Below are 72,089 nucleotides of genomic sequence, written 5' to 3' on the forward strand. Positions count from 1 at the left end.
ATGTGGTTTAAACCCAACAAGTACTAGGACTTGTATAAAATGGGTGAACAATGTACATTCTGGATTTTGAGATCAAAATGATAAGGTTAAACGCTTTTCGGTAAACTTTTGTAAACTAGTTACGTAAGTCTCACCGTACGCGTATAAGCGATAACAGGTAACCGGATGAGTCATGAGCAAGTTCCATAAGCCAATACACTTTAAACAAGTTATGATATCAGTCGGATATCAACTTGTATGCCGTTAAGGTTTGGAAATCAAACTATGCCTCATAAGGGCATTTTGATAATTTTACGACTTATAAAAGGAGCTTGCGAGTAAACTGATGTCATGGTCATAAACATTCTGTAAAAGTGGTTTAATTATGATATCATATCAGTAGGATATTAAATATATGTGTGGTTTACGCTCTAAGACCAAACTATGCACCGTAAGGGCATTTTGGTCATTTCACACTTAGTTTTGAGAATTTATTTGGGGTTCTAGTTTATGACTTATACCTATTGTAAAAAATATTTAAAATGGTTTATAAAATCAGCAGGTAACAAGTCTTGGTTCATAAATATGGTTTAAAACCATACTACGCGCCTAAACGGCGTTAATGTCGTTAAATGACGATTTATGTGATGGTTTATGAAATCTGATGTTATGAACAGCTTTGACTAGTTAAAATATTTTATTTGTCATAACATATCAGTAAGCAAAAGGTTTGGTTTGAATATTATGCTTAAAACCCATTTTATGTGACATAAGGGCATTTTCGTCATTTATGGGCATTGTATACGAACTTGAAGTTAAACTCAGTTTACAATCTGACATAGCATCCCAAATAGTCCTAACTATAATATCATATCAGTAGGAAATGAGTTTTATGCTAAAATTATGTTTAAAACTCATTTTGGTTGTAAAAGGGCATTTTAGTCCTTTTAAAACATGTTTACTTATCAGCACATAACTCATTTGCATGCACATTTATATCTAAAACCTTATTTTTAAACAAACGGGCATAATAATCAAAGTACGACATAATAACGGAACATGCGCAAAAACTCAGATTTCTAGTATGATCGTGTAATATAACCTTACAAGGTTATGCTACATTATATTACGATCATAACGGAACTTTAGATCAGTAGTGATGTGCGTTAGGTGTAATATAATTTTGATGAGTATTTAAGCCCCCTTTTTACACTTTTAGCCAAGTTTTAAATTTATAAAACACGATATTCACTAACACTAAACACACATATGGGCAAGTGCACCCATCGTGGACGTAGTATAGTGTTGGTAAGATACCGAGGTCGTCCAAGGACACAAGAGCTTTTAATACCGGTTTATCCTCAACGTCTAATCAAATCAAAAAGTTAGAAAAATGTTTTAAACTAAGAAAAATGAAAACTAACTAAATGCTGAAAATAAAAATAAAATAAAAACAGATAGACAAGATGAATCACTTGGATCCGACACGTGTATTAGTATAACCTTTGATTATTTTCGCACTTTTGCACTTGTTTAAGAGATTATCTCAGTTATTGTAGTAGGCCCCTCTTTTGAAGGCGACGTTACCCTCAACCCAGTAGTTTGAGTCAGCAAGGATACAATCCTAAAGGGTCGGATTATTGAAAGATAATGAATTAAGTTATTAATGCAAATTATGGTAGGCCCCGCTTTTGGCGGTGACGTTACCCTCGGCTAAGTAGTCTGAGTCAGCAGGGATACAGACCTAAATAGCCGGGTTATAGTATTAATTGTAGTTAGCTTATGAGGGGGTCAAAGAGTTTGGATCCCCGCCATCCAATACCTATGGGCATTGAAGGAGATCCTACTAAATTTGACCCAGGTCCCAAGCAGGACCTCTAAACGCTGAACAAGGGCAAGACCCTTACCAAACCGTTCCCTTAACCCCCGACCAGGTAGCCAACATACCTCCATATAGACCGTGGAGATATGAATGGTGAAAATCTTTTATTTTATATAGACAGTAAAATAATGCCAAGACACCACGGACAAACGATAAGGAAAGATCACCTTCAACATAAGTAACTAGTTATTAAAGTCATTAATACAAAACCAAATAAAAAGTGCAAAAGATTAAAAATAAAAAGTATTATACTAAACACTTGTCTTCACCAAGTGATGTAAGAGACTTAGGCAAACATGGCCTTGATTGTCAAGAACTCTTACGATCAATCTTGGATCCCGAGACGACTCACACACTCTACGATGGACAATGGATGATGGTGGTGGATGATGGTGTTATGGTGGTGGTGGGTGGTGGATGAAGTGTGAGAGAGGTGGTGTGCCAAGGGATGAGAGAGAATGAAGCCAAGCTCCTCTATTTATAGGCTGAACAGAAGGCTGGACACGGCCCCGTGTCCGCTGGACACGGCCCCGTGCCCGTCTGACATTCTCTCTCTTCATTAATTGTAATTGCGAATTACAATTAATGCGCCTGCTGTACTTTCACCACGCCCCCGTGCCCGCTGGACACGGCCCCGTGGTGGGCAATGGAAGCTTCTACTGGTTTGTCTTTTCTGCTGCTTCCTGGGCACGCCCCCGTGTTCGCTGGACACGGGGCGTGTTTAGACTCTGTTTCTTCTCCTTTGCTTTGGGAGGTGCCGTTGAGGGTCCGGGCAGTCTACTTTTGTTCCTTTTCTTGTATTTATGGTAGAATTAGTTGTCTTTTTGCTTCTTTTGTGATTTTGAGCTCATCTCATCCTGAAAATACAAAAGGAAGACAAAAACACTCTTTTTCCAACATTAGTACTTAAAAAGGGTTAGTTTTATGCCTTAATTGATGTGATTTATATGTTGCATTTTACACACATCAAATACCCCCACACTTGAACTTTTGCTTGTCCTCAAGCAAAACTCTTTAAATGTGGCTTACACTCCAAATGGAATAGGTAGAAGAGAAGTTTTTAGCTTGTCCTAGAGTGTCGGGAATCCAAGGTCTTTGTAAGTTTTATTTTTATTTATTTACAATCCTATTCGTTATGATTTATTTTGAACGTTTCATAAGATAAATTACTTATTTGGGCATAGCATGCCTTATTAAAATTCCATTTATATACAAATTCACATACCTCACGGGAGATCACTCAACACTCGGCCGAAGGTGTATATTTTAGTGAATCACTCGAGAGCGGCATGGAACTTACGCCTTCCATAGGCTTGCCAAGCAATCAATCCTCCTCCTTTTTAACTTTTTACCTTTGTAAATATCAAGAGGACTTTTTGGGGTAAAGGGTTAGGCTTGGGTTAAAGGTGGGTGGTTGGTTAGTGGTTAGTAAAAAGGGCGAAAATCGTAACAAGCGTCGGTTTTCGTGAAATACCTTGTTTTTAGTGACTTTTTATTTTTGAAGTATTTCTCCAAGCAAGCTTTTATATAGCTTTTGTTTGTTTTTGACTTCATCACTATTTTTTTTTTTTGATCGTCACATAAAAAGGTGAGTTTACGAAAAAGCGAGCTTGTTACTAAAATAAAGGGTGAAAAATAAAAAGGTTTTTGGTGGGTAAAAAGGGTTTTGGGGTAATGAAATGAAAGGTTTAGGCTCAAAGGGGCTATCTAGGGGGATTTTGGGTAGGTAATAAAAAAAATGAAAAATAATGGTTTTGAAAGAAAAATGGTTAGTCCTAATGCCTCCATCATTTACTTACTTGGGTTTAAGTTGGTAAGGACCGGGAATGTATTGTCGTGGCAAGTTCTAGATTTGTAAGAACCAAGCGGCTATTCACACAAGAAACGAAAAATGAGCATTTAATCTAAATATGTATATTTTTGTGCTCAATAAAGGCTCAAAACTCACTTTTGTGGGAATGGGTTTTTAATGTGATCAAGTATATATAATCGAATTTTTAACTAGACTTGTTATGCCCTTTCATAATTTTCTTATGTTGGTTCTTTTTTTATCACGACGCTATCGGTTGTAAACTTGTAAAAATATAACCTTTTTAGAACTTGTTATTCCCAACTTAAACTAAGACAAGTAAATAAAAAAATTGAAAAAGTTTTTGAAAAAATTTGGGGTGTTTAGCGGTTCCAATAGAGTTTTGTGTAAGGCTTGTGATTAGGATTTTGCAAAATTTCAAGGTTTTAGCATCCCCCCACACTTAAATTACACATTGTCCTCAATGTGTCCAAAAATAAAGTTTTTGGTTGATTAGAATGTGTAAAAGTGGGTTTAAAAGCAAAGATTTATGTTACTGGCATCCTGGACACGGCCCCGTGTTGACCGGGCACGGCCCCGTGGTCAAGTGCCAGTAACAAAAATTAGGGAATTGAAACAGAAGCCTGGACACGGGGGCGTGTCCGCCGAACACGGCCCGTGTCCAGTTACCTGAACTGGGTGATCTTCTGCAGGGGGCTCAGCACGGGGCCGTGTTGGTTGGGCACGGCCCGTGTTGAGCCTTCTGTGATGGAGATTTTTGTCGGGTTGCTCTGTTCTTCTTGCATGGTTCCATTTTTCTCGTTCCCTTTTTCATCCATTACCACCATGAGTGTGTTTTATTCTGCAAAAACTAAAAGATTAAACTAAACTAAGGATAGTTCCGCGGAATGCCTCCGTGGTGCGCCACGTTTATAAGGGTCCTTGGCTAGACCCGAGTCGAGGTTATATATCTTCTGAGTGGGATGCCTGGCTTCCCATGTTACACCGTCCGAGAGCGGCATCCAGGCTCGAATCAATAACCTTCATGTAATTGACTGGGTTGTCGTCCTCTATTCTCTTCCCAACTCTGAACTTCACCTCATCATCCCCATACCTCAAAGTGAGTGTCCCGTCATTCATGTCTACCACTGCTTGTGCCGTGGCAAGGAAGGGTCTCCCTAGTATAAGGGGGACCTCGGTGTCTTCCTCCATATCGAGTATGACAAAGTCAACTGGATAAACGAATCTGCTTACCCTTACCAAGACATTCTCGATGACACCTTGTGGGAACTTGACGGATCGATCAGCGAGTTGTATGCTTATTTTTGTAGGGCTCGTGGTTCCCAAGCCAAGCCTTTTGAACATTGATGAGGGCATGAGGTTAATGCTAGCCCCTAGGTCGGCCAAGGCATTGCGAGCGGGTGATTCCCCTATTGAGCATGGAATCGTGAAACTTCCGGGATCGATTTTCTTTTGGGGTAGTTTATTGAGTACGAGGGCAGAGCATTCTTCGCCTAAATTAACTAATTGCAAATTTTCAATTTTCTTTTTATGGGTAAGGAAGTCCCTCATAAATTTAGAGTATTTGGGCATTTGGGTTAGGACTTCGATAAAAGGAATATTGACATGCAACTGTTTTAACAGACTTTCGAATTTTGCGAATTGCTCATTGGTCTTTTGACGAATTAACCTACCGGGGTACGGAACTCGAGGAGCCTTGGTAGGCTCTGGTGATGGAGGAGAGTTCTTTTCCTGCAGAGGTGTTGGCATCGTTTCTTCCGTAGGTGGCGGTACTTCTGCAGGCCCTACGGTGCGGTTTCGTAGTGTGATGAGGTGAACTTGCGCCTTTGGGTTTGTTTCGGTATTGCTAGGTAATGCGCCTTGCGGTCTCTCGGAAAAGTTTTGAGCTATTTGATTTATTTGTTTTTCTATGTTTTGAATGCTAGCTTGTTGATTCCTAAAATTAGACTCTAATTGTAAAAATCTTTCCGAGTTTTTCTTATCAGTGTCAGAGACGAGGCGAGATATAGTATCTTCGAGCCTTTCTCGTCCACCTTGTTGTTGAGTGAAATTTTTTGACTCATTTCTTGATTGCTGAAAGTTTGTTCGTTGGGTTTGTTGGTTACTACTATTGCCGGGTTCCCTCCAACCAAGGTTTGGGTGGTTTCGCCATCCTTGGTTGTAAGTTCCCGTTGGAGGACCTGACGGCCTAGGTCTATTATCAATGTAGTTTACCATTTCTTGTTGATCGTCCGTTTCTTTCATGCAACTCCAATTTTCATGTGACCCACCACACCCTTCACAAGCCATAACCGAGACGGATTTTGTCATTTCTATTTTTTTTATTTTTGAAGAAAGGGCCTCGATTTGGGCTTGTAAAGAAGTGCTTTCGTCGACCTTATGGGCGCCCGGGGCGATAGACTTATTTCCCCGGGGGGTGTGCCATTGAAAATTGGTTTGAGCAATTTCCTCAATCTGATTATATATTTCATGTGGGCGTCGGTTACCTAAAAGTCCCCCGGAGCTAGAATCAAGTGTCTGCCTAGTGTGTGGCAACAATCCATTGTAGAAAGTGGATACTTGTTGCCATATTGCGAGGCCGTGATGGGGACACTTGCGTAGTAGCTCCTTGAACCTTTCCCAAGTTTCATATAAGGATTCCCCGTCCTCTTGTGAGTATGTATTAATTTCAGTCATTAATTTAGCAGTTTTAGCAGGAGGGAAATACTTATATAGAAATTTTTGGGCTAGTTCATCCCAGGTGTTTACTGAACCAGCTGGGAGGGCGTTGAGCCAAGCTTTCGCTCGGTCTTTTAGTGAGAATGGAAACATACGGAGGCGGATGGCGTCGTTTGATGCTCCATTGATCCGAAAGGTATCACATATTTCTAAGAAATTAGTTATATGTAGATGGGGATCCTCGTCCGCAAGCCCGTGGAAGGTTGCGGAGTTTTGGAGCATTTGTATCAGATGCGGTCGAAGTTCGAAGTTATTGGCTTCAACATTCGGAGCATTGATAGCGACGCCTAGATTACCTACGGTGGGCCGTAGATAATCCATAAGGGTACGTTGGTCCGCCATTGGAGGTGGATCACCCGAAACCTTCTCTTGGTTTTTGGCTTTTAACCTTTTTCTGAGAAAGCGTTCGGGTTCTTCTAGCGCTTCTTTTATGTCTTTATTGGAACTAGAGCTCATACACTACGTGAGGTTGGCGTCGGGTTCCAAGTCCTGCAATAAAAACAGAAAAGAATGTTGGTCAGAAGCTTCACCACGGCCCCGTGTTGAGCGAACACGGCCCCGTGGTCGGAATTACAGTGATTGTTTTCCAGATCCCAGTTACTGGAAGTTGGACACGGCCCCGTGTTGCACCAGCACGGCCCCGTGGTCAGCCTTCTGTAACTTGAAAAACAAAAACTGCCAGTAACGATGCTGAGCACGGCCCGTGTCCGACCAGGCACGGCCCCGTGCTGAGCTCTGCAGAAGCTGAAAAACTAAGAAAAAATCCTAAAAAGTTAAAGAAAAATAAAAATATGATTAAGCCGTTGATTCCTAACTTTCTTAAAATCCTTGTGTCCCCGGCAACGGCGCCAAAAACTTGATGTGCGTTAGGTGTAATATAATTTTGATGAGTATTTAAGCCCCTTTTTTACACTTTTAGCCAAGTTTTAAATTTATAAAACACGATATTCACTAACACTAAACACACATATGGGCAAGTGCACCCATCGTGGACGTAGTATAGTGTTGGTAAGATACCGAGGTCGTCCAAGGACACAAGAGCTTTTAATACCGGTTTATCCTCAACGTCTAATCAAATCAAAAAGTTAGAAAAATGTTTTAAACTAAGAAAAATGAAAACTAACTAAATGCTGAAAATAAAAATAAAATAAAAACAGATAGACAAGATGAATCACTTGGATCCGACACGTGTATTAGTATAACCTTTGATTATTTTCGCACTTTTGCACTTGTTTAAGAGATTATCTTAGTTATTGTAGTAGGCCCCTCTTTTGAAGGCGACGTTACCCTCAACCCAGTAGTTTGAGTCAGCAAGGATACAATCCTAAAGGGTCGGATTATTGAAAGATAATGAATTAAGTTATTAATGCAAATTGTGGTAGGCCCCGCTTTTGGCGGTGACGTTACCCTCGGCTAAGTAGTCTGAGTCAGCAGGGATACAGTCCTAAATAGCCGGGTTATAGTATTAATAGTAGTTAGCTTATGAGGGGGTCAAAGAGTTTGGATCCCCGCCATCCAATACCTATGGGCATTGAAGGAGATCCTACTAAATTTGACCCAGGTCCCAAGCAGGACCTCTAAACGCTGAACAAGGGCAAGACCCTTACCAAACCGTTCCCTTAACCCCCGACCAGGTAGCCAACATACCTCCATATAGACCGTGGAGATATGAATGGTGAAAATCTTTTATTTTATATAGACAGTAAAATAATGCCAAGACACCACGGACAAACGACAAGGAAAGATCACCTTCAACATAAGTAACTAGTTATTAAAGTCATTAATACAAAACCAAATAAAAAGTGCAAAAGATTAAAAATAAAAAGTATTATACTAAACACTTGTCTTCACCAAGTGATGTAAGAGACTTAGGCAAACATGGCCTTGATTGTCAAGAACTCTTACGATCAATCTTGGATCCCGAGACGACTCACACACTCTACGATGGACAATGGATGATGGTGGTGGATGATGGTGTTATGGTGGTGGTGGGTGGTGGATGAAGTGTGAGAGAGGTGGTGTGCCAAGGGATGAGAGAGAATGAAGCCAAGCTCCTCTATTTATAGGCTGAACAGAAGGCTGGACACGGCCCCGTGTCCGCTGGACACGGCCCCGTGCCCGTCTGACATTCTCTCTCTTCATTAATTGTAATTGCGAATTACAATTAATGCGCCTGCTGTACTTTCACCACGCCCCCGTGCTCGCTGGACACGGCCCCGTGGTGGGCAATGGAAGCTTCTACTGGTTTGTCTTTTCTGCTGCTTCCTGGGCACGCCCCCGTGTTCACTGGACACGGGGCGTGTTCAGACTCTGTTTCTTCTCCTTTGCTTTGGGAGGTGCCGTTGAGGGTCCGGGCAGTCTACTTTTGTTCCTTTTCTTGTATTTATGGTAGAATTAGTTGTCTTTTTGCTTCTTTTGTGATTTTGAGCTCATTTCATCCTGAAAATACAAAAGGAAGACAAAAACACTCTTTTTCCAACATTAGTACTTAAAAAGGGTTAGTTTTATGCCTTAATTGATGTGATTTATATGTTGCATTTTACACACATCAGTAGCATACAAATCTATTTCGGTTTATAACCAAAAGTCAACGCAGAAGTCAAACTTCGCGACTTTCGGTTGCGAACCGAGCCTAAAACTGGAAATGATGAGCCAAACATGTTTACACATGTTCTAATAATTATTACTAAGTTGTTTGAGTGATAAAACTTATTTTAGAATACTTCTAAACTCAAATCGTAATTATTTCAAAAATTGGCCCGATGACTTTTTAAAATATTAATTCGTTGACTCGTCAATTGACGAAGCAAACGTGCTTCTTAGGAGGTGCCCTTTTGAGGGATTAAGACCTACCTAATTATGATCATGAAGCCATGTTCGTTGCGAACAATGGCTTGGCCATTTAAGGTCTAACTAAAAGTCAAAGCGTTTATCGTAAACGCTTGACTTTTCGGCTTTAAAAGCCTAATAAAAGAACTAGTCACCAAAGGAACACTCACAAGTGGTCCTAGGGGCTGAAAAGAACTCAGAGGATGCTCCCAATATGCTCAAGAACTTCCAGATTTGAGAGAATAGAAAGAATGGAATGAAGGTGCAAGTTGTTCAGGTGAAAATCAAGGCCTATTTATAGATTTTGAGAATTACTAGGATGATGCCAAGTGTTTAGGGCCTTATTAGGATGATTACCTGTATTTTTCAGGTTTTAAAAACAATCAACTTGCCCCTAGAATCAGTTAAAACGGTGTTTAGGACCTTATTAGGATGATTAAAGTGTTTAGGGCATTATTATATATAAGTGTTCACCAAGCAAAACAAAACAATCAACCTAAAAAAAAAAAAAAAACCATGCTGCTGTTTTAGAAGGCTGGCGGCCCGCGTAAGGGAGGCCTGCTGAGCTCGCGGCCCGCGAGGCAGCCCAGTCTAGGCAACAACTTTGGCATAATGTCACGTTTAGTCCCTAGCTTTAATATACACCCTTTTAAGTTTCAAGATTTACATCTTTGGCACATTATGTTCTAAATTCTCATTTTATGTTAATATAAGGTACAAGAACTCTAATGGCCAATCCTAGGTATACCCGGGAGTACGATTGAGCATTACGGAGTTCCCGGTTCGTATAAAAGGTCACTCAAAAGCGTAGTTTCGTACATTGACGCTTTTAGTCCTTTTAACGCACAAAGTTGTGCGTAATATCGTTTAACGATATCAAAGCCTTACATAGTATATATCAGGCATTCCCGAGAGTATCACCAAACATCACGACGCTCCGGGTTCGTTAAAAGGTCATTCAGAGGTAAGAATTAACATGTTGACACTTTTAACCCTTTTAACGCACAAACTTGTGCGTGTTATCGTTTGACGGCATCAAAGCCCTAAACGGCCAATATTAGGTATTCCCAAGAGTGTGATCAAACATAGTAAAGCTCCAGATTCGTTAAAAGGTCACTCAGAGGTAAGATTTAACATGTTGACGCTTTTAGCCCTCCGTTACCGAAACTTTTGAGTTTATCGCAAACGATTTTGATTATCCACCAAGTGGCTTAATATGAGAATACCAATACTGTGTAAGGTTATTTAGAGGCTTATTTTAAGCATGTTGATACTTTGAGTCCTTTCATATTCAAAGTTTTAATTGTTTGGCGATAATAGTCCCTCCCAGTCAACGTTCAACGTTTGACATAATTATTAGGGACATGTGTCGATACATTATTGGACATTATTTTACATCGTGTTACACAACTCAGCAGAAAGCTGATATATTGATGAAAACCTTTGATAAATCTTGTTTCAACCGGTTGGTAACCTGGTTGGAAATGATAAATTTCGAATGATTATCTTTTAAGTTACCAGTTGTACATACTCTATCTTTTTGTTTTCTAAAATATAGCAATAACAACAAAAATATTTTCAAAATAAAAGGTTTTGAAATTTACGTCTACCAAAAACATTTTCTGAATTCGTCGGTTATTGCTGTTAAAAAGCTTTTATTCACTCTTCAGCTTTGTTGTTATAGATTCATTGGTTATTGTTGTTAAAAATCTTTTATTCACTGTTGAGCTTTTTATCGTCGCACGGAGGTTTGAGTTGTAGAGAAAAAGGAAGTTCAATTTGAAAACAAGTCTTCCTTCTTGCTTTTTACTACTTCCTTCGTCCCATTAAAAAGTGTCATATTTTGAATTTTCAAAGTCTTTATTTATAAACTTTGACCTTAAATAATTTTGTTTGTGTTAGATATTACTTGATGAAAGTTATATGATTTGAGTGTGTTTTACAAATGTTTTTATCGGGTTAATTTTCATCAAGTTTTATATAACACAAAAAATATATAATTAAAGTCAAAGTTATAAATAAAGACTTTGAAAATGCAAAATAAAACACATTTAATGGGACGGAGGGAGTACATTTTTTAGCACCAGTGACTAATATATTTTCCATTTGACAATGGACCAACCATGCATCATGTGTACATGATGACCTTTACCTTGGTTTATTTTTCTCAATCAATCACTGGGATGCCACCCAGAGGAATCATAAATATCATGCATCATGTGTACATGATGACCTTTACCTTGCTTTATTTTTCTCAATCACTGTGATAACACCTAGAGGAATCACAAAAATTTCATTCACTTTCTGCACGATGACCCTTCCTTGGTATAGTTTAAAGTCCATTGAAAGCAACGATTTGAACCACATTTTTGTATGTTGGTGCACTTGTGTCTGTACTTTGTCTGTATTCGGTCTGATATAAACGATGTCCTGATTTGTATTGTAAGTTGACCAAGTCAACCATCCTCCAGTTTGACTTGGACAACATTTGAAAGAGGTTCTGATCGAAGGATAGCCTCGAAGGATACACCTGATCCTTCGAGGTGATCGAAAGATATGGTTCGACCATGGTTCGACCATTAGACCTCGAAGGATGATCCTTCGAGGTCCATGCTGATCTTTCGTGTAACATGTGGTCGACAGATGATCCTTCGGACCATCTGTCAAGTCCTTCGAGCAGACTTGCTGAGCTGGGTATATATACCCATGCATGTGTTGAGTGTGAGTAAGTTCTGAAGTTCTGCCATTTGCACCGAGAGATAGAGTGTTTCTTTGAGAGCATTCTGTCGGAACTCACACACACACACTTGAGAGTTTACATGTTAGACTTGTAAACATTGTGCTTGTAACCGAAACTTTCATTTGCATTAATACGACTAGTGTTAATCGGTGAATCTTTGTGTGATTGTGTTTCTGCTTGTCTCATCCCGGTTTGCCTACTAGCTTGGATTCCGCACTCGCTAGTGGGTTGGTATAACAAGGTATAGGTTTGTTCTCGATCCTCCGAGAGGGACCTACAAGTGGTATCAGAGCCTCGCTCTTTACCTTGTTTAAAACCGGGTTTTTACAAGTTTTGGTGTGTTGAAACACTTGGTTTTGCACCTGTTTTTACTAAGTTTCTTGCATTTTCTTTGAGTAAAAACGTGTCTAAACTAACCGGGAGTGTTCAAGTTTGGGTTGGGTAACATAAAAATTGGTTTTTAGAAAACTTTGTGTTTTCCGGTGGTATTCCGGTGTGTTTCCGGTGACTGAACTTGAGGATAAGGTTTTGCCTTTTTGGGTATAATTTTTGAAAGTCAAAAGGTTGGTGGAAAGTTGTGCAGAAACATCCCTTCTGCCGAAAGCAGCTTCACCAACCCCATCACCTTTTTCACCAACCTTTCACATCAGATCAGATTGTGTCAGAGCTCTCGAAAGATATCTTTCGACATCGTAAGATCATCCTTCGATATCTTTCGACCAAGGAGGGCTCGAAAGATTAATATCCTTCGAACCATCCTTCGAAGTCTGAAACATATCCTTCGAGAAAGGAATCTTTTCGAAAGATTAGTGTCCGAAAGATTAGGATCCTTCGTATTGGTGAATCTTTCGAGATCTGTTGATCGAAAGATAAGGATTTAACACGAAAGATAAGGATCTTTCAAAAGGGAATCCTTCGTGTTCTTGAGTCTTTCGAGATCATTGTTCGAGAGTCAACAGTAATCCTTCGAGTACTGTTGATCCTTCGAACAAGATTATATCTTTCGATTGTGATTATATCTTTCGATTGTGATCTGTTTATTGTTAACAACTTTCTGTGATTTCAGATCTTTCGACCAGGATCTTTCGGTTGTGTATCTTTCGGATCATTCTTACTTAGCATTTATTTTGCTTATCTATCATGAATCCGAGTTGGTGGGGAAGTCCGGCTCCAGACAGTGGAAAATACATGAATACCAGTCAATCTCCATCATGGGCCGAATCTCCAGTTTCTACATCCTCACAAACAAATGCCACTTCAGCTGGTCAATGGGCGTTTGTTTCAAATCAAACTCCGAGTATTCAAAGTCTTCTACTAAGTGAAAGTGAAACCGGAAGTTTGAACAGGCCTCCAAAGTTGATGCATCTTCATGAATATCCAGGATGGGTTGATCGTTTTCATACATACATTCTTGGTCAAAATACAGAGTTGTGGTTGCGGTTCATTACGGAATTCGATCAAACTATCGAGGTTGCTGCTTCTTCGACAGCTACATTTGCCGATCTTCCTGATGATCAAAAGAAGACGTATGACTTAGAAAAGAAAGCATACGCTATTCTCACTCAAGCACTGAGCAAGGATATTTATCATCAGTTCGTCAGTTTCAAGACTACGAAGAAGCTGTGGGATGCATTGAAGACGAGAGGAGTAGGTAATGAAGCCACACGTCAACTACGACGAGATCTACTGAAGAAAGAATTCGATGGCTTCACATGTATGGATAAGGAGTCCTTGGGAGATATGACAAGCCGTTTTTATCACCTGCTTACTGAGCTGACCAACTTTGAAGTCACAACGACTCCAACAGAGGTGGTAAAGAAGTTTGCCGATGCATTGCCTCCTCAATGGAATAACTTCCTAGAAATCTTGAAGTACAATGGAACGTTGAGAACTACAAATATCAACGATTTCGTGCAGCTTCTGGAGAATAAGGATCAGGAAGAAACGTTGAAGGCAAAGAGAGTTGCAGTGCCACAGAATCCAGAGATGTATTATGGCACCTCCACTACTTCATCTGCAAAAGCCGGTTCACATGCTCCACTTCAAACGGCGTTTGTAACAAGCACGGATATGTATGGAAATCCAGTGCAAGTTCCGGTAAAGCCGCCTCCAACCACAGATCTGTATGGAAATCCAATACAACCACCTCCTCCTCCTTCTGCTCAACAACCACAATATGCATGTTATGGAGGAACATCATCTGCTGCAGGTCAACAATCAAAGCCAAATACAGTACAGCTTGACACTTCAAGTTTTTCTAAAATCAGTGTAGAAGTAGCTAAGGAACACATGGAGCTGCTTAACACTGTAGTGAGCGCGTACTGTGGGTTGATAGAAGGTCAGATTGGAAATATTAATCTGACACAAGAAGATTACAGGCAGATTGATAAGGAAGAGATGGACTTGATGGACATCAAGTGGGCCTTTGCGAGTGCTGTGAGAAGAGCAAAGGATTGGATGGAAAGTACTGGCAGAACCAGCTTGGAAAGTAAGCGAGACACCAAGTATGGGTTCGATAAGCAAGCTGTTAAGTGCTTCAACTGTGGTGAACGGGGCCATTTTAAACGGGAATGTACAAAGCCAGCCCAGCACGGGAATCAAAACCCCTTCAGGAACCAAGGCAACCAGCAGAACAGAAACAATGATCGTACGTTGGTGCCTGTCAACAACCAAACCAACCGAGCACTTGCAGTTCAGGTGGATGAAGGTTGTGACTGGTCAATCCAGTTGGGTGGTGATGCTCCTGATGGAACAGCATGTTTTGCTCAGATTGTGAAGGAGCTAGTTCACACCAGTGGTGGAGAATCTTCTGCCAGTGGTGATGAATCGTCTGAAGATGAAGACTCCTCTGGATACAGCAGGAGTGTTGATGAAGAATCATTCAACTCTGGTGATGATCATGTGGGTGAGACATCTAATGTTTCGGATGATATTGACATTGATGAACTCTTGGGGGAAGCTGTAGCAGAAACTCAAAGAAGATCTATTCTGGTGGATCAGGCTGCTTACTCTTCGTCTTCTCTCCATTCAGCCTTTATGGCTAATGTCGACGGTTCATCAAGTCAGGTATGTGTCGATGAACCCACTGCTAATAACTGTGATGAATGTGATAGATTGCATGCTAGGTGTGCTGATTTGGAAGGAAACATGTCTGAGTTGCAAGCCAAACATGATGCTTTACAAGCTAGTTTGTTTGACTTGCAAGACAAACATGGTTCCTTGATTGCTGATTGGTGTGACTTGCAAAGCAAGCATGAGGCTTTGCAAGAGAAATATGATGTGACATTCATCCACAATCAGAAATTGACTGTGGATCTCTCTAAATGCACAGAAGCCAACATGTTTTATGAAAACCATGAAAAAGAATTTAAGTCAGTAATTGAAACGTTAAAGAAGGATAAAACTGAACTGACTAAAATGGTTTCAAGAAAACAAACTGATATTAATTTGTATATATCTCGCCTTGAGAGTATGCAAAAAGAGATGGCTTGTGTGAAAACCGAAAGTGATGCGATCCAACTAAAGCTAGACAGTTATTTGAGTTCTAGCTATGTGTTAGATCACATCATTGACGTTCAGAAGGAAAAGAGAGATGTCACATGCATAGGCTACAAGAAGTGTCCACCACCAGTGAGACATAATTATGATGCCATGCCTGATGAAGAGGACAGGGTTTTCTTTGAACCCTCTGTGCCTCTGGATGTTAAGGAGTTTGCTGCAGGACTCGGATACCAAAAGGAAGTATCCTCAGATTCAGATGTGTCAGCAGATACATTTGTAAGTGCTGAACAGAATCAAGATCCTCCAGTTGTGATTGAGGATGCTGATTCGTCTGATGATGAATCTGACGATACTGTCCCAGCAAAGTCTGATGCGGTAGTCAAAAATGAGGACATACCTCTTGAGAATCACATTCTATGTGATCCCCCTGTCAAACCCGCTAAGACTGTTGCAACTGAGTCCTCGTCTGAGAAGGAGTCGGAGAGTGTGAATTTGCTGTACACTCTAGTTGGTGATGATAAAATTTACTCAGACAAAGATTTTCCCATTAAGAACGTTAATCAATCCTTAATCTGCAAAGTCTTTGAGAATTCGACGAGTAAGTTCTTGGGAAAGGCAGGACCTAAAGTTACAGTTACACAGTGTCCTCCTATTCCAAAGGCTGAAGTTCGAAAGCAATTTGGTAACAAGAAATTACCAACAGTGCCAACACAGCAAAATCACACCAAACCCAAAGGTAAAGCACCGGCTCAAGCTAACAAGAAGCCGAACCAAAAGAAGAAGAAGAATGTTAACTTTGTGAAATCGACGGGAACAGACAAAATTGAAAAGTTTGAAAATCAATCTAACTTAGATTTTGTCAAGAAAGCTATTGTCGAGAAAAGAAATGAACCAAGCAGTTCAAAGCCTAGTACCTCGGGTTCACAAAGATCAACATCATCGGCTAGACGATCACATGATTCTTCGGGGTTTGTAGAACGAAGATCATGTTTTGAGTGTGGAACCATTGGGCACATTATTAGAAACTGCCCATATCTTCATAAGCAGAAAGGAAAGGTTGATGATCCCCGTGGCAAAACTGACCGTAAGCCAACTGTTTCCACAAAACAAGATCCCCGCCTTGTAAAAGAAAGGGAAAAGAAACAGAAACGCCAACAGGTCAAAAAGATAGAAAAAGCGATTAAAACCGATGCGGTTCAAAAACAATCTGTTGTTGTAAAACCAGACAATTCTAAAACTTCAAATCATCAAGAAGTTAAAATTTTAAAGAAAAACACTGGTGAAACAAAACAGACTTGGAAACCAAAAACGGTTGTTGAATCAGGGGGACCATCACAATTCACCAACCATCAAAGACAAGAAGTTATTGTCATTGATGAAAATGGAAGACCCAAGACCACAATGGCTTGGGTCCCCATCTCCAACTAATTCATTTGAGTTCATGTGCAGGGTGCTTCAGGAGGAACTATCAGTAGTCATTGGATTGTTGATAGTGGGGCATCCAGGCACATGACAGGCGACATGAAACTTCTCTATGACGTTAAATCTATTAGAGGAGGTTATGTTGCTTTTGCTGGAGATAAAGGTGGATACATTACGGGTGAAGGAATGATATCTAACGGGATTGTCAGCTTTGACAAGATCAATTTTGTGCAACAACTTGATCACAATCTTCTTAGTGTTTCTCAAATTTGTGACAAGAAATTTTCAGTACACTTTGATGCTAATGGATGTTATGTGCTGAAACCCGGCTTCAAAATTCCAAAAGAATGGATTCTCTTGTCGGCTCCAAGGATAAATGATTTGTACGTCCTTGACATGAGCCAGGCTATTACTACGTCTGCACAAGCAACTTGTTTCGTTTCCAAAGCCACAGAAAAAGACACTATCTCTTGGCACAGACGAATGGGTCACATTCACTTACGCAAAATGAATCATTTGGTTTCAAATGAATTGGTGAATGGTGTTCCTCTCAAAAATTTTCATCTTCAAGACGTCTGTGTTTCGTGCCAGAAAGGAAAGCAAACAAAGAAGAAGCACCCTATAAAGAAGATCAACACAGTGGCAGTTCCTCTTGAACGTTTGCACATGGATTTGTTCGGTCCTGTCAAGCACAAGAGTATTCGGGGTGATCAATACTGCCTTGTGGTTACTGATGATTATTCAAGATTTTCTTGGGTTGCGTTCATGGCACACAAGAGTGAAACCTTTGGTATTATCAAAAACTTAATCATTCAGATTGAGAATTTGTATAAGTTGAAGGTTAGGCGGATACGCAGCGACAATGGTACTGAATTTAAAAATCATTCAATGGCGGAGTTCTGCACTTCAAAGGGTATTCTTCATGAGTTTAGTGCAGCTTATACTCCTCAACAGAATGGTGTCGCTGAACGTAAGAACCGCACATTGATCGAGACTGCTAGGACAATGTTGGTAGAGTCACAGTTACCCATTCCATTCTGGACTGAAGCTGTGGCCTCTGCATGTTACACATTGAACAGAGTCCTTACAGTCAAAAGACACAACAAGACCTGCTTCGAGCTTCTTCAAAAACGGAAACCAGATTTGTCTTATCTAGAACCGTTTGGAGCTCCATGCACAATCATCGATCCTAATGGAAAGTTTGGGGCAAGAGCAATTGATGGATACTTTCTTGGGTATGCCACCCCTAACTTACGAGTCTGGAATTTAGAGACTAAAAGGGTTGAGGAATGGTCTGAGGTCAGAGTACAAAGGCACACCTTGCCAGTCAAAAATCCGGGTCAACCTTGGATGTTTGAGTACGATGACTTTTTCAATTCGATCAATGTTGAAGCCGTTGAAGAAAATGCTGCGGCTAGGATGTTTTTCGAGAGTGACAATGCAACAGTTTCACCGGTGGTTCGTCCAATTCTTGTGAATCAAGAACCATCTTCTTCGGTGAACAATAATACTCTCAATAATGAGGATTTTCATGATGCAAACGAATTGAACGAATCTTCAGAGGATGATGAATTTCTAGATGCAGATCAAGAAGCTCCTACAACAGCAGTTCATGGTACTTCAGAGGGTACTCCTCCAGTGGATACACATAGAACAGCTGAGACTACTGCATCATCCTCTTCGTCAATTCCGGGTCTTGAATTGGTTGTTGATCTTAATCTTAACAACCTGGGTATAAATGTTCCAGTTCCAGATAATCCAGAAACAAGGATTCATAATACCCATCCTCAACAAAACATCATTGGAAATGTGCAAAGTGGCGTACAAACAAGAAACATGTTGCGAAACAACAACAATGCAGGCTTGTATGCAGCTATTCGAGAATCCGGGCAACAAAACGACTGGTCCTTCGCGTGTTATGTCTCACAAGAAGAACCAAGAACGTGGAAAGAAGCCTTGAAAGATAATGCTTGGGTTGAAGCAATGCAGGAAGAACTGCAACAATTCCAGAAGCTGGGTGTCTGGAAACTCGTAGAGAAACCTGCTGGATACAAGAAGATTGGTACCCGTTGGGTTTTCAAATGCAAAAAGGATGACCGCGGAGTTGTTATCCGAAACAAAGCACGTTTAGTCGTTCAAGGTTTTCGTCAGATTGAAGGAATCGACTACAACGAAGTCTATGCACCAGTGGCACGTCTCGAAGCAATTCGAATCTTTCTAGCCTATGCGTCTTTCAAAGGATTCAAGGTTTATTAGATGGACGTGAAAAGTGCATTTTTACATGGTGTGGTTGAAGAAGAGGTGTACGTCGAACAGCCTCCAGGTTTTGAAGATCCTATCCATCCCGATCGGGTTTGGTTGCTCAACAAAGCTCTCTATGGTCTTCATCAAGCACCACGAGCTTGGTATGCAACCTTATCACACTATCTGCTGGAGAACGGTTTTCGTAGAGGTCTTATCGACTGTACTCTTTTCATCAAGGAACAAGATGGAGATCTTCTTCTGGTACAGGTATACGTTGATGACATTATTTTTGGTTCTACTAATGATGTTTTGTGTAGGGAATTCGAGCGCATTATGCAGGATAAATTCGAGATGAGTGCTATGGGGGAAATGACTTTCTTCTTGGGCCTACAAGTACAACAAACGGAGTCTGGGATATTCATCCATCAGACTAAATATGTTGGTGACATCTTGAGCCGGTTCCAGATGTCTGATGCAACGCCCATTGGTACCCCATTGCCAACTAATCACGGAATTACTCCAGACTTGAAGGGAGAAGCTGTTAGCCCTTCAATCTATCGCGCTATGATCGGATCTCTTATGTACCTCACAGCATCAAGGCCAGACATAATGTACCCGACGTGCCTGCTTGCCAGATATCAAGTTAACCCGAAGGCCTCACATCTTGCTGCTGTTAAAAGGATTTTTCGTTATTTGAAGGCGTACCCTGACACCGGTCTGTGGTACCCTAGGGATAATAACTTTGAATTGGTAGCTTTCAGTGATTCTGATTTTGGCGGATGCAAAATCGACGGTAAATCCACAACGGCTGGATGTCAGTTTTTAGGAAATCGCCTAGTCACATGGCAGTGCAAGAAGCAGACGTGTGTAGCTACATCAACATGCGAAGCTGAATACATTGCTGCCTCAAGTTGTTGCTCCCAAGTTCTTTGGATCCAACAACAGATGCGGGACTACGGTTTTGAATTCCTAACTACTCCTATTTACGTTGATAATTCTGCTGCTTTAGATATCACTAGAAATCCTGTGCAGCATTCAAAGACCAAACACATCGAAATCAAATATCACTTCATACGTGATTGCTTTGAGAAAAGGCTAATCGATGTTGTTAAGGTCCACACCGATGACCAACGTGCCGACTTATTTACCAAAGCTTTTGACAAATCTAGATTTGACTTTTTATTATTGGTAAACGGCATTAAGGTCAAGCAAGAGTAAAACCAACATCGGAAAATCATTTTTGTATATATCTTTGTGTGTTTTTAAATTTATCTTAGTTTGTTGATTTTAGGGGGAGTAAATCCAAAAATCTGAAAATCCAAAAACATCGAAAAATTTCAAAAACACAAAAACAATAGAAAATCAAAAATGAGTTTCCTGGCGAGCAAAAGAGAAAATGATAGTACATCAGTGGTCTATCCAAACCTCTTTAAACCTTAAATGAAAAACGATAAGCAGCTCTATATAAGATGTATCGGTAGGCTCACAATCATTTTAAAGTGTGCAGGGTGATATAAATCTTAATCGACTGAAGACCAGGTGGGAACCATTCATTGGCATATGGTCTTAGTACCGAAATTTCGTTTGATAGATTGCCGAGGTTCTGAGATATTCGGTCTTTATGCTGCTTATCATCTGGGTATCATGGTTGTATCTTTTACCGAAAAATAACGGGGACGCAAGTCTAGATCTTCCATGATACTATACATACGTGTACATATTACATACTGTATTCGACCTCAATAAGTGATAAACAATCACATGTCCATATCAAATAAGTGATAAAATATCACATTTATCCGGGTGTCAAGTTCGTCTCTCTGCTGTACGAAAGTACTGACCTGTTCACGGACTTGCACCTGTGCCCTCATGCATATGAAAATCAAGTTCCTCATCAATAAGTGATTCTATCACATAGGGCTTGTTTTCAAATCAAAATAAGTGAGAATCTCACATCAATATACGGTCAAACAGATGATAATCGGTATACTCACCGGTAAGATGAACCCTCGTGCATACCTTGATACGGGAATGTGTCGTGATGTGGATGAACACCGGTCGGTAAGTATAAATCATACATTAACGTATCCTCTAAACATGATTACATCTGATAAGTTGAGCTTAAGTGGACAACAATACCGATAATTGTTATAGGATGCTTATCTTAATGTTAACTAACTGAACAACAAGAGTGTTTTGGCATGACCGTACACTGATATGATTCTCTTACCCTCGAAACTCGCAAAAAGAATGTTTGTATATATTTATTTATTTACTGCTTAACTTTTATTATTTCTTTTAAACAGTTTCGTCGTTTGGTGCATATCAGCACGACATTAGCGGTGATGTCGTTTGATAACACTCAAAGGATTTTAAATTGTTGTCTTTTAATCTCAAAAATACCAAAAAGATTTTAGGCTTGTTTTAATATAAACTTTATAAAAGCCAAAAAGATTTTATTTCTGCCTTATTTTCGATCGTACGATGTTGGAGCTCAAGTCTTCGTTACCTGAAACCTGACTGAAAACCGAATTGACTAAATCTTCATAAACGGTCAAAATTTGCATGTTTTGAAAGTTAAAATCTGAAATTGATAAATTTGAAAAACTTTCAAACTGTCGGACGGTATTTGATAGTGACATGGTCATTCGTGTGTCATTTGTTTATACTATATTTCAAGCAGTTGTTCTCATTACGCGTTTAGATTTCTTGCATGTGCAGATTCTAAAGGCTAGGAGAACATGGTCGATGACAAGCTTTGGAATGAAGACACAACGAGAAGGCGCTCAAAAGATGAAGATGATCGAGTTGCCGCTGGCCATCATCATCACCACAGGGATCTCACTTCATAAAGATAAAGTATTTCACGAGCATAACTCAAGGGGGAGCTTATGTTAAGGGGGAGTTTGTCAACACACTTCCTACATGATACGGGTAGTTTGTTGATACACTTTCTACTTTCAAGACGTGAAGACTTTGAAGATCCTCCGACATTGAAGACATGATAGGACATCAAAGTCTTGAAGACCTGAAGACCAAAGACCGTCGAAGTTTAAGACGAGTCTACACTTTTAGAAGAACAAGACAAAGCTTAGAGATCAAAGACAAAGCTACAGCCAAGGGGGAGTTTGTTGGTGCACTTGTGTCTGTACTTTGTCTGTATTCGGTCTGATATAAACGATGTCCTGATTTGTATTGTAAGTTGACCAAGTCAACCATCCTCCGGTTTGACTTGGACAACATTTGAAAGAGGTTCTGATCGAAGGATAGCCTCGAAGGATACACCTGATCCTTCGAGGTGATCGAAAGATATGGTTCGACCATGGTTCGACCATTAGACCTCGAAGGATGATCCTTCGAGGTCCATGCTGATCTTTCGTGTAACATGTGGTCGACAGATGCTCCTTCGGACCATCTGTCAAGTCCTTCGAGCAGACTTGCTGAGCTGGGTATATATACCCATGCATGTGTTGAGTGTGAGTAAGTTCTGAAGTTCTGCCATTTGCACCGAGAGATAGAGTGTTTCTTTGAGAGCATTCTGTCGGAACTCACACACACACACTTGAGAGTTTACATGTTAGACTTGTAAACATTGTGCTTGTAACCGAAACTTTCATTTGCATTAATACGACTAGTGTTAATCGGTGAATCTTTGTGTGATTGTGTTTCTGCTTGTCTCATCCCGGTTTGCCTACTAGCTTGGATTCCGCACTCGCTAGTGGGTTGGTATAACAAGGTATAGGTTTGTTCTCGATCCTCCGAGAGGGACCTACATTGTAATTGCTGCTTTTTGAGGCTTTGTAAAAGTGTTTATAGCTTATGTGAGGTTGTTCACATTTTCTCGTAATTTTAGCTTATTATTTGTGTATGGAACAAAGGATTTTCTTGAAGGTAAATTGCTTACCAAAACTACAGTTGAATCTTTTAAACGTTTAGGTAGGTTTTCGAAATCATCATCATAAGAAACAAATGCCACCTAAAGGTTATCTATAAGTTCCTAATTTTACAAACAATGACTAAGTATAAGGAATACCATGTATTTGAGGTTATGTATACCATATGTGCAAGTAGTAACAAAATCTCAATGTAACCCTACATCTATAATTAATAACCTACCGTAAATCACGCTAGTGATTTCTGTATATATGGATTGTAATTATTGTATTAATCACGTTTATTCCCTTTCCTAGTTCAGGCTTATTTGTACATATATATATTGTACCTTTATGATCAATAATTACAATCCATATATACAGAAATCACTAGCGTGATTTACGGTAGGCTATTAATAATCATGTACCATGTGTGCAAATAGTAACAAATACTAAGGGTAACACTACATCTATAATCATGTACCAAATGATCAATGAATACCTTAATCACACCCCAGATACCCAATGTATACCTAAATCTAGAATCATGTACCAGATACGCAATGTAACCCTACATCTAGAATCACGTACCATGTGTGCAAAATTCTCAATGTAACTCTACATCTATAATCACATATTAGATCATCAAATAATATCCAAATCACGTACTAGATACTCAATGTATACCTAAATCTAAAATCACTAACCGTATACTCAATGTATACCTATCTAGAATCACTTACCGTTAGTTTTATAGAAGGCCTGTCATTGTTCTTGTTTCTTCTTTGCTCTGAAATTTCCAAGTTTACCATTGTTTTGCTGGTACCTATGAATAAAAAATATCTAGTTAAGTTCATTGTCACAAAATTCGACAATAAAAATTACATAATGTACTTACCTTCGTCTTTCCTCTTTTTCAAAGGATCCATTTCAGATATTTATATAAGGTCGTCACCTATGATGTTAATGACGTAATTCAGATAAAGATACAAATCGACTATGAAATTGTATATAGGATAACATTATGCACCTACGTTAATATTTCTGTAAAAAAGATGCGTATTTCGCCTTCAAATATGAATGAGCAATTTAGGGGTGTTGCGATTTCGTAATTTAACTTTGAATAATAAAGAGAATGAAGAGACGATTTTGTTTAAAGAGCGGGGTTTTCAAATTTTTATGATGAATATGCCCGTTTTCAATTTGTTTTTTCAGTTGTAGAATTGTTTAAATTACCTAATTGTCACCGCGTTAACTTTAACCATCGATCTACGAAATGAATGTCTTAGATTGTCACGTATAGTTCGCACGTAATATATATCTTGTACGGCAACTGTCCCCTACATATCTAATACTAATAAAAAAATATACATAATGCCACATGACATTCTCATACTAAAACAAGAGCCTACTTAATGCCACATGGCATTCTCTCCTTCAATTCACTATTATTATTATTATTATTATTATTATTATTATTATTATTATTATTATTATTATTATTATTATTATTATTATTATTATTATTATTATTATTATTATTAATTAATACAAAACAATAAAAAGTTCCTTAACAACCTACTAATAAATATTTTATTTTGTACTTAGATATTGATTATTTACTTTTGACTTGTCTAAAACATTTAGTTAGTTATTAGTAACAATTCTACTTATAATAAACAATTTCAAATAATGTAAATGTGACAACACCTTCTTATTCTTTAAAATGATTTTTACTATATGTTTAAACCATCTATTAAATAAATTATTATTTTATATTATAATAATCAAAAAGGTAAAGAATAGGTTAATCTGATATTTGAAAACCGATTTACTTCCATGCTTTGAAAACACTTTTAATGTTATTAGATCCGTGTAATAAACAGATTTAAGGATAAAATATCTTCATAATAATAATTTTGATGCAAGTCTATACTCATCGGATGTCCTAAATGGAGTTATATTTTTAGGCTTGCCAAACCATTGATAATTAACAAAGGTCAGTGTTCCAGTGACGTTATTAAGAAATATTGATTGAAAAATGGTTTATGTAATGGAACTCGACTACAGGTCCTATCACTGGATGACCAGGTTATTGAGGCACTCATATTATCCGGAAGTAATACTAGCATTTGAACGTTTATCCCTTTATTTCATTTAATAAAAGTATATGACAATTTCTATGTGACGTTGGTTTGTTTCTAAAAGAATTGGTTTTTACACATGACCAATTATTGCATCATCTATGGTAAAAAAATTCACTTATGTAAATTTATGAAGAGAATATAAAATTAAACAATTTACAAATTTATATCCTTAATCCCTTGTATTACGCGGGTAATAATCTAGTATATAATGTAATGTGCTGTTTGTTTTTTTGCAGACATAAATTATCTGCAAGCTGATTTCATCTGTTTTCATGTCTGCAACTGAAGATGTGGTCTTATGCTCTTCGAGCTGAAAATATAAGACTGTTTGTTTTTATAAATTGATACCGTCTGTACAAACATGAACTTTGTTTTATTTTCCCTATCCACAAGAATTAAAAACTAAACCTAAAATTCAAAATCAACACAAACTTATCTGAATTAAGTTACATATAAACATTACAAATAAAAGAAATCAAAGAGGGTATTCTTGGAATTATTAAAGAATCATACCTGTGGAGTTTTTGTGGGGTGGAACGAAGAAGATAAAGATGTGGAAACATAAGATATTGAACCGATTTTGACTGTCATTCTTGGTGGGTATGATGAAATTGAAGTCAAGATTAGATTTTTAGAGGATTTGGATGAGAAAGAAAGGGAATTTGGAGAAACCCATTTGAGAAGAATCGATGATTCTGAGAAGAATCGATGATTCAGAACAAAGGGAAAGATCGAAGAGAGAGAGAGAGAGAGAGATCGAAGAGAGAGAGAGATCGCAGATGAGGATGATCGAAGATGATGTTGAAGAAGATGATGTTGAAGGTTGATGGCAGCCGCGACGGTGGTGGTGGCTGACTGAGGTGAAGATGATGATGAACAGGAGTTGGTGTTCTTACGGCAGGGGTGGTGGTTATTATTGTTGTGAGGTTGTTGTTGTTCTTCAATGGGGATTTTGATTTGGGGGAAACATGGTAAAGATGATGATGAACAGGAGGGTTTTTGAGTTCAGAACTTGTGAAGATGTTTGAAGGAAAGGGGGGATAGCTTTTTTTTAAGCTGAAAAAAGCCATTTTCAGATCTGTTTAAAAGAAAAAAAAACAAACAATTTTCAAGGGTAACGTCTGTGCGCCTGCAGACATCAGCTCTCCCTTGAAAATGTTTGAAGAAACAACAAACACCCCCTAAGCGTACATATAAATTAAACCAAGTATAAAGAGTATTGTTTAGCTAACCTGAAACGACCGTATTTAATAATTCTGTTCAAGTCGTTTTAACTCATCTGTTTTTTGCCTCACCGCAACAAACTGAGCACAATTTAGATATAATTTTGGTCATACTAGGACCTTATTTTTTGGGTTTTCTCTTTGGGCTGCTATAGCGTGTGTCGGTACAAATAATGAACATATTTTTTGGGTTTTCTCTTACGATTACTATACCAAATGACGGTACCATAACATCAAATGTCTTCTGCGTAACAAAAATAGAACTTTATAACAAAGTTAAAATCCATTGAGTTTTGGTTTTGAAGTCCGGCCAAATATTAAAAGCAAATGAACTTGGGGCCTATTATTGTATTTTAACATTCAGCTGGGCTGTTTATGTTTGATTAATAATTTGGCAGGTAACAAGTTCTCTGGCCGTTTGTATTTCGTTTGTAATGGTCAAGTTGTACTTTACAGGTCAAATTCAACTTGAAGATGTATACGTACTATTAGATATTATAAACATAATTTATGTAATATTATTATTAAGTACATGTACATTATGTTAAGTATGTATATCTGAAACGGTGTAGATATTCGTGTGTGTATCGGTGGTTGATAACGTTTCGAATAGCGGTTATTCCCGCCAAAATTCTCAACCGCGCTCACAACCGTTCTCTACCATTATGTATTTAAGTCGAATACCGGGAACATAACTCGGTACCAAGACAATTAACCACAACTGTCTAATTGTCCATTCACTCTCGATATTCACACATTGTTATTAATCCGCTGTAACCATGGTGTCATAACCATATGAAGATTCCGCTGCAAATCTCTTCGGGGGTTACCAAAGTGCTGGAGGGTTATGGTCAAACATGTGGTATGTAAGTAAATCCCTTAAACATCATTTTTCAGGAAATCTAGATATGTTTAAGCGTATCAAGTGCATGAATGATGTTGAAACCAAAACTGGGGAAAATCAGTTTTACTTCATTAGAGGGATTGGTGTTGTAGATGTTGTTTCTGGAATAGAAAAGTTCCGGATACAAAGTGTCTTTTATACTCAAGACATAGACAGAAATGTCTTAAGTTTCGATCAATTGATAACACAAGGGTTCACAGTAAAATTTACTGGAGACACATGTAAATTGTTTCCGACATTTAGTGTTCCATTAGTCAACATCAAAAGTACAACATCAGGTCTAACAAAGGAAGAAGAAATGTGTGAAATGGAAAAACAAGCACTGATGAAAAAGGAATCTGAGTTTATGAAATACAAATCAAACTTCTTGAATGATTATTTCGAGAAACTTGAAATATAATCCAATGAATTTGACTGGAACATTTTGATACTTCAAACTATGAAGTTCAAGGATTTCTTAGACTGTAAGGCACTGTTTAACATGTTGGACGATGATGATTACGTCCGAAAATACAAGTTCATTCTGCAAACAAAGTTTGACGAAATGGTGGAGTGGTTCATGACTGAAAAATTAAGGGTGACAGCAAGACCAATTCCAGCCTATGCTTCTAACAATCGAAGAATATATATGTTGGATATATATCTAATAACAGAAAGAGAAGGGGGACACCGTGTAGTGACAGAAAATAATCTATGGCCAATGGTAGCCAAAGAAATGGGATTTGAATATGACGATGGGGAATTAATGCGTCTGGTATATGCAATGTATTTAGATGTTATTGTATATTATTACAAGTTTAAAACCATTCAATCCAATGTACAAGACAAGGGTGTGACTGAAGAAGAATCAATGCTGGGAAAGAATGCAGATCCGAGGGGCAGCCGGAGTGAGGGAGACATTGCTGAACATGATGCAGGTCAAGAGGTAAGGGCTGAAGACAACCAAGGAGTTACAAAAGATTCATCGGAGCATTATGCAATGTTCAACAATGAATGGAATGAAAACAAGAGGAGGCAAACAAGACGAAAGTTTGATTTCAACAGAGCTAAAGCAGCAATGGACGACGCAAATGAAAGTGTGCTGAAATACTCCCGCAAACGGAATTATGTTTAGGGGAGAGTATTAGATATTATAAACATAATTTATGTAATATTATTATTAAGTACAGGTACATTATGTTAAGTATGTATATCTGAAACGGTGTAGATGATCGGGTGTGTATCGGTGGTTGATAACGTTTCGAATAGCGGTTATTCCCGCCAAAATTCTCAACCGCTCTCACAACCTTCTCTACCATTATGTATTTAAGTCGAATACCGGGAACATAACTCGGTACCAAGACAATTAACCACAACTGTCTAATTGTCCATTCACTCTCGATATTCACACATTGTTATTAATCCGCTGTAACCATGGTGTCAAAACCATATGAAGATTCCGCTGCAAATCTCTTCGGGGGTTATCACGTACAAAATCAAACCACCTCCTCTTTCTTCCCAAAACTGCCAACCGACAGCCCCTGTTACACGGCACCTCGGACCACAGATATGGTCGTCTCCGTCTTGTCCGACACTCGTCGCCGCCTCTTACGACCCCAATTGCAGCCAAACAAACCATTTTTCCCGTTCGAGTTGCAGCAAAAGAAACCATTTCGGGATGAAGTAGAATGGGAAGAACAATGGTCACCATGAAGGAATCAGGTTGTTGTACATTTTATCTCCTTTTTGTTTCAAAAACAACTAAAATTCGCTTTGAACTTGTCATAATGTCCCTTTTTTAGAATGTGATCGAACGTACCAGAAAGCTTTGAATTGGGTTGGTGGGGGAACAATGTTGAAGTGGGTGTTGAAATTACCTTTGGGCCGAGCTCCAGCTTGAAAAATTACCTTCGAACCGAGTTCGAGCCTGGTCGAGCTCTGGCTCGGCTCGACTATTGTTGATTAGATATTTTGCTTTTATTATTTTTTAAATTAATTACACAGATATGATTGTGGTTAGTGGAAGTTGTTTTATACAAGCTAAATTATTTATTGTTTTAAATAAATTACACAAATGTGACTGTGGTTAGTGGAAGTCATTTTTATACAAACTAAATGGATTTTATAATGGAAAATAGGTTCAAGCAGATGTTTTAAACGTGTTATTTTTCGAAAAGTAGAGCCAAACCTGTTATTATTGGTAAACTGGGGGGCCTATTATTGTTTTTCATCATTCAAGTGGGATGTATATGTTTGATTAATACTTTGGCCCATGTGCATAAACAAATCAGATTTTTTTTTTCTTTGTTTTATTAAGTTAAAAGGGCTCTATGAAGCTTTATTCCACTCCATGCTAGTTAACGGCGGAAGATTTAAAGCCTTCTATCTACGTGACGTCTTAAAGCCCTTAAGGACTTTATTTCACACCACTCAACCTAAGTGATACGTTTAGTAGCTAACCATGGGTTGTGCTAAATGTCTCTTTGCTTTAGTCTTTTAACTTTTTATACTTTCTTTGAGTTGTCAAGTTATTATTATTACCCCTTTTCCCATTAGAAGACAACACTAATACCACTCTGATTTGATGTCTTCAGTCGGTACCATTAAAATAATAAAGGGTACATTTAACCAACTTAGCTAGTAATGATTACCATACTGTTTATGTAATAAAACTTCTAAGTTATATATATATATATATATATATATATATATATATATATATATATATATATATATATATATATATATATGACAACATGAAAGTATTTTCATATATTAGAGGTATGCGGAAGACGTATACAAACTTTCATTTACATGTGTCTAATTGTGTTGAATAAGAAAGAAAGAAATAAAGGTATTTACTTGGTAGAATTTCAGTTCAAATTGACTACCAAAAGCTGAAAATAAAATAGTACTACCTTTTAACAGAAACAAAATGACATTTAATTCCTTGATCCATCCACATTGAGTGTTGTTTTTTTTAATTTCCTGATACGTTATACATAGGAAAGAAGAATGACCAAGACCAAGTTGTTCTTTAGCTTCGTTGTAATTTTTGCATCAATACCTCGTACCCACACTGCAGACACTGTATCTGCAAACCAGATCATCAGATATAACGAAACCATCATTTCGCCGCTAGAAACCTTCGAGCTTGGTTTCTTTAACCTTGGTAACTCAACGAACTATTATGTTGGAATATGGTACAAGAAAATATCCACCAGAACCGTTGTATGGGTAGCCAACAGGAACACACCACTCACTAGTACCTCTGGTGAGCTAACTCTCACCTGTCAGGGGATTTTAATTCTCCGCGATGCCACCAGGGGCAATGTCTTATGGTCATCAGAGAACTCATCAACGACGTCAGTGAGGAATAATCCGATTGGTCAGCTTCTAGATACAGGAAACTTTATAATTTACGAGGAAGGTGGAGGCATCAATAAAGAAGATCCCATCTGGCAAAGTTTCAACTTTATGACAGATACTTTACTTCCCGGAATGAAGCTGGGTAGGAATTTGGTTACTGGTATTGACAGACACTTCACGTCATGGAAATCCCCCGATGATCCTGCTTTCGGTGAGTTTTCTTATGGGATTGAAACCAGAGGTTACCCTCAGCTGATCCTATTAGAAGACCAGGATATAAAGTTCCGGGCAGGTCCTTGGAACGGACTCAGGTTTACCGGAGTCTCTAATCTGAAACCAAATCGGTTTTACAACTTCACCTTTGTTGTGAACCACAAAGAAATTTACTACCAATATAATCTTATAGATACTTCAGTTATTACGAGGCTGGTGTTACAACCAAATGGTCGTGTAGAGCGCCTCGTATGGGTCGATAGCAAACAAGAATGGAAACTTTATTTGGCCAGACAAAACGATCTCTGTGATCAATACGCGATGTGCGGGCCATTTGGGAGCTGTGACATTGTCAAGTCCCCTGTTTGTGAATGTTTGAAGGGGTTTGAACCCAAATCTCCTGATCAGTGGAAGATTACAGATTGCTCACAAGGGTGTCGACATACTATCCCTTTGGATTGTAACCCCAGGGAAGGGTTCAACAAATATTCAAATTTAAAGTTACCCGACACTCGGGGGTCATGGTATAACCAGACCATGACACTTTTAGAGTGTGAGCAGATGTGTAAAAGAAATTGTTCGTGTACTGCTTACACAACTTTGAATATTTCAGGGACTGGGAGTGGCTGCTTGCTATGGTTTGGTGGCCTAATTGATATCTGAACAATTTCTGAAAGTGGGGACACTCTTTATATACGAGTGTCAGCTTCAGAGTTAGGTAATTCAAAAACAATTCTTATTTTCATTACTAACTTCGTGGTTATCTGTATAAATGTCAGCTTAAGACATTATATATTGACACAGATAGTAAAAGATCAAGTGCAGGGATAAGAGGACAAGTTATTGTCCCCATCGCAGTTGTAGTTTTGGTCTTACTAGTTGCAATATGCTTATTTTGTCATTTTAAGAGGAAGAAGCAACAGCAACAAGGTATGAATTTTGAACACAAACTATTTTTCTACTATGAATAGGTCGGCTCCATTAGTAAAAGGGATTACTAATAACAGATTTCACGTAATCATATTAGGGACACAAAGCAGCGATGAAGATCTAGAACTACCACTAATTGGTTTGTCTACAATACTTAAAGCTACAAAAAGCTTTTCAATAAACAACAAACTTGGAGAGGGCGGTTTTGGACCCGTTTACAAGGTATATTTTACAATTGTATGACCTATTTAGTACATCTAGTGTAAACGGTTTTGGACCCGTTTACAACGTATAAGATGATTCTTAGCTTAAGTAAAAAAAGTTAAAGCAAATGATTGTTCAGAATACGGATCAGAATTGTGCCAGCATACTTCTGTGCCAAACATTTGTTGCATTGTGAACAAACTATATGATGATCCATTAATTATATGATTAGCTAAACCACATAAATGGTTTTATTCATTTATTGTTTGACATCTGTGCACTATTGGTATTCTTGTTTTTTTGTGTGGTTCATGGTCAAAAGTGAGTACTATTTTGATTTACCTAACAATATTAATAAGAATAGGGTGTACTCGAAAATGGGAAGGAAATAGCAGTGAAGCGGCTAGCAAAAACATCCACCCAAGGACTTCACGAGTTTAAGAATGAAGTCATCTCGATATCTAGACTACAACATCGCAATCTTGTTAAGCTCTTGGGCTGCTGCGTAGAAGGTGCCGAAGTGATGCTGATTTATGAATACATGCCAAACAAAGGCCTGGATTCTTTCATATTTGGTATATGAGATAATTAGAAAAAAAAAGTATCATATGATTATATGCACAAGGGTGTAAACTAAAAATTGAAAATATTGATTACAGATAAAACTCCTATGGAACTCGTTGATTGGCCAGCACGTTACAACATTATTATTGGAATTGCACGTGGACTTCTTTATCTTCACCAGGATTCTCGGCTCAGAATCATACATAGAGATCTCAAAGTCAGCAATATATTGCTTGACAAGGATATGAATCCAAAGATATCAGATTTTGGCACAGCTAGAGCATTTGGTGGAACTCAGACGGAGGCAAAGACAAACAAAGTGGTTGGAACATAGTGAGATTCATCTATCCTAACCTCATACCGTTTATTTAGTGAATCACTAACATTAATTACTTGATTCCTCACAGTGGCTACCTGGCACCAGAGTATGCAGGAAATGGTATCTTTTCTATACAATCGGATGTATATAGCTTTGGCGTAGTAGTGCTGGAAATTGTGTCTGGGTTGAAAAACAGAGAATTTGTCCACAAAGAACACTGCAACAACCTTACTGGACATGTAAGTTTCAGCCTGGTAAAATGCTTTTTTTTTCACCAATAAGGGAACTGACCAAATTATAAAAGTTTGATTATGGAAACTCAAAATATTAATAGAGAATTGATTTAAGGTAATCTCATCTGGTTTGCCTATCAAAATATAATGTGTTTGTTTGTGGTAATTTACTATGTTGACTTTTCCATACATGGTGTTTAACTTGGAAGATTACCTAAACTATGACAAATTCTGGCTAGTTGAACCCACATAAATTGGTTACTTCTTTAATGCAACATGCCCATTGAAACAACAAAACATGATATATGTACGCGTTCTTTGGTCTTGACAGGCATGGGTACTCCATAATGAAGACAGATCTTTGGAATTAGTTGCCAAGTGCCTAGGTGAATCGAGCAATGTGTCTCAGGTTTTACGATCAATCCATGTTGCTTTGCTGTGTGTTCAACGTCACCCATAAGATAGACCGACCATGACTTCTGTGATCCTGATGTTGGAGAGTGAGGGTCAATTGCCTTCACCCAAAGAACCAGGTTTTTATGTTGGAAAAGCTACACAAGATACGACAAAATCTTCAAGCTTAGATAAACTATGGTCTAATAATGATCTTACCATTACAGTGTTGAATGGTAGATAAGCTGAAAGTGATATGTAATATACAAGATATTAGTCAAACATCATCTGTATTAACTTACTCACTCTCACCATTCCTTCATTTAATTTAAGTTGTTCAATTTCACTTCCTAGTATTTAGTTTTATAAGTGTAAAGAAATATACCAGCATTTGGATAAAGGAAGACAAATGGGTATTTTAATGTCTTCCTGCCATCAACCCTAATAAGCTTATGACCCATTTCTATTAGATCAATATTAAATATAAGCTAGATCTTATATAGGTTTATTAAGTTTATAGGTGATATTATATCATTATTATTGTTATTCTTTATAATATAAAGTTAGGGGCGGTTATTAGAATTTTCCGGTATGTATATATACATTCGTATCATGTAATGTTAAGATTCACCAATTCAATCAAGAACCCTATCAATTACATTCTGTTAATCCTTACGAATTTCATCCAATATAGTGGTATCAGAGCCACCGATCTGTGATCATTATTCGACAGAATCCTTACAATATCATCATTATCAGATTTAGAAGATTATAATTTCATCAGATCTTTAAACATGACAACGAATGGTGGAATTCAAACCCAAATTCCCAAATTATTGGGACAGAATTACTATCATTGGCATATACAGATGAAGGTATTACTAGAATCACAAGACTTATGGACAATTGTGGATGAAGGTTACACGGAAATTGCATCCAATGCACCGGAGAACGAACAGAATGTCTATAAAGAAAAAGTCAAAAAGGACAAGAAGGCGATGCATATTATGTTCCAGTCAGTGAACGAAATGGTATTCGAACGTATTGCAACATGCAAAACATCAAAAGACGCATGGGAAGTTTTGCACAAAGCATACAGAGGGGAGAACAGGGTTAAAACGGTAAGGCTTCAAACCTTAAGATGTGAATTCGATAATTTACGAATGAAAGAAAGTGAAAGTATAGAAGATTATGTTAACCGTACCACGATAATAGTCAATCAATTACGTATGAATGAAGAACGGATAGATGAACAACGTGTAATTGAGAAAATTTTAAGAAGTTTGACTAGGAAGTATGAATCGGTGGTCGTGGCAATTGAAGAATCGAAAGATTTAAATATGATTTCCACTGAGGAATTGTTAGGTATTCTTCAATCACACGAATTAAGGTTAAAACAGTATGATGATACATCCGTAGAACAAGCTTTTCAAGTTCAAGGGAGTAATTACGATAGATCAAGACAGTTTAAGAATGATATGCCAGGAAGGGGACGAGGAAAAGGAAGGAACAGGTTTAATGGTTCGATTCGGTGTTACAATTGTCAAAGAATAGGGCATACGGCTAGGTTCTGTAACAAACGAGAAGATAGTGACAGATTAAATAATGCTATGTTACATAAGGAAGATGTAGAAGACGAAAACGATGACACTATGTTTATGATCTTTAATGTGGAAGAAGTAGTCAAGAATGATTGCTGGTACCTAGATAGTGGATGCAGCAATCACATGATAGGCAACAGAAGCCTGTTTGTAAATCTGGACGAATCAGACCAAAGGGAAGTAAGAACTGGAGATGATAAAAGGTTAGAAGTTCTCGGATGTGGAGAGGTAAACGTCAGAATCAAGGGACAAGAGAAGAAAATTCCGAATGTGTTTTATGTGAACGGGTTAAAACATAATCTATTAAGCGTCGGACAGTTAGTGCAGAAGGGTTATGATGTAAGATTTAATGAAAAAGGATGCACAATTCATGATTCATCTGGTTACTGCATGGGAACTATTAAGATGACAGGTAACAAGATGTTCCCATTGAATCTGAAGCATGACATAGTTCCTAGAGTTTGTAACATGACTACTCAAGACACCTCGGTTTTATGGCATCGAAGATACGGACATGTGAACTTCGAGACTCTGCATGATATGGGCATGAATGAGACGGTAAGTGGATTGCCAAAGATCGATAAATCATCGCACATATGTGAAGGATGTGTCTTTGGTAAACATGCTAGAAAGCCGTTCTCAAAGAAAGCCGTATGGCGAGCAAGTGAACCTCTTCAACTTATCCATTCTGATATCTGTGGACCCATGAAAACACAATCTATCGGAGGGTGCAGGTATTTTATTACATTCATAGATGATTTTTCGAGAAAGACATGGGTATATTTTCTAAAGTTCAAGTCTCAAGCTTTAAGTTACTTTAGAAATTTCAAACGACTGGTAGAGAATCAAATAGGTTACAAAATTAAGAGCATAAGGACGGATAGGGGTGGAGAGTATTGTGGACATGAATTTCAAAATTTTTTAAAGGAAAACGGAATACATCATCAACTTACTACTAGTTATACTCCTCAGCAAAACGGGGTAGCAGAAAGAAAAAACAGAACTCTCATGGAATTAAGTAGGAGTATGATGAAAATGAAAGAACTACCGAACATGTATTGGGCCGAAGCCGTGTCTTGTGCTACCTATCTACTGAATCGAACTATCACCAAAAGTGTTCTAGAACTAACACCACAAGAAGTATGGAGTGGTAGGAAGCCCAATGTAGATCATCTCCGGGTATTCGGGTGTATTGCTTATGTTCATATTCCAAAGCCAAATCGTACCAAGTTAGATGTTAAAACCGAGCGGGTAGCAGGAAATAGTGAGGGAGCCGGAGTTCATGAAGATACTTCATCCGATTCTGAAAATGAAGTTATAAGAACTAAACGAGTGTCAGAAATATATCAAAGTTCATCGGCTCTAAGAGAAGCACAAGTAAGGGAACTTTATAACAAAAGTCAAAGTAATGCTAGCAATGTAGTGAATTTTGTCTTGTATGTGGACTCTGATCCAACGACATATATCGAAGCAAGCAAAGATATCAAATGGCAGGAAGCCATGGATAAGGAGATGGAGTCCATAATCAAAAACGATACCTGGGAACTAGTGGATCCTCCTAAGAATCAAACACCAATTGGTGTTAAGTGGATATACAAAATGAAATATGATGAGCATGGAAAAGTAAGCAAGTACAAGGCTAGATTAGTAGTGAAAGGTTATAGTCAAAAATACGGGATAGATTATCAAGAAGTTTTTGCCCCGGTAATAAGATTCGATACAGTTTGACTTGTACTTGCATTAGCAGCGCATCATGGATGGTACTTACACCAAATGGATGTTAAAACGGCATTCTTAAATGGGAATCTTAAGGAATGTGTCTTCACTGAACAACCAGGAGGATATATAGTAAAAGGTGAAGAAAGGAAGGTATGTAAACTAAAGAAGGCATTATATGGTTTAAAACAAGCTCCGAGAGCTTGGTACAGTAGAATAGAAGGATACTTTATCACCCATGGATTCAAGAAGTGTACTTATGAACATACCTTATTCACGAAAATATCTAAAGATGAAAGGATAATTATCTGTCTGTATGTGGACGATCTTATTATAGCTAGTGATTCAATGTCTAGTCTCAAGACATTCAAAGATTTAATGAAACGTGAGTTTGAAATGACTGATATGGGAACGCTACACTACTTCCTGGGAATGGAAGTTACTTTCAACAATGTAAACATCATTCTCTCACAACATCAATATGCAAAGGGTTTATTAGATAGATTCAATATGACAAACTGCACTACGCTTTCAACTCCAATGGAATATGGTTTGCGCTTGTCAAAACAAGACATGGACGATGATGTAGATTCCAATTTATATAGGAGACTGGTGGGAAGTTTGATGTATCTGACAAATACTAGACCAGACATAATGTTTGCGGTCAACAAGATAAGTCAATTCATGGAGCAGCCCAAACAAAGTCACTGGGAAGCAGGAAAGAGGATTCTAAGATATATAAAAGGACAGTGACTATGCAGGTAACATAGATGACAGTAAGAGCACATCTGGATACGTATTTCAGTTAGGAACAGGAACTATAGCATGGCAGTCAAAGAAACAAAAGGTAGTAGCTTTATCTTCAACAGAGGCCGAGTATATTGCTCTTTCCATGGCTGGATGTCAAGCACTCTGGCTTAAAGGAATTCTGGAAGAACTTCAAGAAGGAGTCAAAGGTCCAGTAATAATTCATTGTGATAATAAATCCACAATAAGTCTGGCCAAAGATCCTGTATTTCACGGCAAAAGCAAACACATAAGAATCAAATATCATTTCATTCGAGATTTGATTAAGAACAACAATGTAGAAGTACACTTCTGTCCCACCGGAAATCAAATTGCCGATATACTCACCAAAGCTCTGCAACTAAAGGTCTTCAGCCATCTGAAAAATCAGCTGCAGATATGGGATGCACACACTGACTAAAGATTCAGCAGATTTCTCGATCTAGCTTACGGGAGGGTATTAGATCAATATTAAATATAAGCTAGATCTTATATAGGTTTATTAAGTTTATAGGTGATATTATATCATTATTATTGTTATTCTTTATAATATAAAGTTAGGGGCGGTTATTAGAATTTTCCGGTATGTATATATACATTCGTATCATGTAATGTTAAGATTCACCAATTCAATCAAGAACCCTATCAATTACATTCTGTTAATCCTTACGAATTTCATCCAATAATTTCAGTTTGATCATATATTAACCGCCTAAAATCAACATAAATTATATTATTGTCTAAGAAAGGCACCGGTTGTCATTGCTGCAATTCGCTACTTTGCTAGGACTTGGATGCATGCACTATTTCAGAAATAAGAGTTCATTTTCATTTTCATGTATAATGGAATCGAATATAAAAAAATTATGTTTATTTTTTATTTTTTATATGGGTAAATGGTTATATCATTTGTGTGTGATGTATAATGGAATATAATTGTGTGTGTGAATTTAAGGTTAAACATATCATGTGATCATCACCACTTCTTTTCGATATCGAAATTGGAAAAATCGCCAGACAAAATTTATAGTTGTTCTTCGTTCAATAGTAAAAAAGGAAAAGCACAGTCTTCAACAATGAATCCACTAGAGAATCAACCAAACCCGAACCAGCAGCCCCCACTTCCCGACATGCCACCTCTTCCGTTTCAAACAAACCCACAAAATCAACAGCAAAAACAAAATTAATAAAACCCACCCGCATCACCACAACAAAATGTGAACGTCAGATAAGCTCAACTCCCACAGGGAGAATTTTATCTTGTTGGGGGACTACTTTATCTGCTAGAGAACCAACCACCACCACCACATCCCAATTCGTTGTAGGCCGTTAATAGGGGCAACCAAGAGCCTCACCCGAACCGATCAGGTAATATGTTCGATGAAGAAGATAACCGAGTTAGAGTTGATGATTGGGATGACGGATACGTGGATGAAGAATATTGGGGTATTAATGATGGCTACATGGGTTACCGAGGTGGTCAGCAAAATTTTGTACTGAACCGGAACCAACCAGTTTTAAGAAGAGACAACCGCGTGGGGGAGACGTATACCAAACTCCACCATGGGTTAATCGGGCAGCGGTTATGCCACGCCAAAGGCAATGGGATCCTCGATTTCTGGATCCGAATGTTATAGGAGTATGCCATTTTCGACCGCAAATTGCGAAACATTCTTCTCCGATAGTGATGCCAGTTTTGAATGGGGATCGGTCTTTTGAGACGAATCCGTAGATTCTAAACATGCTACCTGCCTTTCGGGTATACAACGGATCAGGTTAAACTGGTTTTGTTTCAATTTTCTTGGAAGGATGCTGCTAGAGATTGGTTCACTTCTTTTCCATATGCTAGTATTCACACTTGGCAAGAATTGCAACAACAATTTTTGGAAGAATATTATCCCCGCAAAGAACCAAATCAGGAAGAGCGGCGATTAGAGAGTTTCAACAAATGTCGGGTGAGCTACTTTATGAGTCGTGGAAACGGTTCAACTAGTTGATCCAGGATTATCCTCATTATGGCATTCAAAGATGGGAATGGATCACGGCTTTTCATGATGGCATATCTAATGAAGATATGAGAGATATTAAAGCCGTAACTGGAGGTACGTTTTTACGAAATCATGTGATGTTTATTGGGATTATTTGGAAATTGTAGCTGCAGCCAGGCACAATTGGATAGGAATAAGAAGTATTATGTGATGGCACCAACCGGTAAGGGGGCCACTAATGCTAGAGTTGCTCAATTGGAGAAAGAGAAGAAGGCATTGGAGCGCCAGTTAGCGAAATTCAAAGGCGTTGGAGGAAGAGATGCATTGCACGTGGCTCAAACTTTTCTGGTTTGTGACTCTTGTGGCGAATAAGGCCATACTTTGGAAGATTGTCTGGGACTGTTTGGTACAACTAGAGAGGATGCGAACATGGTGTATGGTGAACAGAAGAAATATGACATGAATTCTAACACATATCATCAAGGTTTCTGTAATCATCCTAATTTTAGGTATAGTAATACTACTAATCAGTTGAATCCAAATATTCAGGTCCCAAATCAAGGAGGCCAACAATACCGAAATTGGCAATCTGGTTACAATCAGAACTATAACCAAGGGGGTTATAACCGGGTGAATCAAAGGAGCTATCAGCAAAATAAAGATCAAGGCAAGACAAGCAATCAGAATGAAGGATCCAATAATGAAATGATGGAGGAAATAATGGAGATACTGAAGCTGATTAGAAAAGATAAGGCTGGAAAATCGTGTCTTAACAGGTTTAACAGGTTTCTGACGGTGCGCACAACATAAGTTTCAAACATGATTACGACTCGTTTAACTACTTTCTGCCTCATGTTTATAAAACAGTTTTGTGTTTTATGTACAAAGATGAATAAATGATAGATCCTAACATTGTAATTTTAATTATTTTAAAAATTAAAAAAAGTCAAATGGTTTATTTTTCAGTCAGTCAAACAGGTCTAATCGTGTCTTAACAGGTACTCAATTGCCAGCCCTAAGAAAAGACCAAGAATTGCAATCAAAGTCTCATCAAGCATTAGAAAACCAAATTGCTCAGTTGGCAGCCAATGTTGCTCAAGTACGAAACAAATCGAGCTGAATGCCTAGTGATACCACGAAAACTCCACAACACCAAGGCAGTTCGTCTAATGCTAGAGTTAATCATGTTAGTATTCGTCTTTTTTTTTAATTTACGATAATAAGGTCGGGTCTCCTCCACCATTTGTTCGGGGTATTGTTGAGGAGGTAGATGAGGAAAATGAGTCTCAGGCTGAACCGGAACTGTTAGCCCTAAAAAGAACAAAAAAGTTACTTTTCAAGAATCAAATAATAGGGTAATAGAAATCGAACTGATCAAAGCTAAAGAAAAGGGTACGAAGGGTAATACCGTCCCGTTTCTTAAAGCTTTAATTAATCCAAACACAAAAGTTGTCAATAAACGGGGCCCACAACAAGATGAGATGCGGGAAGTTTTTAAATATTTCAAAATAATTCTCCCGTTACTCGATGCAATCAAATAGGTTTCGACTTATGCACAATAGTTAAAAGACATTTGCACTAAAAACGGCAGAACAAATTTCCAAAGAAAATTTCCTTAACCAAAAATGTTAGTGTCGTTTATCGGGTGTTCTCTCTCCAAAGCTCTGAGATCCATGTGTTCCTCTAATTCCCATACAAGTGGGTGATTTCAAAATGAGTCTAGCTTTGTTGGATTTGTATTGTATATGGACTGATATTGATAAAGAGGAGGCAAGGAATTTCGATATCAATTATCAATAAAAAAGCTAGATATCAAAAATATAGAATTATTACTAATAATGGTATTCTTGGTCTAATACCAAGAATAGGTAATTGTATTATATATATACTGATAATGAGAAAGAGGAGGCAAGGAATTTCGATATCAATTATCAATAAAAAAGGTAGATATGAAAATATAGAATTTTAAAGTTTATAACTAAGTGTGACACTCCGGGTTTTCTCGAACAACCTTATTGTATAATACAGTTATGTGAAGATATTAAATGAAAATCTATGATTAATTATTGTATAATATTTTCATTTCCGTAATTTCGTGATAAGGTGTAATGTAGGTACTTAATTAAATAAGTGCAAATGTATATACAAGCATGTTAACCGAAACCACATGGTTCCAACTCGAGACTACCTAGTCTCGACCCGGAATCTCCTGATTCATAACAAATGGGCTGCGCACCCACACAAGACTTGGCCCGATACTATAAGGCCCACTCGAAACCGCCCTTAAATCCTAGGAGTGTGCACGGTTTCGAAGAAGGGTATAAAACCCTTCAATTCAGTCGACATTCCCCTATTTGGACAAGCAATCATAATCTCAAATCCCAAAACATTCCATCACACACACTCTCTCTCTCTCTCTCCCACCTTATCCACATTCTCTCACTAAAAACCCTAAGATTTCACCCAAGTTCTCCTCTCTTCTTCTCGGATCCAACGGCAGCCGCTTAGGCCCTCAAATCGGTTGGTGTCCATCGCTTGGGAGCTTCATTTCGCTGACTACACACGCGTCTCACTTTTAAGTTCTAACCGGTTAGTGTATAACCTTTAAATAATGAAGATAAATGTTAAAAATGCTAGCTTGATGAATGTGTGATTTGGATAATAATTACGTGTCTTGAATTCTAGTTTGAATGATGAAGATGCTAGTTGATAGAAGATTCGAGTAGTGAGTAAACTTGTTTGTAAATATGCTTGGTTGTTTTCCATGAATAAACATGCTTGAACAATGCTATTTCAAGTAGAGAGATAAATGATGATTGAGGATTCTGATTGGTATGAAACAGTGGAAATGGGGGTATGATATAGGTTAAATCCGAGGATAGTGTTGTGTTGTTTCATGAGATAAAATGATTATGCATGTTTATGTTTTAATGAAATGGAATGATAGATCTGTTTGATGATTGATGTATCTAATGAACAATATGAATAATCTGGAAATATTTGAAATAATGTGCATTTGATCTAATTTAGGGAATTGTACGGAATACAAACATGTTAATAAATTCTGATTGGTTGATACTGAAATGGATAAGGTTCTAGAAAGATTCCATCAGTGGTTACGAGTCGAGATTGTATGGTTTCAACTCGAGACCACTTAAAACTCGAAACCAGACATCACAATAAGGAGACTCGAGACCAGCTTAGTTGCGAGTTGAGACTTCTCTGGTTCCGACTCAAGGCCTGACTCGAAATCATGATCTCAGGTACTGAATTAACAACTGGAGACCTCCTGGTTACGACTCGAAATCCGATGGTTGAGACTCGAGACCTCTTGTTTTTGAGTCGAAACCCATGGTTTCAACTAATCTAGATTATTCAGTTGTTGGGTTGTTAGATGGTTTGGCCACACAATTGATTGTTATGATATGGGCCATATGTTACTGTGCACGGTTTACTGTCCCTATGATTGGGCTTAGGCCCACCAACCTAACGTGTTACATGACAACTTGACTTGTGTGCTATGTGTTAGATACGTGTAGGATATACGTGAATTATTTGTACCCAAACCTGACCTATAATGGTAACCATAATAGGATGTGGTTGACTAACAAACTAGACCAAGTAAACTATCTGCCCAGCAAAACGAGGTGAGTTCACAACTTTTACTAAAGTCATGCGTTCCCGGTGGTTGGGAAACGGAACTAAAACAACGCTATCTCCATGTGTAGGATACAAACAACGCTATCTCCTTGTGAGGAATACAAACAACTTTTTCTCACCTTGTGTGGGACGCTCAGTTAATTAATATTTATATTAGATGCAACAAGTGTACTAAACGAAACTCTATCACGAAAGTCCCTACCTATGATACTGATTAGTCGCCGGTGCCTGGCGAATGTGTTATTAGTTGATAGCGTTATTTAGGTCTCACCAACCTCACGCTGTGCCTGTAGAGGATTGGCCGTGAACTAATAGACTCAGGCAAAACCGTTATTGATGATAGACATTGACAAAACGGGGCAAACAAACAAAAGGTCGCAGAGTATTCGGTATTACGCAGTTTAGTAGCTTACAGATGGGGTAGCTCCCCATGGCATGATATAAATGAGTAACTTAACTACTTAAACAAGTTTTATCGAATTAAAATTGGACAAACTTTATGTTGATACCCTACTGCATACTTTGCAGGTACACAGTGACTTAGAAGCTGGCAGCTTGCGGATGTGTAGTGGTCGTCTTAACCCGTGTTTGGTTCTTCTAATAATTATGAATTATGAACTTTTGTTGAACCACATTACTATGCTTCCGCTGTTATTTTTAAAACGTTGTTTTGAACTTTAAAACTTTGGACTTAGACATTATTGGTCACTAATCATATTTCTGATAAAACTGGTTTATTATTATGATTGTTCAATATGATTGGTGGCTGGATCCTGGTCAGTCACACACCTTGCGGTAGTATTCCACATGTGGAAATTCAGGGTGAGACAGATTGGTATCAGAGCCATTGGTTATAGTGAACTCGGTTTTAAAAAGAAAAGTCTTTTTGAGAAAAACCAGACTATAACCCGTTTGGTATCAAGCAACCCACAATGACACTACACTCCAAGTGCAAGGCTCGACGTATTAAACCTCATAGCTCGAGCATGTGTTTACTGGTTACTTGTTTAGTTCCTATGTGATACTATATGTAGTAGTGTGTTTCGTTATATATATGTGTGTGTGTGTGTGTGTGTATAAATATATATATTGTGCATTGGTCAATCCTCCTACTTGTACTTACGACACTACGGCGTCATTCTCATAATGTGTTTACTAGATATGAAGAAAATGAGCGGGCGCAGAAGAGGAACCATTAACATGACCCAGGATCAGTTTACGAATCTGATTAACACTATGGCTGTGGCTTTTGCAGCTCATCCTAGAGGTAAAACTAGTCGATCTAGGATGTTTAAATCCTACTCACGTATCGTCTTGTCATTCTCAAATTTGTTCACTTCGTGTTGTACGACAACACAACCTGCACATCCTCAGCCACATGTCTGCACATTCAAAACCTTCATGAATTGAAAGCCTCTGATTTCAATGGCACCGAGGGTGCCATCGGCCTTCTACACTGGATCGAGAAGGTTGAATCCGTGTTTGTCGTGTGCGAATGTCCGACTGCTAACTGGGTGAAGTTTGCTATTGGCACCTTGGAGGGAAACGTGCTTTCATGGTGGAAAGAACAAGTTCAGATGCTTGGGTTAGAGACTGCCAACGCCACTCTTTGGAACGACTTCAAGAATTGGATCAAGGAAGAGTAGTGTCATCGGAGTGACATTCACAAGCTCGAGAATGAGTACTACGAGCTTAAGATGGTTGGATCAGAAATCGAGACATACACTAAGCGATCCAACGACTACGCTGCTCTTTGTCCCAACAAGTCTCAGCCTGCTTACCGAAGAATCGAGCTGTATATCAAGGGTTTGGTCCTTGAAATTCAGAGTCTTGTGACTTCAGCAAATCTCACCACAATCCAGTAAGTCATTCATCTAGCTCACCAACTCGCAGATCAGGCAGTGGAGCAGGGCAAGTTGCCTAAGAGAATCAGTACTACTACAGAATCATCTGGTGATAACAAGCGTAAATAGGATAGCAACCAAGGCAAGGATGCTAACCCGGCTCAGGCCCAACACAGCAAAAGAAGTTTGAACGCAACAAGGGTCCACAACAGCAAGGTGGTTACCAAGGAAGCAGACACAAATGTAACAAGTGTAACCGACATCACAATGGTCCATGCGAGAAGAATCACTATCAAAGGTGTAACAAAATGGACCATGAAGCTAAAGACTGTAGAAGCCCGTACCCAGCAAGGCAAAGCCAACAACAACAGCAGCGACAGCAACAACAACAACAACAACAAGGGAACAATTGCTGCTGCTATCAATGTGGAGCAGTGGGGCACATGAGGAAGGATTGTCCCCAACTGAACCAGAACCGTAACAACAGTCAGGGCGCCGGGAACAACATCAACAACAATAAGAACAATGGCGACAACGGTGCAAGGGGCAGAACATTCGTGATTGGAGCTGGCGAAGTAAGGGATGATCCCAACGTTGTAGTGGGTAAGTTCCTACTCGATGATCGTTATGTTTCTGTACTATTTGATTCGGGAGCCGATGCTAGCTATGTATCATCACGTATTCGTAAGACGCTTAAGCTTACGCCAACACCTCTAAACTCTAAGCATGTTGTCGAACTAGCTAACGGTAGGAACATTAAGGCCACATACGTTATCAACGGTTGTAAACTCGTACTAGCTGGTCAAACTTTTCTCGTCAATCTCTTTCCCATCATTCTTGGAAGCTTCAATGTCGTCATTGGTATGGACTGGTTTTCTAAACATCAGGCTGAAATACTCTGTCAGGGGAGGGTCGTCCGCATTCCTTGCTCTTTTGGTGAACCTCTTATTGTTCAGGGCAACAAGAATGGTGCAGTCTCATGCATTATTTCCTTCTTAAAAGCCCAAAAGTGTTTACGAAAGGGGCATACCGCTATTTTAGCACTCGTTAATGACACCCAGGAGAAAGAAAGAAAGATTGAAGATATTCCCATAGTACGTGATTCTCCCGAGGTATTCCCAGAGGAATTACATGGCCTTCAACCTCACCATCAAGTTGAATTTCAAATCGAGCTAACTCCTGGAGCGGCACCCATAGCTCATGCACCTTATTGACTAGCCCCTGTCGAACTGGAGGAAATTTCTACGCAATTGCAGGAGCTGTTGGATAAAGGCTTTATCCATCCTAGCTCGTCACCCTAGGGAGCACCAGTGCTCTTTGTCAAGAAGAAAGGCAACACTTTTCTTATGTGCATCGACTATTGCGAGCTGAATAAAGCTACTATCAAGAATCGTTACCCACTTCCACGCATTGACGACCTATTTGACCAGTTGCAAGGGTCGAGTTACTATTCTAAGATTGATTTACCATCAGGCTATCATCAGTTGAGAGTCCGGGACGAGGAAATCTCTAAAACAGCCTTCAGAACCCGATATAGTCACTATGAATTCCTAGTCATGCCTTTCGGGATGACAAACGCACCTCCGGTCTTCATGGATCTCATGAACCGGGTGTGCAAACTATATCTTGACAAATTCATGATTGTATTCACTTACGCCTTATTCTGGAACTCTTACGCAACGAGCAACTCTACGACAAGTTCTCGAAATGCGACTTTTGGCTTCGCGAAGTCCATTTCCTTGGGCATGTTGTCAACAAAGACGGGATTCACGTTGATCCAGCTAAGATTGACTCTATCAAGAACTGGCCTACCCCCAAGACTCCAACCGAAATCCGCCAATTCTTGGGATTGGCAGTATACTATCAAAGATTTATCGAGGGATTTTCGAAGATTGCCCAACCCCTCACGACTCTGACCCAGAAGGGTATTGCTTATAAGTGGGACGATGCTCAGGAGTCTTCATTTCAAAAGCTAAAAGAAAACTCTGTAGTGCGCCTATACTATGATTACCCGAGGGTACCGATGATTTTGTTGTTTATTGCGATGCATCGATTCAAGGGCTCGGTTGCGTGGTGATGCAACGCGAGAAGGTTAGTGCTTACGCTTCATGAAAACTCAAGATCCACGAATGGAATTACACGACACATGATTTGGAACTAGGAGCAGTAGTCTTCGTGCTCAAGATTTAGAGACACTACTTGTATGGTACCAAGTGCACTATTTACAATGATCACAAGGGTCTCCAGCACATACTAGACCAGAAATAGTTGAATATGCAGCAACGCCGATGGGTCGAACTCTTAAACGACTACGAGTGCGCGATGAAGTATCATCCAGGCAAGGCTAATGTTGTAGCTGATGCCCTCAGCAGAAAGGAAACCAAACCTAAGCGTGTTCGTGCCTTACAACTTACTATTCACTCGAAACTCCCTAACCAAATCCAAAACGCCCAAGTCAAAGCACTGAAAGTGGAAAACCTTCTAGCCGAATCCCTACGGGGCATGGAAAAACAACTTGAACTCAAGGACGACAGCATTTAGTACTTCATGGACCGTATCTGGGTTCCATCTTATGAAAATCTCTGAGAGCTTGTGATGGATAAAGCACACAAGTCTCGCTACTCGATACATCCTGGTGCTAACAAGATGTATCATGACCTTAAGACCTTGTATTGGTGGCCTAACATGAAAGTCATTATTGCTAAGTACGTTAGCAAATGCTTGACCTGTGCTAGGGCCAAGATCGAATATCAAAAGTCGTCAGGCCTACTGCAACAACCAGAGTTACCAACCTGGAAATGGGAACAAATTTCCCTGGATTTTGTTACTGGCTTACCAAGGTCTCAACACGAGAACGATACCATTTTGGTGATCGTAGACCGCTTAACCAACTCTGCTCACTTCCTCGCGATCAAAGAAACCGACAAGTTTTCGAAACTTGCAGCAATCTACTTGAAAGAAGTAGTTGCTAGACACAGAATGCCAACTTCTATTATCTCTGATCATGGCCCACGTTTTACCTCCGAATTGTGGCAAGCTACGCACAAATCCTTTGGCTCACAGTTAGACATAGGCACCGCTTATCACCCGCAAACGGATGGTCAGACTGCACGTACCATCCTTTGGTAGAATTCTTTTACAACAACTACCACACTAGCATTCAGGCAGCACCATTTGAGGCATTGTATGGTCATAAATGCCGGTCACCTTTGTGTTGGGCGGATGTTGGCGAAAGCCAAATTACCGGCCCAGAACTTGTACTCGACGAAGGAAAAGATTGCCCTGATCAGACAACGCATGGTGGTAGCTCAAGACCGTCAGAAAAGCTACGGTGATAAGCGTAGGAACCCTCTAGAATTCCAGGTCAGGGATCGGGTTCTACTTAAAGTTTCACACTAGAAGGGTGTGATACGTTTTGGCAAAAGGGGCAAGCTTAATCCGAGATACGTTGGACCTTTCGAGATTACCGAGAGAATCGGTAAGGTGGCATACAGATTAAACTTGCCTGAAGAGTTGAGTGCGGTACATAACATCTTTCACGTGTCTAATCTGAAGAAATGTCTGTCAGATGAAACACTCGTTGTTCCTTTTAAGGAACTCACTATTAACGACCAACTATGCTTCGTTGTGGAACTGGTTGAGATCACGGATCGAGAAATCAAAACCCTCAAGCATAGCAAGATACCTATCATTCGAGTTCGTTGGAACTCGCGCCATGGCCCAAGTTTACCTGGGAACGGGAAGACCAGATGATGCGTAGGTATCCCCAGTTGTTTGTAAACAATACCTCCAGCACTGAGGCTGTAGCTGAATTTCAGGAAGAAATTCCAAACTAACAGGGGGATGATGTGACACCCCACGAAAACCATTCTTTTACACACTAGCTTGTGACACTTCGGGTTTTCCCCGAACAACCTTATTATATTATACAGTTATGTGAAGATATTAAATGAAAATCTATGATTAATTATTGTATAATATCTGTATTTTTGTAATTACGTGATAAGGTGTATTGTAGGTACTTAATTAAATAAGTGCAAATGTATATACAAGTATGTTAACTGAAACCACATAGTTTCGACTCGAGACTACCTGGTCTCGACCCAGAATCTCCTAATTCATAACAAATGGGTTACACACCCACACAAGACCCGACCCGATACTATAAGGCCCACTTGAAACCACTCTTAAACCCTAGGAGTGTGCACGGTTTTGAAGATGGGTATAAAACCCTTCAATTAAGCCGACATTCCCCTATTTGGACAAGCAATCATCATCTCTAATCCCAAAATATTCCCTCACACACACTCTCTCTCTCCCACCTTATCCACTTTCTCTCACTAAAAACCTAAGATTTCACCCAAGTTTTGCTCTCTTCTTCTCGGATCCAATGGAAGCCGCGTAGATCCTCAAATCAGTTGGTGTGCATCGCTTGGGAGCTTCCTTTCGCTGACGACACATGCGTCTCACTTTTAAGTTCTAACTGGTTAGTATATTACCTTTTAAATGATGAAGATACATGTTAAAAATGCTAGCTTGATGAATGTGTGATTTGAATAATAATTATATGCCTTGAATTCTTGTTTAAATGATGAAGATGCTAGTTGATAGAAGATTCAAGTAGTGAGTAAACTTGTTTGTAAATATGCTTGGTTGTTTTCCATGAATAAACATGCTTGAACAGTGTTGTTACGAGTAGAGAGATAAATGATGATTGGGGATTCTGATTGGTATGAAACAGTTTAAATGGGTTATGATATAGGTTAAATCCGAGGATAGTGTTGTGATGTTTCATGAGATAAAATGATTATGCATGTTTCTGTTTAAATGAAATGGAATGATAGATCTGTTTGATGATTGATGAATCTGATGAACAGTATGAATAATCTGGAAGTATTTGAAATAATGTGCATTTGATCTAATTTAGGGCATTGTACGGAATACAAACATGTTAATAAACTCTGATTGGTTGATACTGAAATGGATAACGTTCTAGAAAGATTCCAGCAGTGGTTACGAGTCGAGATTGTATGGTTTCGACTTGAGACCAGCTTAGTTGCGGGTCGAGACCTCTTTGGTTCCGACTCAAGTCCTGACTCAAAATCATGATCTCGAGTACTGAATTAACAACTCGAGACATCCTAGTTATGACTGGGAATCCCATGGTTGCGACTCAAGACCTCTTGTTTTCGAGTCGAGACCCCATGGTTTCGACTGATCTGGATTATTTTGTTGTTGGGCTGTTAGATGGTTGGGCCACACAATTGATTGTTATGATTTGTGCCATATGTTACTCTGCACGATTTACTGTTCCTATGATTAGGCTTAGGCCCACCTTCCTAACGTGTTACATGACAACTTGACTTGTGTGCTATGTGTTAGATACGTGTAGGATATACGTGAATTATTTGTACCCAAACCTGACCTATACTGGTAACCATAATAGGACGTGGTTGACCAACAAACTAGACCAAGTAAACTATCTGCCGAGCAAACCGAGGTGAGTTCACAACTTTTACTAAAAGCATGCGTTCCCGATGGTTGGGAAATGGAACTAAAACAACGCTATCTCTTTGTATGGGATACAAACTGTTGGTGCACTAAATGTCTGTTTACTGCGTCTTAATTGAGTCTTAGGTCTAGATAGGTTAGATTGGAGCTCGGAAATGAAAAATGGGTTTTAGAGTGTGATTCCGCTCCAAATGACATTCATGTCATTAGAAGCGAAATCAGGAGTTTGATGTAATTCCACTCCAAACAATCATGTTGATTCCACTCCTAGGGTATCTAGGTGATTCCGCTCCAAAGTTAGTTGTTGATTCCGCTCGTAATGATCACATAGTGATTCCGCTCCAACCATTTGGAGCGAAATCAGCTCTACTATAAATAACTGGTGTGTGATCTTATTCTGCATCTGTTGGAGCGGAATTAGAGTCGAGGTACTACCGAAATTTTGTCAGAAATCATTGCATTTGACTCAGAAAGTGTTTATAAAGAGGAAATTAAGAGGAGATAGTTGTGTGACATTGTTTACTTTAATTCCACCTCTATATTCAATGATGAAATGCCTTATACTTACTGTTTAGGGTCATAACACGGTCCAACAAGTGGTATCAGAGCTCAGGACGAGGAGTTCATACCATTGCAGCTTGATTCTACCGGATTTTCTCATTTCTACTCTCTTCTTCTCATATTTTTCTGATTTGAACTAGTTCCAACGGTTGAAATGGACTGAATTTCGAGTATACTGTGTAAAACATAGCAATAACAAACCCTAGAAAGAATCAGGTTAAAATTCGAAGTAAAAATGGTAAAAATAACCTAAAAACCTGATTCCGCTCGAAAAGTTCATCGAAGGTTTCGCTCTAAAAAGCTAATTCCGCTCGAAAACACATTGGTCATTTGGAGCGAAATAGCTGATTTCGCTCGAAGAGACATAATTTTTCTAATTCCGCTCGAAATTTTGGTCCTGATTCCGCTCCAAATCAGAACTATTCTGATTTCGCTCCAAACCTATCACCTGATTCCGCTCGAAATCAGATTATTTCTGATTTCGCTCGAAACTTATTTGTTGATTTCGCTCAAGAGTTAATTTCGTTCGAAAGCTGATTTCGCTCGAAATTACTGTTTTTCAAAACTTTGAAAATTTTCTAAGTGTTTGCTGATTTTTCAGGTACGTTCAAGATGGATAATATTTTCATGAACCCGTTTAACGATATGTATGCTTTTGCTGGAAATTCCGGAGACGATACTTCTTCGAGCAACACCAATGAAAACACGTCAAATACAAAGAAAAAGTTATCGAATGCCTTGGAGGTTGAAAGTGCTTTCGGAACTTACAACAAACCACCGAAGTTGATGGCTATCGAGGAATATAGTCGGTGGGCCAAGAAGTTCGAAGATTGGTTGAGGGCCTTTGCCTTTCCTAGCTGGAAGAGTCTGAAAAATGGATACGATGATGGAGGCAAACGTGGGGAAAGCTTAACTTCACCTGAGGAGATAGAATCGTTTGTTGCTGAGCAGAAATGTGCTGCGTTGCTGTTCCAATCCGTGCGAGAAGATATAATATCTTTGATCGAATATTCTAGTGCTAAAGATCTCCGGGATAAGTTGAAAACCAAATGTTTAGGAAGTACAGAAATTGTGAAAAACAAAAAGAAACTACTTAGAAAAGAGTTTGATTTGTTTGGGTGTTTAAAGAATGAGTCTGTTTGTAAAATGATTGAGAGGTTTGAGCACCTAAAGCTGGAACTGGCAAGAAATGGAATTTTCTATTCTCAAGAAGAGCTAGTCGACAAGCTGTTTGATTCATTACCGGATGAAATGGATTGGCAGTACTATGCGTTGATGCTGAAGAATACGATCAAGCCTGCTGAGCTTACAGTGGATCTGTTGATTGAGAGACTTGAAAGTCACGAGCTGGAGTTAAAGAAGATGCACAAAGTTAATCACTCGTCTTACCAGCAGAACTTGGATTTGGATTATCCAAAAAGCATGATGCCAAAGAACACATCCCCCAAGACTGCGTTTTCTGCTGAGAATGTCTCCACAACAAGCAAAGAAAGTCAAAGCAGTGAATATCACAAGGGATATCACAGTGGATCTTCATTAAATTCAACCCAGTCTGATGCAAAGAATCTATTTCAATGCAACATCGTTGTAGACTTAAAGAATGGTCAGAATTTCAGCGAGGAGTCTGCTAAACAACAGATGGTTTTCCTAGCATCTGTGTTAGAATCTTATGAAAGTCTTATAGCAGGGAAGATAGGCAACACCAACCTGACAAAGGAAGATTATGATCAGATTGATCCTGAGGAGATTGAATTGATCGACATACGGTGGTGTATTGCCAGTGCAGTTCGTCGAGCACAGCGTTTCATGGAGATAACCGGGAGGAAGTCAATTGGTGGACCTTCTACCAAGTTGGGTTTTGACAAAAGTAAAGTGACGTGCTTCAAGTGCAAGCAGAAAGGTCACTTTAAACGTGAATGCCGGAATGCATATGCTGATGAGTCTGAGAACCCATTCAGAGAAGATTACTACAAGAAGGAAATTTATCATCAGAATAAATCTGAGCCACCAAGATTGAAGCAGCTCGAGAAGAACAAAGAGAAGTCTAGAGCTCTTGCTGTAATTCACGATGATGAAGGTTACGACTGGAGCGAGTTGTTGCCGGAGGAAGATGCAGTTGGATATGCTTTCATGGCAAAAACCGAACCTATTCCTTGGAAAGACAACAGAACTGAAGAACAGAAGTATAATTACAGAAAGCTGTTGGCCACGAACAAATTGATCAGGTTATCTGGTATTTTTTCTGAGGCAAAAAGAGCAAAGAGATGGGATCCAGACAGAGAATGTTAGCTTGACCCATATGGAAATATTGCTACTGATCATAACACTCTTGATGTGGAAACCATAATCAAAGAATATAAAGAAGAAGATGATTACTGGCAGAAGAAATGGCGGGGAAGCGGAGAAGAGGAAGAGAAAGAGAAGAAGGAGAAAGAAGAAGAGAAGTCAAAGAAGGTTGATATTGGGATCATTGACACGACGCAGGAGTTGAATGCTGAAAATCTTGGAAAAATGGCTGACAAGGTACTGGCAGCTAAGGCGCTTGAGGTAGATTCTAAATCCGTCTCTGAGTCTAAAGGCCAGGTCAGTTCAAACATGTCAATGACCGAGTCAGGTAAGAAAGTCAATGGTGATGTTGTTTGCAAAAATTGCATCAAGGAATGCAAAGTTTGTAGCACAGTCACTTATCTCAACGGTAAAAAGGTTGCGGATTTGACTGCGAGAGTCAGAAACGTTGAGGATCAAATCCTTGATCGTGATAAGATGGTTAAAGCTTCAACTGAACGGTTAAAAGAATTAACTAACAAAATTGAAAATGATAAAATTGACCATGAAAAGGTTAGCAAGAAAATGAAAGGTTAGTTCTTGAAAATCGTCAGATTACAGAAAACTTTGAGAAGCTTAAAAGCACAATGAAAGATAATGATGACAGAATCGGTAAAAGTTATAAAGAAAATGTTCAACTAACAACAGTGCTTCGGTTAAAAGAAGAATCAATCAACCAACAACTGGATGAAATCGCTAAATTGAAACTAAAAGTTCAAGAGGCTGAAATTGAAAATGAGCGAATCCAGTTGAAGCTTAAGAGTTACAACTCCGCAAGCTTTGTTTTGCAACATATTGTTCCCAAACCCATCGGGAAAAACAAAGCAGGCGAAGATGTGTACTCTGATGGAACAGGGGTGGGTTTTCATCAAGTTCCACCACCAATTCTTGATAACTATTCGAAAAAGCAATCTGGGTTGGTTGAAATTGAAGAAGAGAATGAAGTGAAACTTCCTGATTCAATTGATGTCACGTTCACATCTTCCGATGATGATAGTGTTCAAACTGATGTAGTTAAAAGTGTTGCTGAAAATGTTTTAAAATCTGAAAGTGACACTACTGAGGAAGATGGATGTTTCTTGGACAAATACATTCCGAAACAAAAGTCCAAAAACAACTTAAGTGATGAACCTACTCTTGTCATGTACAAGATGTCGGGATCTGATAAGTTGTTTTCGGATTCTGAGTTTCCAATTGAGAATGTTAATGTGAACAAATTGACAAATGTGTTCAAATTGGTTGAAGTTGAGTTGTCAGAAGTGAACAGTTTGAGTCAAACAAAGAGACAAATGAATTTTGAAAAAGATAAAGCTTACTATAAGAAACCTGTTGTTCCACTGCGTTTTTATAACAACAACCGAAACAATTGGTCGGGTGGTTATCAGGGTGGTAAGAGTTATCAAAAGAGAAATGTTCAAAACAAGAAGTTTGTCGAAAAGAAAGTGTTTGTGAATAGTTCGAGTTCACTTTCTGATGAAGAGAAAAAGATTTTTTCGAAATCAAATGAAGAATTCTTTGAGAAGAAAGCTTCACAACCTCAGTCTGAAGGCACAAGCCTGGTAGCTGACACCCGAACATGCTTCAGATGCAATCAAGTTGGGCATATTGCAAGAAAGTGTACCAATGTGAAGCCTAAGACTGAAGTTGTAAAGATTCAAAAGAAGAAAGATGATGTGAAGGGAAAAGTACCAATGTTTGTTGAGAAAAAGGTTTTGAAAAACCAAATCACCAAGATCAAAACTGAACCCGTAAAGAAGTTGGTAACTAAAAATTATAAATTTTACAAACGGGTTGCATCATCTCAACAAATTTGGAAACCCAAAATAGAGAAACAAACTTCAACTTCACAAGAAAAAAGGGTGGTGAATTTAGTCCCAGTTGTGGATGATACAAATTTTCCACCACTTCAAGATAAAAATTTTAAGAAACAAAATGGCAAAGCTAAAGACAACAAGGTTACACCCAAGGCTGGTCAGGCTTGGGTGGATATATTCTTCGTTGAATGAAAACCTGACTTGCCGGAGCTTCCTTGATCACGAAGCATGAATCGACATCTTTATTGAAATGTTTTAAGTCATGTTGTGATATGTGCAGGATCTTCCGAGATTAGTTTCACGTTGGATTATGGACAGTGGAGCGTCTCGACATATGACAGGGAAGACTGTATTGCTGTATGATGTGAGGAATTTCAATGGAGGATATGTTGGTTTCGCGGGTAATCAAGGTGGAAGGATTATTGGTGAAGGAACGTTATCCAATGGGATTGTAACGTTTGAGAGAGTTAACTACATTGCTGAGCTGGAGAATAATCTGCTGAGTATTTCGCAGATTTGTGACAGGATGTATACCACTCACTTCACTGACAAAGAATGTTTGATCTTGAAGCCAGGATTTGTTATCCCTGAGGAATGGATTATCATGAGGGCACCAAGAGTCAATGATCTGTACGTGTTGGACATGAGCGTTGCTACAACAACCACGGGTCAGGCTCATTGTTTTGTGTCCAGAGCAACTGATAAAGAATCGAGATTGTGGCATAGGAAAATGGGTCACATTTACCTACGGAAGATGAATCACCTTGTTCATAACGATTTAGTGTTGGGTGTTCATGTGAAAGGTTTTCATCTGGAAGGGGAGTGCATTAGTTGTGTTAAAGGCAAGCAGAAGAAAAAGTCACACACTACAAAGCAAGTCAATTCAGTTTTAAGACCTCTGGAAAGACTTCACATGGATTTATTCGGTCCTGTGAATGTCAAGAGTATTAAAGGAGACTACTACTGTTTGGTCGTTACTGATGATTATTCCAGATTTTCGTGGGTAATGTTTATGAAGTCAAAAGATGAAACTTATGACAGTTTGATGGTGTTGTTCAAGAAGATTGAGAATCTGCACCAAAGGCGTATCAAAAGAATCAGAAGTGATAATGGTACTGAATTCAAGAACAACAAGTTGGAAGAATTTTGTGATGAAAGAGGTATATTGCATGAGTTTAGTGCTCCGTACACTCCGCAGCAGAATGGAGTTGCAGAATGCAAAAACCGGACGCTAATCGAGACGGCTAGAACAATGCTCGCAGATTCAAAGTTACCGCTAAATTTTTGGGCTGAAGCTGTTTCCGCCGCATGCTATACGCTCAACAGAGTTCTCACTGTCAAGAAGTTCAACAAAACATGCTTTGAGTTGATCAATAACCGCAAACCTAATTTGAAGTATCTAGAACCGTTCGGGTCACCCTGTACTGTTATAGAGCCTCATGGATAGTTTGGTTCGAAGTGCATTGAGGGTATATTTGTTGGTTATGCAAGTCATATGCGACGTGTCTTCGTTCCAAGTGAGAAGCGGATTATTGAAGCTGCAAATGTTGAATGTCAAGGTTATACAATGCTGCCATAGAATCCAGGAGATTCATGGCGTTATCATTATGACAAGTTGTGGGATTCGTTTGACATGAGGGAAGAATCAGAGGAAGAAGAAGATTTCTTTGATGAGTTGGATATTTTGCGAGAGTACGAAGCATAGCAAAGGTTCCCAGCTGAGTATTCTAGAAGACCACGGGAAACTTCAAATGACGATGAAGCAGGTCCTAGCAATGCTGGTGAACACGATGATGTCCAACAGAATGAAGTTGCTCAAGATAATCAGACGGTTCAGAATGATAATCAAGAATCTGAGAGCATGCCGATATTTGCCCATGGTGATACAGATTCTGAGGCGGAGCAGATTCAGGATTCAAGTCAAACAAATCAAATTAGTGAACAAGGTGCAGATCAAAATGTTACTAATCTGGAAGGCGATGTGGATGTTCCAAGCGAAGTAATGCCACGAACTCTGTCATACCATCCAGAGGAGCTGATCATTGGAGACTTGCAATCGGGCGTTCGCACGAGACGTCAAGTTGACCAAGGGCTTACATGTTTTTATTCTACAGTAGCACCTTTACAAACTGAATTTTCATTGAGTTTTTTTATTTCGCAGATCGAACCACGAACTTACAAAGAGGCGCTTACTGGAGATTCTTGGGTCATTGCGATGCAAGAAGAGTTAAGTCAGTTTGAAAAGTTGGGAGAGTGGAAGCTAGTGGATTTGCCGGATGGTCACAGGAAAATCAATACAAAATGGGTATTTAAATGTGAGAGAGATGATCGAGGAGTTGTTGTTCGAAACAAGGCTCGACTCGTTGTTCAGGGCTTTAGTCAACAAGAGGGAATTGATTTTACTGAAGTCTATGCTTCTGTGGCACGACTAGAAGCAATCAGAATTTTCCTGGCATTTGCATCTTGGAAGAACTTCAAAGTATATCAGCTAGATGTAAAATCAGTGTTTCTTTATGGGAAGGTTAAAGAGGAGGTTTATGTCGGACAGCCGCCGGTCTTCACCGACCCAATCCACAAAAACAAGGTCTACTTATTGGACAAAGCGCTGTACGGTTTACACCAGCCCCCGAGAACACCTACTAGCCAACAGCTTTATCAGAGGGAAAGTGGATGCCACTCTCTTCACTAAAGAGGTCGATGGACATCTTCTGATCGTACAGATTTATGTGGATGATATAATTTTTGGGTCAAGGAATGAGAATCTATGCAAAGATTTCGAATCAGTGATGAAGCAAAAATTCGAAATGTCATCAATGGGGGAGATGAAATTCTTTTTGGGTCTACAAGTTGAACAACTACCTGAGGGAATCTTCATTCACCAGACGAAGTACGTTCATGATATTCTAGAGAAATTTGGGATGTCAAGTTCTACTCCAGCTGCTACCCCACTTGCAACAAATCATGGGATTCACCCAGATCTCACCGGAGACAGGGCTGATGAGACGTTCTATCGTTCCATGATCGGTTCATTGATGTACTTAACTGCTTCACGTCCTCATATCATGTACCCAACGTGCCTCGCAGCAAGATATCAATCTAACCCGAGAGCTTCGCACATGATTATTGTGAAAAGGATATTACGCTACCTAAAGGGAACTCCTACATTGGGGTTGTGGTATCCTAGAAAAGGCGACTTGACGCTCGAAGGGTATTCCGACTCGGATTTCGGATGCTGCAAAGTCAATGCAAAATCAACAACTGCAGGATGCCAGTTCTTTGGATCTCGCTTGGTTACCTGGCAGTGTATGAAACAAACGTCTGTGGCGCTATCTACATGTGAAGCGGAGTATGTGTCTGCTACAGTTGCTGCTCTCAGATCCTGTGGATACAGCAACAGATGCGCGACTACGGTTTGCAGTGTCTTAACACACCTCTTTTTGTTGATAATGAGGCCGCAATAAATATAACAAAGAATCTAGTACATCACGCTAAAACTAAACATATAGAAATTCGACATCACTTCATTCGCGATTGCTTCGAGAAGAAGTTGATTCGAATTGACAAAATCCACACTGACGAACAGAAAGCTGATTTACATACCAAAGCTTTTGACAAAACACGTTTTAAATATCTTTTAAAACTGAATGGTATGAAGCTTCTTTCAGTGTCGGATGGCATTATTGGCGTTGATGAAGGTACTGTTGTAGATGAAGATGAGAAACAATCTGCAATGGTTTGTCGATTTTTTTACTTGTTTTGGTATTTAGGGGGAGTAGATATAAATTAAAAAAAATACAAAAATAGTAAAAATTCAAAAATACAAAAAACATGATAAAATTTCAAAATCCAAAAACAATAGAAAACTGAAAAAGAGCTTGTGTAAAAAGGGAAAATGATAGTATATCAGTTTGACAGTTACAGTACGCTAAAGATTTGTAAAGAATTAAATGCGTTAAACAGTCTCACTGATGATGTGTCGGTAGGTTTTCGCACATTTAGTAGATTTGTTCGGGATATAAACCTAAAATTTCAAAACGAAACTTATTTCGTGGGGAACACTACTTGGATATATAGGTAACCCCTGAAATCTTGTTTGAAAGGTCCCTTATTCTGAGATACTAGGTCTTTATACTCAGTGATATCTGGGGTATTATTCCGGGACTTCTGCTGAATGGAAGTTCTAACCTAGTCCCCGAATAATACTTTCCGCAAATGCTTGAAACACAGCATCACACTCAGCAAATTGATTAAACAATAAAATTGATAATCATTGCTGTTGAAACAAAAGATCCTCTAAAGGGGACACACCGAAAAGACGAAGCCGTCATCTCTCTGCGTATATGGAAGTATCGACCTGAGCTCTCACGGCCCTCGCATTTAACCCCTTACAGATATCATCTGTGGTATAATCACCTGTAAGACTGAATATTGGGATTCTGGATACGGGAGTATACTCAAGAGGTGGGACACATGGAGTATATTCAAGAGGTGGGACACATGAATGAGTCAAGTTCATAAAACATCTAAATCGTATCCTGAGTAAATTGAAATTTGTGTGAGAATTTAAAGTGGATCAGTATATCGATAATCTACGTGAATGGTTTAATTCTGAGTATGAATTAAAGCTTAACGGTACTTGTAACTTGTCTGATAAACTGATATGATTCCCTGACACGCTCACCAAAAATATGTTTGTAAATTGTTTAATTTTTTTACATTCTACAATTTAAGTTTCTGTATTTCATTTCCTAGTTTAGAAACTTTATTAAAATCCAAGAAGATTTTATTTCTACTTTATTTTCCGACAAACCAAGGTGGAGAGTTGATTGTTGGATTCTCAAAGATGAAGCAGATGCAGGAAAAGTTCTGGACTGGAGAATGAGTAGAGCTTATCTTGATGAAGATTGGGATTGTTGAAAAAGTCAAAACAAGTTCATTAACTTGATACTTGTTATTTTCAGAAAATGTTTGAAAAGTTTAAACAAAAGTCAGTTTGTTTGTCAAAAGATCAACCAAGGTCATTAAGTTGAACTTGGTAGATTAATTGAGTAATCAGGGTCATTAACTTGGACCTGAATACTTGAGTGGATTTCTAAAGCTGATTAATTTTGTGATTTATTGTCAAAATCAATAGAGTGTAATGTTATTGGTTGAATAACAGGTTGTGGATTTCATTATCCCCATGGCTCATAAAGTCAGAGTTTGAACCAGATAAAGATCCTAGATCCCAGCATACCGAGAGGGGGAGTCTGTGAAAGGGGGAGTCTAGAGTTCTGGATCAACAGTCAAAGGAGGAGATTGAAGATGGAGCTAGGTTGAGTTCCTGAACCTGTGAAGATAGAGCGTTTACAATGGGAAGACAAAGTTTGGAGAAAAGACCAAGACTGAAGACTCGAAGCCGAAGACTTCGTCAACATCCAAGGGGGAGTCTGTTGGTGCACTAAATGTCTGTTTACTGCGTCTTAATCGAGTCTTAGGTCTAGATAGGTTAGATTGGAGCTCGGAAATGAAAAATGGGTTTTAGAGTGTGATTCTGCTCCAAATGACATTCATGTCATTAGAAGCGAAATCAGGAGTTTGATGTAATTCCGCTCCAAACAATCATGTTGATTCTGCTCCTAGGGTATCTAGGTGATTCCGCTCCAAAGTTAGCTGTTGATTCCGCTTGTAATGATCACATAGTGATTCCGCTCCAACCATTTAGAGCGAAATCAGCTCTACTATAAATAGCCGGTGTGTGATCTAATTCTGTATCTGTTGGAGCGGAATTAGAGTCGAGGTGTTGCCGAAATTTTGTCAGAAATCATTGTATTTGACTCAGAAAGTGTTTATAAAGAGGAAATTAAGAGGAGATAGCTGTGTGACATTGTTTACTTTGATTCCGATTAGTTGCTGATGCCTGGCGAACGGGTTATTAGTTGATAGCGCTATTTAGGTCTCACCAACCTCATGTCGTGCCTGTAGCGGATCGGCCGTGAACTAATAGACTCATGCAAAACTGTCGATGATGATAGACATTTGACAAAATGGGGCAAACAAAAAAAGGTCGCGGAGTATTCGGTATAACACAGTTTAGTAGCTTACAGATGGGGTAGCTCCCCATGGCATGATATAAATGAGTAACTTAACTACTTAAACAAGTTTTATGGAATTAAAACTAGATAAACTCGTGAACTCGCCAACTTTATGTTGATACCCTACTACATGCTTTGCAAGTACACAGTGACTTAGGAACTTGCAGCTTGGGGACGTGTAGTGGTCGTCTTTACCCATATTGGGTTCTTCTAATAATTAAGAATTATGAACTTTTGTTGAACCACATTACTATGCTTCCGCTGTTATTTTTAAATCGTTATTTTGAACGTTAAAACTTTAGACTTCGACATATTAGTCACTAATCATATTTCTGATAAAACTGGACACCAAGGCAGAATTATAGTATGAACTCAAGTGTGTTGTGACTAAGAAAATGTAGGAAGACAACATAATTAGTTTTTCTATATGACAACTTGGCAAATTATAGGCAAGATAGTCTTAAGTTTAAGTGTATGTGTTTATTTGGTATACCATAATATATGAATTGTTGGATAGCTTCATCACATTGTATGTTTAACCTTAAATTCACACAGATAATATAAAACATACTCAGATAAAACACATGAATCATTTATATTCCAGTATACATGAATCATGAACTCCTATTTCTCCAATATATAGTGCCATGTATCCAAGTAATACACATTATGTTGAATTTAGTCCTTCAATATATGGTGAAACTGAAATGGGTAATATGACTATCAGGTTTCATGGCAGGAAGACATTGAAATGTCAATTTCTCTTCATATATCCAAATGCTGGCATCTTTCTTTACTCATACAAAACTACATATCAGGAAGCGAAATTGAACTTAAATTGGATGAAGGAATGGTGGGAGTGAGCAAGTTAATACAGATGTTGTTTGAATAATTTCTTATATATATATACATATCACTTTTAGCTTATCTACCATTTAATATTGTAATGCTAAGATCATTGTTAGAACATAATTCATGTGAGCTTGAAGATCGTGTCATATGTTGTGTAGCTTTTCCAACGTAAAAACCTGGTTCTTTGGGTGAAGGCAATTGACCCTCACTCTCCAACATCACGATCACAGAAGCCATGGTCGGTCTATCTTCTGGATGACGTTAAACACACAACAAAGCAACATGCATTGATCGTAAAACCTGAGACATATTGATTGATTCAGCTAAGCACCTAGCAACTAATTCCAAAGATCTGTCTTCATTATGGAGTACCCATGCCTATCAAGAACAAAGAACACATATTTAGTTGTTTCAAAAGGGAATGTTGCATTAAAGAAGTAACCAATTTATGTGGGTTCAAACAGCCAAGAAGTTGTCATATTCGGTAACCTTCCAAGTTAAACACCATGTTAGGAAAACTCAACATGTTAAATTACCACAAACAAATACATCATATTTTGATAGGCAAACCAGGTGAGATTAACTTAAATGAACTCTCTTAGTCTCTTTTAATACATTGAGATTTCATAATCAGGTTTTTATAAGTTGGTTAGCTCTTTATTGGCGAAACTTACATGTCCAGTAAGGTTGTTGCAATGTTCTTGGTGGGCAAATCCTCTGTTCTTCACCCCAGACACAATTTCCAGCACTAAAACACCAAAACTATATACGTCTGATTTTATCGAAAAGATACCATTTCCTGCATACTCTGGTGCCATGTAGCCACTGTGAGGAACCAAGTAATTAATGTAAGTGATTCACTATATAAACTGAATGAGGTTTGGATAGATGAATCTCACTATGTCCCAACCACTCTGTTTGTCTTTGCCTCTGTCTGAGTTCCACCAAATGCTCTAGCCGTGCCAAAATCTGATATCTTTGGAATCATATCCTTGTCAAGCAATATATTGCTGACTTTGAGATCTCTATGTATGATTCTAAGTCGAGAATCCTGGTGAAGATAAAGAAGTCCACGAGCAATTCCAATGATAATGTTGTAACGTGTTGGCCAGTCAACGAGCTCCATTGGAATTTCATCTGTAATTAATTACAATTTTTAGTTTACGTTCTTGTTCATTTGGAACTTTAAGTTTTCCTCTAATTATTTCATTTACCAAAGATGAAAGAATCAAGGCCTTTGTTTGGCATGTATTCATAAATTAGCATCACTTCGGCTCCTTCTATGCAGCAGCCCAAGAGCTTGACAAGATTGCGATGTTGTAGTCTAGATATCGATATGACTTCATTCTTAAACTCGTGAAGTCCTTGGGTGGATGTTTTTGCTAGCCGCTTCACTGCTATTTCCTTCCCATTTTCGAGTACACCCTGAAACATAACCTTTTAAGAAGTATATCACAAAAAACTCTCTATACATCTTCACTATTTTCATTGTTATTGTTTGGTAAATCACAAAACCCACTTTTAATCACGAACAACAAAACACAAGAATGCGTCTAGGGAATATAAATCAAACAATAAATGGTTTTAAAAGCAACCATTTGCGTGGTTTAGTTGATCATATGATCAATCTAGTCCACAACCTTGGAATTGGATCACCATATGACTTTCATGGCAACAAATGTGCGTCACAGAAGTAGGTTGCAACAATTCTGATCTGTATTCTGAACAATCATTTGCTTTAACTTTTTTAGCTTAAGCTAAGAATCATCTTATAGTATCACATGAACACTAGGTGTACTAAATAGGTCATAGAGTCGTAAAATATACCTTGTAAACGGCTCCAAAACCGCCCTCACCAAGTTTGTTGTTTATTGAAAAGCTTTTTGTAGCTTTAAGTATTGTAGACAGACCAAAGAATGGTAGCTCTAGATCTTCATCACCACTTTGTGTCCCTAATATGATTACAGGAAATCTATTATTAATAATTCCTTTTATTAATGGTGCTGACCCATTCATCAGTAGAGAAATAGTTTGTATTCAAAATTCATACCTTGTTGCTGTTGCTTCTTCCTCTTAAAATGACAAAAGAAGCATATTGAACCTAGTATGACCAAAACCACAACTGCTATGGGGATAATAACTTGTACTCTTCTCGCTGCACTTGAGCTTTTACTGTCTATGTCAATATATAATGTCTTCAGCTGACATTTATACAGATAACCACGTAGCTAGTAATGAAAACAAAAGTATTGTTTTTGAATTACCTAACTCTGAAGCCGACACACGTATAAAAAGAGTGTCCCCACTTTCAGCAATAGTTCTGATATCAATTAGGCCACCAAACCATAGCAAGCATCCACTCCCAGTCCCTGAGAAATTCGAACTTGTGTAAGCAGTACAAGAGCAATTGTTTTTACACTTCTTCTCACACTCTACAAGGGTCATGGTCTGGTTATACCAAGACCCCCGAGTGTCTGGTAACTTCAGATTTGTATATTTGTTAAACCCTTCCCCAGGGCTGCAGTTCAAAGGGACAGTATGTCGACACCCTTGTGACCAATCTGTATTCTTCCACTGATCAGGAGATGTGGGTTCAAACCCCTTCAAACATTCACAAACAGGGGACTTGCCAATGTTGCAGCTCCCAAATGCCCCGCATACCGCATATTGATCACAGATATCACTTTGCCGGGTCGAATAAAGGTTCCATTCTTGTTTGCTATCACTCCATAATAAGAGCTCGAAACGACCACTTGCTTGTAGCACCAGCCTCATAATAGCCGAAGTATCTATAAGATTATATTGGTAGTAAATTTCTCTCTGATTAACAACAAAGGTGAAGTTGAAAAACCGGTTGGGTCTCAAAGTAGAAATTCCAGAGAACCTGAATCCAATCCATGGACCTCCCCTCAACTTTATGTCCTGGCCTTCCATTAGGATCATCTGAGGGTAACCTCTGGTATCAATCCCATAAGAAAACTCACCGAAAGCAGGATCATCGGGGGATTTCCATGACGTGAAGCGTCTTTCATGCCCGGTAATGAAATTCCAGCCTAGCTTCACTCCAGGAAGTAAAGTGTCTGTGATAAAGTCGAAACTTTGCCATATGGGATCTTCTTGATTAGTTCCCTCACCTTCCTTGTGAATTATAAAGTTGCCTGTATCTAGAAGCTGACCAATCGGATTTTTCACTGACGTTATTGATGATTTCGCTGATGACCATACTACATTGCCTTTGGTGGCCTCCCGGAGAATTAAAACTCCCTGAAGGGTGAGAGTTAGCTCACCTGAGGTATCGGTGAGTGGTGTGTTCCGGTTGGCTACCCATACATAGGTTCGTTTGGGTATTTTCTTGTACCAAATTCCGACATAATGGTTCTTGGAGTTAGGGGGACTAAAGAAACCAAGTTCGAAGGTTTCTTGGGGTGAAACGATGGTTTGATTATATCTAACGGTTTGATTTGCAGACATGGTGTCAGCAGCATAGGAACAAGTTATTGATGCATAAAGACCAACAAGGAAGGGAAAGATCGACATGGTCTTTGTCACAGTTTTTCCTCCATAAACGTTTCAGCAACACTTTCACAAAATATAAATAAAATATGTTTTAGTCATGAAAGTAAAACACAGAACTCCATTATGTGGACCAAGATGTTAAATGACTTTCTGTGGGTTGGATTCCTATTTTCTAGAAGGTGGTCGGATGCATTAATTTTAGTCAAAGAATTACGTTTTTATTATATAATAATAATTTTTAAACGTATAATTTTCTTTCATATGTATCATCATTAGGGGTAGGGTTAGTACTACTAATCACTCATTACTCAGTCATCATTCATAACATCCAATTAAATTTCGTCATGTTATCAACTATTATTTCATCACTCACAACTTTTTTTAATGGAAATGGTCATCACTTGTTATGGAATTCCATCACTCATCACCTTTTTTAATTTTTTTAAATTATAATTTAACAATAAAAAACTAATTGTTGGGTTTGAAAATTACATACTAAAATAAAAAAAAATAAAAACTAAACATTGTAAATAAAATAAACCTAAAACGACCGACTTAATTGTTGGGTTTGAAAATGTGGGATTTGGTCGGGTTTGTCTTGCAACCTAAAGCGCGCCAGCTCGTCAAGATTCTCTCGAAACCTTGGGTCGTACGGGATTTTTCTTCGAACCAGAACCACTCTTGCTTAAACCATCCATCTTTGTATTGAATTTTTTTTTTAAATTTGAAGGAAGATTGTTTGAATTGAGTTGGAGAATTATTCGGATTTTAAAAACTGGTTTTTATATATTAAAAAAGCTTTCAAACGGTCAAATATCCCAACGGATCCCACCCCAACGGTATAATTTTAGAATGTTAACGTGTCATAAATATAACGCGTTGAAAAGTGTGGGTGGCGGCGGTGTTTTGCAATCTTTCACACGCGAAACTCTTTCATCACAGACAAAACTCATGCTACCCCGGGTGGCCTTAGAAATTACATGTGACATGTCTTTTTCTTTCTTATGTAAATTGCATTACTGAAACAAACCTCTCATATCACACAATATTGCTTGTTTTAGGAGCTCATGAATTTGTTTAAATTGCTCAAGTGAAGATTTCTAGGAGGTCACACATTCATGGATTACCTCATCATGTTAGAATGTTTTTCAAGTATGAAATATGCAATGTTCATACATGAAATCCAGTAACTAAAGCTATGGGGTGTGGGGGCTATAGAATGAAACATTATTTCCATATATGACCATTAGTTAAATGGTACACCATTCCTTTTCTTGATTGACGGTAGTTCCCATGGATTAAACCATGATTACCACCCTCCCATTTGATAATTTTAAGACAAAAATATAGGGGATAATGGTTTGGGTCATGACCACACCCTTAGGGTAGTGGTTTTGAATGATAGATTAAAGCTGAATGATATGATGCCTATGTAGAGGGTTAGGACCACACCCTACCCTATAGCCTAATTAAGTTTGCAGTACATTATTGTGGCATAGAATGATGTTGTACCAACCTTGTGTTGGTCAATAATATCTCACGATATTATTGGCTAATATTGTGGCAAATCAATTTGTAATCTTCCTCTTTTTAGGATTGTTTGTTTACCAAAGATAGGTCGATCACGTCTATATATTTATATTTTATATCTCATTGTATTATTATTGTGAAAAGAAAATATACACAGTACATACTATTTTACGTGGTATCAATTCCCACGGCCTGATCTCGATCTCGCCACCATCCTCCATCACCTCATCTCCCAGAAACGTTCCCTGCCTCACCGTCATGGGCGACAAATCCACTCCCACCACTCCACAATCACTCCATCCCATTTACACGGTAACCAATGTTCAAAAAAAAGTCCATGTCCTCAACAGTGTCAAAGTCTCCTACCCGTCATGTGTCAAGCTTTTTACGCTACACGCCGAAGGGTATGATGTGGTCGACCACATCGACGGTACACCAGCCCGGCCAAAGAACCTGCTAATTTTGCATCCTGGAAGAAAATTAATGCAATGGTACGACAATGGATCTTTTAGTTTGGGTTTTGGAAGAAAAATCCACTGCCTATGAAGCTTGGGAATAGGTCAAAAACATGTTCTTGAACAACAAAGGGTCTCGAGTCGCGACCTTACAACGCAAACTCACAAATCTTACTCTTGCCGCCATGCCTGACCTCGATTTATATTGTCAGCGGATTCACGAACTGGCAGATTAATTAGGTGATTTTGATTGCCCGCTCACGAACACTCCATATATAAATTCGTTACCTTATACGCGGGTTACCTTGTGAATATGACACTATTGCCATAATTTTGAATCAGGCTCTTCCCCATTAGGAGACTACAGTGGATCGATGCGGTTGTCACCTCCTTACCCCACCGTGAATCTTGTCCCCCACACACCTTCACCCAACAACGACCAGCCTCCGTAGCGAGATTAGCGTCGATCTTCATCTCGTCGTGATAATCGAAAAAACAGGTCCAATTATCATGGTCAAGGCCAAGCCCATACTCGCCATTACCGAGCCCAACCACCATTTAATCCATGTTGGGCCCCATAACTGTCACACCTCGACCGCGTAAAAAAACAAACCGCAGCGGAAACGTCAGGGAGTGGAGTGGCAGAATTATTGTTTCACAACCATGGTATTTAAAGTTTAGTTTTATTAATGAAGCATTGATTACATTGTCTTAAAAACAAGGAAACAAAGGGTACATAATATAATTAAACTACTCTCGCTTCGTTTTATGTCATTAAGGCCCGAGTCCTCCTATGTGTATCACAATCCATATCATGCATCAGCTCCTGAAAACACATGTGAAAATAGGTACGTCAACATAAAAATGACTGTGAGATACATAGGTTTATTGGTTTAGGATTTATGACTTGTAGTTGAAAGAAATATTTAACAAAACATAGTCATGAATCTTGTAAAGTGTTTTCTTTTATAAATCATACGAAAAATCGATAAGAAATCAGAGGATATAAAATAAAGATGTGTGGTTAAATAAATAACCAAGTAAAATGAATTTGTATAAGATACGGTGTTTATAAAACAATGTTTTGCGAAGATATGTTATTTGTATAAAATGTATTATGTCTAAATTGAGATGGTTTAAATAACGCTACGATATAATATCATAAAAGCCCTTATATATAGGAAGTATCAGCGGCGTATCCACCATGCTTTTATCATATTACACACGTCTCGTTATTTAAATCATTTACCCAAACAAACCACCAAAATACCTTGTTTAAACCAATGTCAAAATGTTTGTGTGTAAACAATGTTTAACGTTAAATGTAAATCATGCAATGTGTAATCAAATATTATGTATCGCAAGTAAAAAGTAACTACTCAAACCATATGTATAATGTTTATGTGTAACTAAATGAAATGTATGGTGACTAATAGCATTACTCAACCCCATAAGTAAAAATATACAAAACAATGCATTTGATATAAATCGTAGTTTAAGTCAAAAGATATGTTTTTCAAAAATTCCATGCTTTATTGATACAAACACTTATGGGGTAATGTTAAACATATACATTCAATACTTGAGACTGAAGGATAACCCTTAGAACAAATCAAAGGTTTATCAAAAATGTTTTCGGATTCAGTCATTCCTTACGTCCAAACAAACCTAAGATTTCAGGAATGGGAGTTGTCAAGTCCTATGGTACCACTACTTACTACCAAGCGGCATGATCAATGTTAATGAACGTATTTCAGTTTCGTTATACAAACCAAATGTCATACTAAATGTAAGCATGTTATGTGAAAACAATGTACTAAGTATGCTAAATGAACATACATAGCAAAAATTTGATGTAAATCTAGCATGTTAATTAAACGTACATAGCAAAAACATGGATGAAATCATGTACTATACGTGTACTACATGAACATAGCAAGCATTTGTTATAAAAGCATGAAAAGCACGAAAGTAACAAGTAGGCACATGTGTTTCACCCCAAAATATTTGAAAACAGTAAAGGAGGGGACTATGTACTCACTTGATAATGCTAAATGATCTTGAAAACAACAATCAAACGAAGCTAGGAGGATCACGGAATCAATCGACACCTAATATAGGTAACTATGTTAATAAACGGGTCCTAAATCGGAAGATCGGATAGAGTGAGGTCTTGTAAACCAAATGAGTATTGGAACTCATATGACATGGTTTAACAAAGCCTACATTCTAAAACGGAACCTAACCTATGTGCTTACGACCCATTACGACTCGTTAAGGTAGTCTACGCTACTTTAACGCGTCGTTCGCGTAAAACGCGTTCGGACCGCCTAACTAGTCCTATGACAGTATTATATGCCTTAACATGTCTAATATTGTTGCTTAATCAGTTTAGATGTCAAAATTTAGGTTACATATGCGTAAAAAGGGCATTTTGGTCATTTTCCTAAGGCATATAAACTACCTATCATATAACTAAATAAACGAAGTGACCACAAGGTATAACCTCGGAAGGTTATTCCCAATACAACTATGGTCACAAAATATGTTTGGTCGGATCCTAATGATCGACCAATTGGGTCGGGTTCGAAAGTCTAAGCAGTTGTTTAGATCCCTTATCTTACGACCCTATATAAGCACTAAACTAAAAGTGACGAGTTAAACATGTTAAAACATGTTTAACTAAGTTAGAAAACAAGTTTGATATCAAAACAAAGTGACGAGTTAAACATGTTAAACATGTTTAACTATTTTTCCTACAATGGTCCCCTGTTAAAAAAACTTAACGGAGTTAAGCTTTTTTCCAAATTACAAACAGATTTTTAGGGCCTTTGATTAGAACGACGATACGAGTCCATTGATGTAAAACTTGCCTCGAAACGGTGCTCCAGACGATGAAAACGGCGGTTCAATTCGGGTGTTTAAATTTCCAATTAACCAAAATCAAGTCACTTTGAGCACCATTTCGAAGTAAGTTTTACATCAATGGAATCGTATCGTCGTTCTAATCAAAAGCCCTAAAAAATCTGTTTGTAATTTGGAAAAAAGCTTAACTCCGTTAAGTTTTTTTAACGGGGGACCATTGTAGGAAAAAAAGGTGAAAGGTGGGACTGGTGAGGGGAATATTCTGAGGTGGGATTATTAATGGCCAATAAGGTCTACGTGGGATTATTACTTGCCAATTCCCCATATCAAAACAAAGTGTTTTGACACCCAAAGATAGTTTAGTGGCAAAATACGCATAAATTCGTATTTTGACCGAAACTATGACTCGTCACTACGCCTAATCAACGTGGTAATTAGTAGGTATAGTCACAAGGGACAATAACCATCGTGATTACGCTCACGTTGCGAAGTTCAAATGAACTTCGTGTTGACCATTGACTGGTCAAAGCAGAAAGTCAAACTCTGTTTGACTTTCATGCTTGAAATGCATAATCAAGCATGAAGGAGAATTACAAAGGGTCCAATCTTGATCAAGAACAAAGAAAACCAGAAGATTGGGGCCTTCAACCAGAAGGGATAGCCCCAAATAAGCAGATGATAAACAAAGAACTTGAATAAGCAAATGAGTGAGCAAAAACCAACGCTATTTATAGAATATCCACAACCGTTAGGATCGTTTCTCGGTTTTTGAGCTTCAATCTTGACCCTCCATGTGTACCCACTGTTTTAGCATTCTATGGGTGCCCAAAACCAGCTCCATGTTTGAAGGAAACCATGTACAAAACCCAGAAACCTGCTGCTGTTTAAGAAACTGGATTCTGCTGACCTGGTGAAGGGTTACGGACCGCAAGCAGACCTATACGGTCCGTATGGTCTTTCGTTGCTGGCAGAAAGTTTCTATAATTGGCAGAACAGGCCTCTGTGACTCCAAACTTGATTTTTGATGCGTTTTGGCACTTCTAACACCCGTCAAGCCCCGTTTTAAGCTCCAAAAGGATGTTAAAACATAGGGAACTTGAAATATGCTAAAAAATGTCACGGATGTCGGTTCCTTTGGCTGTACGGTTGCGTTGTTCGGTTAATTACGACGGAAATCGTAACGGATGCGAAAACGATCCAAATTGTGAAATGAATGAAGTTTTATCATTCTAATCACTAAAATAAAATATTTTAATGATTACAAAAATTTTTGGATATCCGGATATGTTCAGAACGTAAGATATGCGCGAAAATGCAAACTTATGCACTTTTTGACGCTTTTAGTCCCTGTTTGATCAAAAAGTTTATTTTAGCATACCGAACCCCTCAAAGCCTATTTCTAAGCTATGTAAAGGATATTTAGGGTGTGTTTAGCTTATGATCAAGTTCGGGAATGTTCGTTACTACATGAATCGGCATAGTTTCGTAGTTTGACGTAAATAGTCCCTGCGATCGA

At 38.6% G+C, this 72,089-nt stretch overlaps 2 protein-coding genes and 1 non-coding gene across 9 annotated transcripts; 2 read left to right on the top strand and 1 right to left on the bottom strand.

Moving 5' to 3' along the window:
* Positions 1-6,246: 6,246 nt before the first annotated feature.
* On the top strand, positions 6,247-6,353 carry LOC118484525. The gene has a single exon (XR_004873635.1). It is a non-coding gene; the product is annotated as a small nucleolar RNA R71 (small nucleolar RNA).
* A 22,455-nt stretch (positions 6,354-28,808) lies between these two features.
* LOC110888058 (G-type lectin S-receptor-like serine/threonine-protein kinase At4g27290) lies at positions 28,809-33,826 on the top strand. Of its 6 annotated transcripts, XM_035979670.1 has the most exons (8): positions 28,846-28,972; positions 30,257-31,550; positions 31,637-31,762; positions 31,860-31,984; positions 32,331-32,541; positions 32,626-32,863; positions 32,938-33,088; positions 33,414-33,826. In XM_035979670.1, the coding sequence occupies exons 5-8, from the start codon at positions 32,490-32,492 to the stop codon at positions 33,540-33,542; spliced, it is 570 nt and encodes a 189-aa protein (XP_035835563.1). In that variant the 5' UTR covers positions 28,846-28,972; positions 30,257-31,550; positions 31,637-31,762; positions 31,860-31,984; positions 32,331-32,489; the 3' UTR covers positions 33,543-33,826. The 6 variants fall into 6 exon arrangements, 1 of the variants encoding a protein (XP_035835563.1); XR_004872284.1 differs by lacking the exon at positions 33,414-33,826 and having other exon boundaries at positions 28,809-28,972; positions 31,647-31,762; positions 32,626-32,852; positions 32,938-33,076; XR_004872282.1 differs by lacking the exon at positions 33,414-33,826 and having other exon boundaries at positions 28,816-28,972; positions 32,626-32,852; positions 32,938-33,076.
* A 28,349-nt stretch (positions 33,827-62,175) lies between these two features.
* On the bottom strand, positions 62,176-65,764 carry LOC110890004 (G-type lectin S-receptor-like serine/threonine-protein kinase At4g27290). 2 transcript variants are annotated; one of them, XM_022137576.2, is made up of 7 exons: positions 64,472-65,764; positions 64,258-64,383; positions 64,035-64,159; positions 63,422-63,632; positions 63,107-63,344; positions 62,882-63,032; positions 62,176-62,585 (listed from the first exon to the last, which is right to left on the bottom strand). In XM_022137576.2, exons 1-7 carry the CDS (start codon positions 65,742-65,744, stop codon positions 62,469-62,471), a joined length of 2,241 nt encoding a protein of 746 aa, XP_021993268.1. In that variant the 5' UTR covers positions 65,745-65,764; the 3' UTR covers positions 62,176-62,468. The 2 variants fall into 2 exon arrangements, with proteins under 2 accessions (XP_021993268.1, XP_035835564.1); XM_035979671.1 differs by having other exon boundaries at positions 63,422-63,644.
* Between the last annotated feature and the right edge of the window lie 6,325 nt (positions 65,765-72,089).

Source organism: Helianthus annuus, chromosome 11 (assembly GCF_002127325.2).
Source record: "Helianthus annuus cultivar XRQ/B chromosome 11, HanXRQr2.0-SUNRISE, whole genome shotgun sequence".
NCBI classification, from domain to species: Eukaryota; Viridiplantae; Streptophyta; class Magnoliopsida; order Asterales; family Asteraceae; genus Helianthus; species Helianthus annuus.

Bases quoted from the DNA above. Each gene is read 5' to 3' on its own strand.
- LOC110888058 (XM_035979670.1), top strand. From the start codon at position 32,490: ATGCTGATTTATGAATACATGCCAAACAAAGGCCTGGATTCTTTCATA. The intron at 32,542-32,625 runs GTATATGAGATA...TATTGATTACAG, and splicing joins CCTGGATTCTTTCATATTTG to ATAAAACTCCTATGGAACTC. The intron at 33,089-33,413 runs GTAAGTTTCAGC...TGGTCTTGACAG, and splicing joins GCAACAACCTTACTGGACAT to GCATGGGTACTCCATAATGA.
- LOC110890004 (XM_035979671.1), bottom strand. From the start codon at position 65,744: ATGTCGATCTTTCCCTTCCTTGTTGGTCTTTATGCATCAATAACTTGT. The intron at 63,345-63,421 runs GTAAATGAAATA...AATTAATTACAG, and splicing joins CCTTGATTCTTTCATCTTTG to ATGAAATTCCAATGGAGCTC. The intron at 62,586-62,881 runs GTAAGTTTCGCC...TGTTCTTGATAG, and splicing joins GCAACAACCTTACTGGACAT to GCATGGGTACTCCATAATGA.